This window comes from Zingiber officinale, chromosome 4A, assembly GCF_018446385.1.
Source record: "Zingiber officinale cultivar Zhangliang chromosome 4A, Zo_v1.1, whole genome shotgun sequence".
NCBI lineage: Eukaryota > Viridiplantae > Streptophyta > Magnoliopsida > Zingiberales > Zingiberaceae > Zingiber > Zingiber officinale.
This window is the reverse complement of record NC_055992.1, coordinates 87,790,614-87,857,229: the sequence shown is the minus strand read 5'-3', so window position 1 is coordinate 87,857,229 and position 66,616 is coordinate 87,790,614. Positions and strand designations below refer to the sequence as shown.

The 66,616-nt window shown below is 36.6% G+C and overlaps 2 protein-coding genes and 1 long non-coding RNA gene across 19 annotated transcripts; all 3 read left to right on the top strand.

Moving 5' to 3' along the window:
• The first annotated feature begins 11,219 nt into the window (after window positions 1-11,219).
• LOC121973419 (transcription factor NIGT1-like) lies at window positions 11,220-14,699 on the top strand. Its single transcript, XM_042524858.1, has 5 exons — window positions 11,220-11,497; window positions 11,605-11,825; window positions 11,917-12,214; window positions 12,301-12,377; window positions 14,217-14,699. The coding sequence occupies exons 1-5, from the start codon at window positions 11,377-11,379 to the stop codon at window positions 14,511-14,513; spliced, it is 1,014 nt and encodes a 337-aa protein (XP_042380792.1). The 5' UTR covers window positions 11,220-11,376; the 3' UTR covers window positions 14,514-14,699.
• A 1,835-nt stretch (window positions 14,700-16,534) lies between these two features.
• On the top strand, window positions 16,535-27,544 carry LOC121970096. Of its 17 annotated transcripts, XR_006108840.1 has the most exons (9): window positions 16,535-16,873; window positions 16,957-17,055; window positions 17,775-17,817; window positions 17,924-17,991; window positions 18,088-18,233; window positions 18,314-18,395; window positions 20,160-20,279; window positions 21,021-21,160; window positions 24,794-27,544. XR_006108840.1 is itself a non-coding variant. In XM_042520540.1 (8 exons), exons 2-7 carry the CDS (start codon window positions 17,017-17,019, stop codon window positions 20,271-20,273), a joined length of 489 nt encoding a protein of 162 aa, XP_042376474.1. In that variant the 5' UTR covers window positions 16,535-16,763; window positions 16,957-17,016; the 3' UTR covers window positions 20,274-20,279; window positions 20,577-21,279. The 17 variants fall into 17 exon arrangements, 16 of the variants coding, with proteins under 16 accessions (XP_042376474.1, XP_042376470.1, XP_042376476.1 ...); XM_042520540.1 differs by lacking the exon at window positions 24,794-27,544 and having other exon boundaries at window positions 16,535-16,763; window positions 17,778-17,817; window positions 20,577-21,279; XM_042520536.1 differs by lacking the exon at window positions 24,794-27,544 and having other exon boundaries at window positions 16,535-16,763; window positions 20,577-21,279.
• A 55-nt stretch (window positions 27,545-27,599) lies between these two features.
• On the top strand, window positions 27,600-29,530 carry LOC121970095. The gene is made up of 2 exons (XR_006108839.1): window positions 27,600-28,285; window positions 28,451-29,530. It is a non-coding gene; the product is annotated as an uncharacterized LOC121970095 (long non-coding RNA).
• Window positions 29,531-66,616: the final 37,086 nt, after the last annotated feature.

The window sequence follows — 66,616 nt, the reverse complement described above, 5'->3', positions numbered from 1 at the left end:
GTCTCTTCTTTACAATTCTTCTAGCTTGTCTCTCTTCAAAGTATACTTCTCTTATCTCTACTACATGCTTAATGTTTAAAATAATTGATTCATAGTTGTCACATTTAATATTAATTTAGCTGTATTTACCTTAATAATTAAATGAAATTTAATATATATATTCCAGCATAATTCACTAGATTAATTTTGTGTTGTTTGGAGCATTGCTAATTTAATATTATTCTTACAATTGTTTTGAAGGATTTGACTCATTATTAGCTGTTTAGTTGTATGAGTAATGGATAAAGATTGGATGTCAAAGAATAGACTATCACATGAATATGAGGTTGGGGTAGAGTCTTTCTTGCACTTTGCAACACAAAACGCTATAGATCCGAATGAAATACCTTGCCCATGTGCAAGATGTGGTAATCTAAAGACGAAAGATGTTGACACTATAAGAGCACATTTGTGTTGTAATGGTATGGATTTAACATATCATACATGGATTTGGCATGGGGAAAAATCTAAGATCGGGAACTCAATGAATGATCGAGTAGGCCAAGATGAACACAAATCTTTTGCCGAGGAACCTATTGATATGGTACATGCTGCATATGATAGTTATGCTGAGAATCCAAAACAATTCCATAAGCTACTTGAAGATGCTGAGAAACCTTTATATCCAGGATGTACTAAATTTACAAAGTTATCTTCACTTGTCAAATTATATAACTTGAAGGCAAAATATAGTTGGAGTGATAAAAGTTTCACTGACATACTTAGTTTGATCAGGGAAATGCTTACAGATAAAAATGAATTACCTTTATCTTTGTATGATGCAAAGAAAAGCTTATCTGCATTAGGGATGGATTACGTGAAAATTCATGTTTGCCCTAATGATTGTATCTTATACCGAAAGAAGTATGAGGATTTTACCAGTTGCCCTATTTGCGGGATGTCATGGTGGAAGTTGGGAAAAAAACATACAATAAATGAAGGAGTTCCAGCAAAAGTCCTTTGGTACTTCCCACCTATTCCAAGATTTCAAAGATGGTTTAAAAACAAGGAGATATCTAAGGAGTTAACTTGGCATGCTGATAAAAGAATTCGTGATGGATACTTGCGTCATTCGGCTGATTCACCCTCTTGGAAATTGGTGGATCACAACTGGCTTGATTTTGCTTCTGAGCCAAGAAATCTAAGATTGGCCATATCAGTAGATGGGATTAATCCCCATAGTACGATGAGTTCTGCATATAGTTGTTGACCAATTGTTATGATCACTTACAACTTTCCTCCAATGTTATGTATAAAGAGAAAATTTATGATGCTCACTATGATGATTTCTGGTCCCAAACAACCGGGGAATGATATTGATGTCTACTTAGCACCTTTAATTGATGACCTAAAATGCTTATGGGATATAGGTGTTGATATATATGATGCATATCGAGAGGAAAATTTCTTGCTTAGAGCTGTTTTACTATGGACAATCAATGATTTTCCTGCATATGGGAACATGTTAGGTTGTGTTGTGAAAGGATATCATGCATGTCCAATATGCGGTGAAGAAACATATTCAATAAGGTTAAAGCATAGTAAAAAAGTGTCATATACTAGCCATAGAAGGTTTCTTCCTAGAAGTCATCCTTATCGAAGGCAAAAGAAAGCATTTAACGGGAATCAAGAGTTTAACCTTGCACCAAAACCATTAACTGGCCATGAAGTATTAAAAAGAGTTGAAAGTATTAATTATTATTTGGGAAAAATGAGTGGGAAGCTTCAGTTAAAGGATGTTGATGAAAAATCATACTGGAAAAAGAAATCTATATTCTTTGAACTTGAGTATTGGAAATATCTACATGTTCGACATGTTCTTGATGTGATGCACATTGAAAAAAATATTTGTGAAAGTCTCATTGGTACGTTACTTGACATTCCAGGAAAAACAAAGGATGGAGTAGCAGCAAGACTAGACCTTATGGAGATGAATGTGAGAACTGATTTGTCACCAAAGATGGGGGAGAATAAAACATATTTGCCAGCAGCGTATTTTACACTAAGTAAGGCTGAGAAATTTTTTTTTTGCAATTCTTTGTTAGGAATAAAGGTCCCAACAGGTTACTCATCCAATGTTAAAAACCTTGTGTCGATGAAGGACTTGAAACTTGTTGGCCTTAAGTCACATGACTATCACACTTTGATGCAACAATTGCTTCCAGTGGCTATCCATGGTGTCTTGCCTAAACATGTTAGAGATACTATCATTCGGTTGTGTGGATTTTTCAATGTGGTATATAATAAAGTGATAGATGTCTCAAAGTTGGATGATTTGCAAAGAGAGATTGTGATGCTATTGTGTTTACTTGAAAAATATTTTCCCCCATCTTTTTTTGATATAATGATTCATTTAACTGTCCATCTTGTGCGGGAGGTGAAATTATGTGGACCGGTATGGTATAGGCATATGTACCCATTTGAAAGATTCATGAAGATCTTGAAAGGCTATGTGCGAAATCGCAATCGACCTGAAGGATGTATAGCCGAAAGTTATATTGCTGAAGAGGCTGTGGAATTTTGCTCAGACTACTTGTCTAGTGTGCATACAATTGAGATCCCATCAAAGCATCGAAGAGTACAACTCATAAAGCCTCTATCTGGTTCAGTAATTCACTCCCCTTGTCATGATGAGTTGCATCAAGCACATCGTTATGTATTAGAAAATGATGATGATGTTGATCCTTATATCGAGTAATTTCTCTAACTTATTAATACTTTCTTGAACTTTTCTTATATTCAAATGGTTAACTTATCCCTAATCATTTCATCAGGGAGCACATGACATTTTTGAATGCAAAATTTCCTCATAAGGCTAAGTCCAAAAGGTGGCTACAAGATGAGCATAACCGATCATTTATTAACTGGTTACGTGATCGTGTAAGTTTCATAAGTTTTGAAATATAGGTTTTTTTGAAAGCTAAGTTCAAATTTTATCACATTGTAAAATATAGGTTGCAAGTGCAGTTTGTCATTCCACTAGTCAAATATCAGAAAGATTGAAGTGGATAGCGCGCGGACCTAGCAATCAAGTGTTAAAGTATTCTAGTTATTTGATTGATGGGGTTACTTATCATACAAAAGAGCGTGATGATATACGAGTTGTTCAAAACTCCAGAGTAAGCTTAATCGCAAAGACAATGCAAGTAGCTAGTTTAAAGGACAAAAATCCAGTTGTGTCAGACATGATTTTTTATGAAGTCATTCAAGAAATATGGGAACTTGATTATCAAAAGTTTCAAGTTCCAGTGTTTAAATGTAATTGGGTTGAGAATAATAATGGTATTAAATTTGATGATCTTGGTTTCACGCTGGTAAATCTCAAGAGAATTGGATTCAAATCTGACCCTTTTATATTGGCCAGTCAAGCAAAGCAAGTATTTTACATTGAAGATCCTCAAGAGCCTACATGGCATGTTGTACTTGCAACACCTACTAGGGAGAACATTGAATATATAAATGATGATGAGTTGGAAAATGATGTAATCCACTACCAATGTTTTACAAGAGGGTTTCTATCAATGGATGTTGATGGAATAGATGAGAAAGAACCACCATGTAGCTGTGAAGATTGTGATGGGACCTGGGTTATCAATAAATAAGTGATGGAACATGTTCCTTTTTTTTTTATTATGGTTCTTGTATGAGTAGTATTTTGAATGACATTGATGTATGATGCAAATCGAAAACTACTGTACTTTATTTACCAATGCATTGCATAGTGTAATTTTATGAATGACTAACAAGTTGTCAATGCATAATGCAGGAATTGCATCATTGAAGAACTTAACAAGATTCTGGAATTGTATCTCTTCATTGCTTTGTGGAAACTATGACATCTCGTGGAAAAAAGAGTACAAGAAAGGGAATTCAAGTAGACGGAAATATTGTAGGAACCAAAGAAGGTAATATGGCAAATTCTGCAAATTCTGGAAATTCTGGTACAGTAATGGAATCTCAAGAGACCGAAACAACAAGAACTTCAAGAGGTCGCACTCGTTTGGATAAGTTGGTTAGGCAAAGGGCCCACGGAATTAGAAAGGATATAAAATTCAATAAATTTGGACAGCCAATAGGAGACTTTGCTAGTGAAATGCAAAGTTATATCGACATTCTCGCTCGGGAAAAGGTTAGGATAAGTTACAAGTCATGGAAGCAAGTTCTAAGTGGCGTTAAGGATTTAATATGGGAATCAGTTAATGTAAGTTAAATTTCTTTTGAAAATTTTTAATTACCTTATATATGTTTATGATATATTTAATGTAATAGGTTAATATTTTTTATAGTTGAGTTACAATGTTGACCCCAGATGGAAAAAGGGGTGTTTGAATTCGGTAAATAGTAAGTGGCGGCAATATAAAGCTCTCCTCACTCATAAGTTTATTTTTAGCAAGCTTGCTAAACCGGAAGAGTTGAAAGAACCACCAATTGGGTATGGTATTGCACGAGATGATTGGAGTGCGTTTGTAATCAGTCGCATGTCAGACGACTTCAAGGTAAGGATTATAATTTGCTATTTTCAATTGAGTTGATCACAAGCCACTGTTTTAGTTTTAAAGCTGGTATATATGAGGAATGTTCAATTAACTAGAAAGTAAGTGATGAGCAAAAGAAGAGAAGAAAGCAGAATGTATACCCATATCGGCTTGCCCGTAAAGGTTATGCTCGTTTTGCTGATGAAATAGTAAGTATTTCTGCTTAATTCGGTAAATATGATCTAGAATCTGTCTATATTTTATTCTTACTAAATCTATTAATGTGATTTATAAAGTTGTATATATTATATATTTTGATTGTAGGGAGATGAATTATGTGATGATGAAGAGATTAATCGAGCGATTATTTGGAAGAAAGGACGGATGAATAAGAAGGGATAATTTGAAGGTGATGATTTGAAAATTGCAATAGAAAAGATTGTAAGCAAGCTCATTATGCGTCTTTCCTACTAAATCTATTATGCCTTTATGGTTTTTATTATGTCTCTGTCCTTTATTGTCGCAACAATAATATATTGTTACATTTATGTACACTACAACATTGCAGAAAAAAATTAAAATCTGCATCTGCTTCTGCATCTGCATCAAAATCGTTTCATCAAAATCTGCATCTGCATCTGCATCTGCATCTGCATCAAAATCATTTCATCAAAATCTGCATCTGTGATCCAGAATAAGGTGTGGCAGTAGTGTTCTCATGCTGATCATCTGTGCTTTCCCGTTCAGAAAACTCTACACAATCTCTAAAATTATATTTGTATGCATACACAACCAGTTAAATAATTAGCAAATCATCATTGACAATTTTAAAACAAATGTATATCCATATTAGTGTTAGTACTTAATAGGGAGTTATTTACCAGTAATTAATTTTGTACTAGTAATTATTTTGTTTTCTTTTGCATGACAGGATGATTATGTGCAACAAAAACGGGAGGGTAAGTTGCACTTAGAAGAGGCAAACACGGATATCCTTTCAAAAGCACTTTCATCTGAGGAGCATTCTGGGCGTGTGAGGGGTGTTGGAGGTCATGTCACTCCAACATTCTATTTTAATGTTGGCAGCATAGTGCAGAAACACCTTGTTGATGAGCAGTTTATCCTTCAACAAAAAGAGTTGATGGAGGCAAAGATATTAATCTCACAACAAAATGCACGCATATCAAATCAAGATGAACGCATACAGAAACTTGAAGCAATGTTTAGAAAGGGTGCATGCGACTTAGATACGGATGAAAAAGGTAGTTGCTCAGTAAAGTTGCATCCCATGAGTGACGAAAATATCAAAATTGAAAAGTGTGTCCCAAATATTGAAACTTTGGATGATGATGACATGCAAATTTTGAACAATGATGATTTCTTCCAGGTATATATTTAGTTGTCATTATATTACTTAGTATTATTGAAACTATGAGTTGCATCAATTTATAACATGATTACTTATCTTCTAGGGTAAACCGGTTGCACTGACATTGGGTTCTAAAAGCAATATTGTTGCCTATGGTACAATTGTTCATGTCAATGCGGTTGGTAAATTACTTCATGGTGTTCCATTACCCATTAATTGTATGCGTGTCTCCATTGCTAAGGCTGTGGATGAATTAGCACAATTGCCATGTCCAATTCCAAATCAATGTGATACAATTGGTGATGCTATTGGAACATATGTGGGATGGCCGGCTAACTTGGTAGTTATGCAAGATGAGGTAAATGTCATATTATATTTATAGTTAAATTGTCCAACAAAGATTAGTGTTGCACCTAACATGTGTACATTTGTAATTTTTAGAATCCTCAAAGGAAAAGAAGTGTTGTCCAAAGAAATAACCCAATTATTTCATCAAGTGTGCCAAGGTCATTGCATCTACTGTATTGTTATTGTAACCGTGCTCTAAATGATGAAACAAATATATCAATGATTTGTGAGGAGGGTTTCTTTGACGATCAATATGAAATCCTTGTGCACCTTGAAGATATCATTCCTTTTTATCATTTGGATCCCATAACTGCAAATTGTATAGTAATTTACGTGTGGTAAGTCTTCTTATTCTATTTGTTTATCATATAAATTGTATAAACTTTATTAATTTAGTATTGTAACATTCTTCATTTTGAAATGGTAGGCATCTTTATAAAAAGCTGAAAACATATAACAATGTCCACAAAATCAGATTTGTGAATCCACACATTATCCCATATGTGCCATGTGTGACTCGACTGGACAAAAACAGCAAATTCGAACAGTTGAATGAAAGAGCTAGTGTTTTGGCAGATAAGCTGAGTCAAGCATCAAGAAATCAACTTGTTTTGGTGCCACATAATGTTGGGTAAAGACTTATAATATCAGTTTTAATTTATTGTTTCGAGAAATATACATGCAATAATTATGTGATTTGTGCATAGTTATCATTGGATTCTCACTGTCATTGATCCATATAAGGAGACAGTTTATTTGTTGGATTTGCTTAGTCATCGCATTCATGACGAGGATTGGAAATACGTAGTAGATATGTGAGTACATTTTTTAATTTTATTAAGCATTTTTTTAATTAGTAAAACTCTCATATGTCCATTCTTATTGATGTATAAAGGAGCATAAGATTGTTTAATTCAAACAAGGCAAAAAAAAAAAAAGAAAAAACATGTTACATGGGAAGTAGTAAAGGTATGCATGTCTACTTATGATTAAATTATAAACAATTAAACATGTATATTAGACATTTACAATTTGTTTTTAACATAGGGTCCTCGCCAACCAGATGTGAAACAGTGTAGTTTTTATGTGATGAGATATATGAGAGATATTATTGAAGAATTGGCAACTATCGAGAGAGATTCACTTCGATCAATAGTAATATTTGACATTCAATTCTCAATCTTCTCAAATATTTGTGTATTTATCATTTTGCACTTATCATCTTTTGATTGTTTTTTACTAATCTAATCTATGTCTTTGTTCACAGTTCATCAAACCTCAGTATCTAGAGAAGAAATTGATGAAGTGCGTTCCGAGTGGGCAGAATGCATACAAGACTATATTTATGACTAGGTATTTAAAATCATATAATGACTTGATCTATTCGGAAAGTATTTGCATATAATGCAAATTACATAATTTGATCCTAACATATATGCCCCTGGAAACATCATGATTATTAAAACTTTAGTGTGTAGGACATCCAGGTAGAACATCTCTATTTTATTATTATTCTTATACTGGAATGCATGAAATGTTTTTCACTTAAGATTTTGAGATGTTCAAACATATATATCATTTGCTGGTAAACACATTTCTGTAGGACTAACACACTTGTCAGATTATGATGAACTGATTAACTTTGAGCATCATGAATTGTTTCCTTTCTTAATGGACAGTTTTCTGCAGACTAGGATTTACACGTAAAGGAGGTGAGCTAGATAAATATTTTGAGTAGTTACCTGATTTATGAACATGATAATACATGGGAAAAATGCAGGAGCAAGACCAATTTAATTAATAGTATTGAGATTCTTGTTTTCTTTGGGAATGAAAATGGTTTCTCAATCAAACAAAATTGAAAATATTTGGAATTTGCAATTTGTTGGACATGATGAATGGTCGGAATGGGTTAAAGTTGGATGGAAATAACTTACACTTTGTTGAGAATCACAATGACCAAGTTCATTCACATAGTTGTTTCGGCTTACTTATGGCAAACCAAACCAAACCAATTTAGCAATCACTATATGCAAGATACACAAACTATCTAGACTTACCTAGAGTTGCTCTGATCTGACTGCTTTTTTCTTCCCAATGTATTCTGCCCTCCTTTATTTGCTGTTACTAGCTACAGGGATTGTTTGTTTATTCCGTGTAAGGCTTCACCTTGACTTAAGCAAGGTGGTGTTATCATATTAGATTATGTATAGCTCATGTGTACTTGGTATGTGTTGGATTCAACTTCATCTGCTTGCTAAGACGTTTTTGCCAATCCTGGTTTCAGTCCTTGTCCACTGCACACTTTTGCTCTATTTCATACACAAGACGATTTAATTCAATTACCTTATTTCTTTAACTTATCTGCTGTACTATTTGTCCAACTTTGTACAATTAGCCTTGAACTAACAAAAGAAATGAATTTGAAGGGTTGGAACAGCCATATGAACCAGTTTCATAAACTTTTTTCGTGCTCACTTGCTTCACTACTCATGAAATTGTGAAGCGGCAACGTTTCTTGTGCTTATTTGGTCATTCTTTTTTTCTATGCCTTTAACTATATTTTATTTTCATAACAGGGAGAAATTGCTGGGTTTGCAAGCTGGGTGTGCAGAAAAAGAACCAGGGAGAAATTGCTGGGTTTGCAAGCTGGGTTTGCATGGTTGTGGTCTTATAAACTTAATTTTGTGGTTTCATCTTTTGTGGTTGTCATGATTGGATACTACTTGTGGTCATGTTTGGATAGCTTGTAGTAATTGTATAGAATTGTTTATAAACTTAAGTGAATGTATACATGTACCAGTTTTTGTTTGAGACAAGATGTATATATAAATTAAAGACAACTAATCGAATGTATATATGTTGAAAACTATTTTTGTGAATGTATAAATGTTACGTTGTACCAGTTTGTGTGCAATGGCCATGGTTTTAACCGTTGTGAAAAGTACATATATAGACATGCAACTGAATGTACAAAGACAACGATTTTTAACCGTTGTGAAAAGTATTCTAAGACAATGGTTTTAAACTAAATTTTGAAAAAAGACAACAGTGTATATGTTGTTAAAAGTATATCTGCGATCAAATTTTTACAAAATTGGCAATTACAATGGTTTTATACTGTTGCAGAACTGTTGTCTTTGGTATTAAAAGACAACACTTTAAATCCGTTGCATGACTGTTGTCTAATGTGGTCAAAGACAACGGTTTTAAACCGTTGTCTTTTACCGCACATTTAACAACAGTGTCAGTTACAACGAGTTTAAAGGGCTTATGACAACGATTTTTAACCGTTGTCTTTTAATGTTTTTGTTGTAGTGGCGAAATCTTATTTCTTGCTTTTAAAGAAGTAACCTACAGTCTCTCGCTTTAGTACTGAAGCTGAATATAAAACTATTACTAATCAAACGTCAGAAATTGTTTAGCTACAATCTCTTCTTTCGGAATTACACTTTTTTCCAACGGCTACGCCTAAAATCTGGTGTAATCACTGGCGGAGGCAGGGGGCGCGAGGGGGTGCGGAAGCACCCCCTTGTTTTTGGAGAAAAAAAAATAAAAAATTAATTATGATTAAAAAATAAAGGATATAATTGTAATTTTTTAAAATTATTGGACTTTTTCATAAAAATGTCATTAAAACACCTTTTCTCTCCTTTCTTTTCCTGCTGCTGCAACTTTCTTTTTTCTTTTCAGCCGCCGAACCTTTTTTTTCCCTAAGTTAATCCTTCTTCTTTTAACCAAAAACCTTAATCGCACTAAGAGATTTCATTATTTCTCCCTGGTCTCCTCAAACCGTTGCCCTCATCTTTGTCGCCTTTTCACTTCATCGACGCCTCACGCCAGTGACGCCACTACTGTTCATGGTTTGCCTATTTCGTCGACGCCGTTACCACTGTGCTCCGCCGGTGATTCTCTACAACAAGCAAAATTTCTTCAATTTTAGGTGAATCTTGTTCCTTATTTCATCTAATTTTAACTAGCAAAATCTAATGAATAAATTTTACAACATTTTCAACAGATGAACATTCGTAGGATCTAGTTGTCTCCTCTTGTTTGTATGTCTATATTTGATGCTGGTGGTTCAAGTATTAAAAAATAATTCCTTTATTGGTATGTCCATATTTTTATGTCTGTATCATTATCATTATCAATTTAGTACTCTTTTAATATTTTTTTTGATAGAAAGACATTTTTTTTAGTCTTTTCTTTGAGCACCCTTCTAAATTTTTGTCTGGATCCGCCACTGGGTGTAATAATATTGGAGCAACTTACCTTGCAGCAAATCCTATTTTTCATGCTCGTACCAAGCATGTAGAAATTGATTTTCATTTTATTCGTGAGCGTGTGACGACTTGACAACTTTAAATTTTTTACATCTCTACAGAAGATCAAATTATTGATATATTTACCAAGTTATTATTTAGACAACGTTTCACCAAGTTGACACTCAAACTCAACGTTCGACACTTCCGTTGAGTTTGTCGGGTAATGACAATAATGGAAAATAATCTCTAATTGATTTAAATCAATTGAGATTTATTATATTTGACATCACAATCCAGATCGACATTAATCAAATAGTAAAATAAATAAATATTTTCAAGTCTATTATATTACTATATTTATAATTATTATGATTGTATACCATATTTGTCGGATAATGACAATAATGAAAAATAATCTCATTGATTTCAATCAATTGAGATTTATTATATTTAACATCAATATTCAACATTAATCAAATATTAAAAAATTAAATATTTTCAAATCTATTATATTACTATATTTATAATTATTACGATTGTATGTTATGTTTAATATTTCTATTATTATTTTAGACCATTTATATAAATAAATCTATTAATTTTAATATTTTTAAATATATTATATTACTATATTTATAATTATTACGATTGGATATCATATTTAATTTTTTTCATTATTATTTTAGATAACTGATATAAATAAACCCCTTCGGTAATCACATCGTCAAAAAGTCTTCCTCGCCGTTTCATCAGAAAAGATTCGGATTTCTATTTCTACGCGACGAATCGTCCTCGATTCCTCCTCTTCTGTTATCTTCTCTTTTTGTCCCTTTCTTGGATCCCAAGCCAACGATCGAAAACCAGGTCGGAGCGAAAGAAGATGGGGATAGCCGATCGGCAGCGCTTCCGCCATGACTACGTCCGCGCTCTCGAGGAGGAGCGCAAGAAGATCGAGGTCTTCCAGAGAGAGCTGCCGCTTTCCCTTCAACTCATCACGCAAGGCTCGGTTTCTCTTCCTCTTTTTTTTTTTACCTTTCTTTCTTCTTCTTTTTGTTTTTGTTTATTCTACTTTTGTTGCTCGTTTCTTGAAATTCCGGTGGCGGTGCAGCGATCGAAAGCTCGGAGTGGCAGATGTGTGAGGAGGAGAGGTCGGTGAGTGGTAACGAGCCGGTATTGGCAGAGTTCATTCCGCTGAAGCCGAGTTTAGCGTCGACGGTGGAGGAGGACGTGGAGATATGTGAGCCGGTGGCGATCGGGTTTGATGCGAAGCCGGACTGGCTTAGATCTGTCCAGCTATGGAATCAGTGCGCGGATACTGGCACCAAAGTGGTGAGCTAATTTATTGGGTTTTAGTAGATTAATTCTAGGATTCTTTTCCCCCTCTGTTTGTGTGGGTTTTTTATTTGCTGTTCGATTGTAGGAACCGCCAGAGAGGCCCATAGGCATAGCAGTAGGCGTGAAGAGGATGGGCAGCGCTTTCCAGCCTTTTGAGCGAGAGAAGCACGCTGCCCCACCGCCGCTGGTGTCGGCATCGGCGGCCTCTAGTTCCAACACTAGCGGTAGTGGTAGCGGCGGCGGAGGTGATGGTAACGGTAGATGCGGAGGAGACAAGAAGAAGGAAGGGCAATCTCAGACCAATCAAAAAGTCAGACGCCGCTGGTCGCCGGAGCTGCACCGCTGCTTCCTCGACGCTGTTCAACTGCTCGGCGGCATCCATGGTGACCCTTAACACACCCTTCTCATCGTCACGCGTAATTTCAACTCCTGTGGATAAAGTTCTTAAATTAGATTTAATTCATCTCAGTTGCAACCCCGAAGCAGATCAGAGAGCTGATGAATGTGGATGGGCTCACCAACGACGAGGTCAAGAGCCATTTGCAGGTGATTTGAATAATTCTGCTTCAATCGCGTAAACGTACTGCACCTTCCTTTCTTTTCGTTAGCATATGACGCAAGCAAAGAATCGAATTCTCGCCGTAAATGACTCCCATGGAACATAGATCTCTTAACCTCGTTCACTCCCAAGAATTACTTGTGAATTATGATACAAAACCAAATTTCTCGACTTGTTATCTACATGCTATAAATATCAACAATGAATCCCCATGTGGCCCTTACTCTTCTTGTTTTCTTGCACCATACTTCAAACTCTACTTTGAATTTTTTTTCCACAAAAGATTAGTTGTCTTCATTAACGTGTCCCAGCTTCCAAGCATAACCTATATTTCCTATCTTATTCATGGCAGAATTGCTTGGTGTCGTATTTACCCATATGACAAAAAGGTCATTATATTTCGGTGCCAAGTGTAGTTCTCTAGAATGTGACCAAACATGATAAGGATGAGAACTTCCAATTGGCTCATTAGGTGCATGGATTAGCATCCAGATCAATAGATTCCAAATATGCTGCGGACCACATTGTCAATTAACTGCTTCGTGTTAAGGGGGCGTTTGGTTTAGGGGAATAGAAGTGAGGAATGAGAATGAAAATCATTGATTGTCATTGTTAATATTTGGATTATAGGAATAGGAATACAAATAAAGGAATGAATCCTTAAAATTTGGTAATAACTCATTCCCATGTACCTCCCATTCAATGAGCCATTACCTTATTTTCATCAATCAAAATAATTTCCTTATTCAAAAAATACCCTTGACATAAAATCAAAATTTTCTCCATCAAAATATATTTATTTATTTTTCTTTCATATCACTTCTCTCTTATTGTTCTCTTATATCATATTTTCTCTCACATCATTTTATCACACACTTTCTTTCTCCTTAATCTCTCCTATCACACTCTCTTTCCTTTTTTTTTCTCATTGCACTTTCTCTCTCATCATACTTTTTCTCTCCTCAATCTCTTCCATTGCACTCTCTTCCTTCTTTTTTTTCTTATCATACTTTCTCTCTCCTCAATCTCTCCCATTACACTCATTGTTCTCGTTTTTTTCTCATCACACTTTCTCTCTCACCATACTTTCTCTCTCCTCAATCTCTCTCATCACACTCTCTCTCCTCTTTTTTTCTCATTACATTTTCTCTCTCTTCATCATCTCCTATCATACTTTCTCTCATATCATATTTTCTCTCTCATCTTCTCTCATCACTTTCTCTCCTATCATACTCTCTTTTCTCATCACACTTTCTCTCTCATCATACTTTCTCTTTCATCATTCTCTTTCATCATATTTTTCTTTCACATTCATCTTTCTCTCATATCTAATTTTTTCTCTTATTTTCTTTTAAGGGTAAAAAAAGAAATTTTGATTTATTCCGATAGAAAATATGCAAGTAACTAAACATTGCTTTTAAGAGTGATATCCATGCTCATACCCATTCTCATTCCACAATATAATGATTCCCATTCCGATTTCTATTTCTAGGAAAGAACCAAACACCCCTAAATCTAATGTCGGCGGTCCCAGTAATTGTCTTGTCAATTATCGAAGTTTAGGATGTAGACTGCAAGCTGTATGAGATGTAGTACTACTCCCTTCACAGTTAATTGATCCTTTTGTATATGGAGTCGATAACAAATTGATCCTTCACATCAAGTTTAATCTTCGGCTTTTTATCACAAGGATCACTTAAAGTTTATGGATTTTTCAAAAGACTTACGTAACTTTCAGATTTCCTGAATTTTAAGTGCGCTATTTGGTCCATTGCTGTTTATGGAGTTTGACAAAAGATCAAGAACATGAAGTTTTTTTTGTGCAGAAATACCGACTAAACAATAGACGACCAGGCACGGCAGCTCAGAGCACCAGCAGCGCCCTGGCGCCACAGATTGTGTTGGTCGGTGGAATTTTGGTCCCACCGCCACCGGAGTTAGCGGCGGCGAGATTCTCATCGGATTTGATTTCTCCAAAGCAGCGGCAGCAACAAGCCGAGCAATTACTGCCCGGATCATGCAGTAGAGATGGTGAGAGTGGTGATGATGATGAAGTCACCTACTCTGAGTCCCTTACTGCCTCTGCAACTTCCCAAACGCGGATAGCGTCACCCTCCTTTTGAGTTATTAGTCCATTTTCTACTGTGATTTTCTTGGTTGGTTCGTTTGTTTATTTGTTTTAAATCAGTGTTGGATGTGAGGCTAATCCGTCTTTAGGAAGGAACGTAGAAATGACAATGTCAAATTTATTTTAATAATGCTGTTACATAGATTGAGCTCTTAATGGATTTTTTTTTGGGATCTAACATGTTTGTTATTAAATTAACTGTTGGTAATAATTATATAATTTTATAGTGGTAAGATTGTATGATTATTGTGATAAGTTATGAAAGCTTTCTTTGACATAATTAACATTGCAATGGCAATTAATAAGGGTGTGACACAATTTGCATTTGTGTCAAAAATAATAAAGTTAAAAAAACAGTATTAAATGCAAGGCACATTGTTTTTTTTTCTCTAATGTCCAATGCCAAAAATACGAAATAGTTACTAAGTCTTTTGACCATTAAATTGACTTACTATACCGAATCTTGGAGATCATTTTATTTGAAGCTAAAATGATATACAATATGAAATGGACTTACTATATGAATTCAAAAAAAAGTTGCATTTGTGTTACAGAATTATGTTAACAAGTTTCTAATCAAAATTTTGCTTTTGTCTAGAAAAGTAAGTAAAACTTTTGACAAAATTTTGCTTTTGACGTTGGGACGGGCGAATCATTTTTTGCTATAATGATTAACACCATAATTAAACATGTCAATTTGAATTATTGCCCATCTAAGAAATAAATCCTCATTTTAATCCGTCTTCCATTCAACTAACTATTCAACACTTTATCAACGTGTTCTTTAAATTTCCTACTCTTTGAATTTATGATTAGAAAAGCTTATCACCAAGGTAGCCACAATTATTGCCATTCTTTCTTTCTTTATTTATTTAGTTTAAACTATTCCACTTGAATTTCTACGTTATCAAGCGATTCTACTTTTTTATGAAAGAAGTGGTCAAGTTGTAACTTTTTAATATTTCAAGAATTCCTTGACAATGATTCCGAGTATCCATATTTTGGATTTAAAAATCCCATGTGCGAAAAGAATCTTTAACAAAAATCAATATGAAAAAGAAAAGTCAAAGTCATTCTTTTGATGGGTAATTACCATTAACATAAAAGACATTCCTTCTATAAAGACAATGATATTCCTTTCCAAGCAAATGCAAAATGCTAGTACGGTAGTACCTGATCTTATATTTTACTATAGGGCCAATGATAATTTATGATAAATGATATCACTTTTTACTCTAATAATAATTGAAAAATCAAAGTCTTCACATATTGATACAATTAGTATTTACATAAATATTTACTTCAATAAATTTTAAGGTTAATTTTTAACGGTACAAGCTAACTCGTTAGGTATCTCTCCCACACAAAAGATTATTAGGACAAAATACTCTTATAATTTATCTATTTATGTTTTATTATAGAACTGACATATTAAATCACTTGAAAACAATGGTATATCTTTTCTCTTAAAAAAAAAAAAAATTAAAGTCATAATTTTTTTTCAAAGACCAGATCAATTATTGAGTATTTTGTTGAAGGACATTTTAGATTATTTTAATATAAAAAATATATTTTTTAACTATAAATTATTATAAATTAATGAATACTTAAAAATTAATAATTTTTTATCATACTATTTCATTTTAGTTAATTTGCAAATCAATCTAAACTGAAACAAAAACGCACTAATTACATCACATATTTAACTTTGGGATTGATTTTTATAATATATCTTTAAGGGTTTAAAGATTTCTTTTTACTATAAATAAACTTCCAAGATATTTTGTATTTCCTGTATGTCCAACTTGACATACATGACAGGGTAGAGACTAATGCATATGTACATTCTTGAGTTGAAGATAATTTGAATGCTTAATTAATAATTTTTTTTAAAAATTTTAAATTTATTTTAAAATATTATTGTGACGTATTACTTCACTTTTTTTAATTAAATTTTATTATTTTATTTTATTATTAAGCGTTAATAAAATCTAACCTAACCTATGGACTCGACCTCCTCTTTCGACCCCCCCGCGACACCCTCTTCGATAGAGCTCCTAGCCGAACGCTCCGCCCCCTCTCTGCTGCCGGACGCTCGATCTCCTCTGCCTCCCGATCTACCTCCCTCACAACCTGACGCTTCTCTACCTCCGTTCCTCCGTTTCGAGCATCCCTCTCTGCTGCTAAGTACGCGGACGAAGGCCCTACGAAGCGAGGAGAACTCTTGGACGCTTGTAGCCTCAAAGTACGCCATCGTTCACCAATCCCTGCCAGCTTCTCGTTGTTGAAAATAATTAACGCATGTTCATAGTCATGCCGTTGTTCATGCAAAAATTTGACACTGCTGATTGAAAAGTAAGATTAATAACTATGTCTATGAACATGCGCGAATTGTTTAGCATCGAACCAAACTTTACATCCATATCGCTACCTTACAGAACGGAGGCGAAAGCGAAATAACATATGCGACAGATGTCTTATAAATCCTGAGATATCTAATGTATACTGCAATGCAAGGATTAGAAGTTGCTTATAAGGTTAGGGCTTCCCTTCCCCTCTTTTATACTAACCTAGCCTTTCTTATACCATCACTCTAAAATGATGGATTAGATGAAACGTTCAAAAGAATAATTCTTAGGGTGATATGGATGAACACCCAATTGAGAGGAACAACTTAATTGACATCTTAGGATTTTTTTTTCCTGAATGTTGTACTTTAATCTCATAGCAAAGCGATATAAAATTCATTCTGCTTAAACATACATCATTTCCATGCCTGCATCTTTCGTTGCATTGCATTGGAAGTTTTAATTGAGTATGTTACCAGTGAAGTATAGGAAAAGTAATGATTGACTCATTTTGGATAGAAGGTAATCATCTACCCTGAAATTGTATAAATTACAGGATCAATGGTACTAGATTATGAGCCGTCAGTAGATGGGTTGTAATACAACTCTCATTCTGCCGAGCAACATAAAGCCCAATAATATCTTATTATTAGATTTTGACATTTTGGAAAGGTTTATCGTATTTCAAAATTAATGTTTTGATCCCTTCAGTTAATAGACATGGTCGCATCAAACATATTCAATTATGTAAAACTGCTTGTCTTTACCCCCTCCTGTTTTCTATTGTTTGTTGGACTTTTGGTGCTTTGGTTTTTGTTCCATTTTTCATGAAGATAAACTATTTACATCAACCACTCTAGTATAATATCTTTTTTTTTTTTAAATTTTGTTTCGATTTTCATAAAAAGAAGATGGCAATTGCTGGCGGCATCACACCTCGTTCAGGTTTTGGTCTGCACTGCCTACTCTTTATTGTTCATACTGTTCATGAAATGCATGATTGAATACTTATGCTTGATGAATATCTTACTTCTGTAACATGTCATTCTCCTTCTAGGTCCACTTTTGTTCAAGCCTTCCACTGTGTCAATTCCAATTTACCAGCTGTGGAATACCAATTCATTTGTTAAGTTCTTTTGCAATCTATCTTGAACACGTTCAAATGAATAGTTGTTGGAGTTATGTTTTTTATTTTTATTATATTCTTTCTTTATTGAATAGAACATTGGACAAACTATGATAAAATCAGTTTTGGGTTCTAAGCTCATATGTGCATCATTAAGAAGTAATGACCATCCTAGATTATCTTATGGAGGTGATTTTGACAATGAACCATTTTGGAAGACTATGGTGAAGGATATTGCATGGTAAGTGTTTTTTTTCAAATGAGCTACTCTCTGATAACGAAGTTTGCAGAAGTCACTATGCTCTCTGCATGTTCCTGTAGGAGTTTGACATCTGTAGCAGTATTCTTAGCTGAACAGCCTAGTCAGATAAAGTACATAGAGTGGCCAACATTTCAAAGCACGGTATGTATACCTGAGAATACTAGCAGACAAAATTATTCTTGGCATATGAACTTATTATCTTTAAAATTAGTTTCTTGGTTTTACACTCAAGGCATCATTATGCATGAATTACTACTTTTGCCACTGGTTAATTCCACTATGAGATGACAATTGATCCCATTGAAATAACAAACTAAACATTTCTAATTTAATATAAATTTTAAATAGCACAATATACCAAATTGGATTCTGCATTTTCTTTGGCTTGCGTCATATAATGGTTTTTAATACTCTGCTAGATAATTTATGCATCTTTTAAGAGCGGTGTCCGTGTCGCCTAAGTTTATTTGCCATCCATGGGTTAGGCGTCTGGATACCACATACAATCCTTTCATGAATTATGCATATGTTGTGAACACAACTATCCTAGATATTTGGTCAATACACATCCGAGTTAACTCTGGTAATCCACTGGAACCATGGTGATTGTATTTATGGGCTGTAAAATTGTTTCACAAGCTATATTGTCCAAATCATTGGATTGCCTAATGGGCATATGGTGTATTTCAGATAAAACCCTTGTATAAAATTCATAATTTTAGATAGTTGTCTTACTGAAAACATAACCTGAGTATTAGGTTGCTTTGAGCTTCATTATCGAGAGAACATAAGATGCAGACATTTTGAGAACATTGAAATAAAATAGATTGCTAGTTGCAGTGACATGAAGAAGTTTTTCCATGCCAATTCTAGTATAAACTGCTGGCAATTGTTTACTCAAGTTTAATTTTTGTGAGAAAAAAAACCTGTTAATTTTATTTGTTTTTCTGAAATTGAACTTGTGAATTAAAAGTTGAAATATGATGCATCTCTAACCATACTATTTTCCATTTAGAGAAGCTTATGAACTTCCCTCCTTATTGTAGCTGCATTTTCCTAGAGTGACTCAATTTTAAGAATTCAGTGAAGGTTCAGTGTTATGTAGTGTATTGGGTATGTATCTATGTGCTTGATTTTAAGGAAAAGAAAGCAGCTAACTACAAATAAATATTGGTGGCTAAGATATTGGATGAGGCAATCAGATTAAAATTTAAACTTAGTTGAGACTTAAAACTTTTGTTAAAGGTTTAGTTGATGAGGATGCCTAACATGAAATGCCATGTTTGGTGACGATGAAAACACACCCATCACTCATCCTCTTTGAAGTCCTAAGCAGAAATGGTGCCACTTTGTTGAAGGTTTTTGTGAAGGTTGCTAACATGGAGCATAAAGTGTTTTGGGACTTTAGGAAATGTGGTTCAAAAGTTCTTTGGTTTCACAAAGAAGATAGCATGACCCAAAAATATATATCATGAATAGTATAGCAAATGCTTCTTATATAAGGACTGACTACATCAGAGATAATGGCAGATCGTAGCATAGAATGGTACAAGTCATGTGGTTGTTCAAGCACAGTTATGACTTTTGAATGGGGCATGTAGCATCAGAAATAGGTCTTGGTCACAACACTTGATACAATTCAAAGCTTTGTGAAAATGTGGATAAGTGGTGCTGGAATTTTGGTTTGATGAGAAGCATTGAGTCATCATGTTAGTTTAGGTTTATGTTTCAGGAGTGTTTTTGCATCCTCTGGTTCATAGTCCATATGTTTCCTCAGTATTAACTCTAATGGGACAAAGCTGCTTGCCTAACAAATCTGCTGTTTTTTTAAAAAATTCTTTATGTTAGAAAAATTATGAATGTGAGTTATTCTAGAACTTTATTGTTTTTGTTTTTCATCTTCAGCTGAGGACAGCTATGCTTACCCTTGTTCTTGTGGCTGTGCTCATTGTTGCTCTATCTTCTGTTGACTCGTGTCTCTCTTATATTTTGGCCTTGCTGCTCAGAAGAGCTGCCTAGTGACAGGTTATTTGCTATCATTATACTTTTTTTACTTCACCTTGTCTACCTTTGTTTGTATTTCGACACACTTCCCAAAAAATTAGTCGTAAGGTTCTTGGATCAATATAGCTTTTGCCTCTTTAAGATACTCATGATGCTTTAATGCATGGATAACCACAAATTGTATTCAAACAATCGCATGTTTGTTGGCTTTGCCATGGTTCTAAATCATACCTGTATAAATTTTGTGGAATAACATGCTTAAATCTACCAGGACATGATTTCATTGATTATTGTCGTCAAAATGTCTGTGTATTGCAGAACTTTCCTATGCCATCGACATCAGAGACTTCGTAACGATTGTTCAGTTTCTAGTAGTAGAGTGTGAAACAAGCAAAAAGTGATGCTCAAATCTTAAAGAGGTCAAATGGTGAAGTTTATGTGGCAACTGATCCTGTTCAGTACTTAGTGATTAGTTCTTCTGCCATTACATTTTTGGATACTATTGAGTTACTTATTGAATTAGTATACTTCAATGATCGTGCAGTGCATAGTTATAACGACCGGACTGATCTAGCAGTCAAACTAAAAAATTGGAACTGAATTGCTGGACTGGTTTTGCCATCTTTAGATGACATTTTCTTCCATAACTCAAGCAATTTTCTTTCAAGTCAACTGAAATTCTTGTAGTTTAAGTTTGTCGAGCAAAGTATTTGTGGAGATTTCCAATCCATTTTGCACCACCACTAATTTGCGGTCTTTCAGGTATAGCATCTTATGTTATGTCAAGCATTAAACGATACTAAGAAGAATTCCATCCAAACTGAAGTGGATAGAGAAGATGTATATGAAAAGGAATCTTCAAAACCTCGAACTTACCTAAGAACGTTCTCTAATTCCAAGTGGTGAGTTAGCTATGAAAGTATATCTTAAATGCTACCTATTGAACAAGGTAGCCTAGTGCACCTGATGGTTCTAACAATTGACTGTGGAATTTTATTCATTATTATTTTTATTTAGTTAAGTATATGATCATGTAGTAATTTTATTTGTTAGGATCAAATGCGAATAGTAATTTTATTTAATTGGCATCAGATATCCCATTTAATGAGTCATAAAAGTACAATTAATAATTGAAGAAAATAATGTTTTTTACTCTCCTTATGACTGGATGATGAGTCGCTTCCGTAAGTAAGCGTATCATCTTTCTCCTAATATTCCCAAAAGGTGAAGAAATATTTTAAAATAAGTTTTATAAAAGTTCAATTATTAAAAGTGCCATCATATAACAGTGGCAAATTCTAACCATATTCACTGTACATGATATATAACAGTTAAATAATGAAAAGGAACATTGTTCTGTCTTGTATTTTGGTAATTTCTATTGGTTTTCCTTTTTTTGATCTATGTTTTTATATGTACAAACAAACAAAATGGGTAGAGCATATGAGAATTGTTCCTAGTTGCTTTTAGTATTAATTGCTCATGATTTTTTTTTCAGTTACTCAAATTTGGTGAGATTTTGATTGTATATCTTGCTTGTGTGCTCAAACTACACTGTTTATCCTATCGGTAGAAGGTAGTGTTCCCTGTAAATTCTTTTCTTGGTGCTAATCCTAATCAGACAAAATCAGCATGGATTTTCAGCTGCTTATCAGGAAGATGTTGTTCAGTTACTACCAATTGCATCATTATAAGAGCTCGCTTGTCACGGAGCTCTACAGAGAGCATTGTGGCGAAAGGTGAATATGCTCACCTCTATCGCCTCGTCAATCTATCCTAGGATCAACACGGAGAAAGTAAATCATGATAACTGAGAAGGTAAGTGGTAGGTAAGATAAGTTTAGGTTGCAGGGATTTACGGCTTACCAACTATGAGATTCAACCCTAAGACTTCATGTGGTAATCAACTTGCTGCCTACTAACTCAGCTAAGTCTGTGGGGGCCCTATAGAGTGCATTGTGTGAAGACAATTGGCGGGCAAAAGGTAAGCAGTTCACATAAAACTCTTTCCTATGATTTGAGTATTCAAATCTTCTTCTGCCAATTAAGAAGTGAATAGCTAATGATATATACTTCTCTATATATTTGCTTATTTGGGGTCCAAGAACAGGCGTGTTTCATTGTGATGGCCAACTTATTCTTCTTCTCACACGACGATCGAATGACAAACAAGGCTAATAATGAGATTGTAGCAATCTATCGCATGAAATACAAATACGAAATTTGTAAATACTTATAGTGGATTAGCAGCAGATCTTGTGTTCTTCGTGAACGATTGATGATGGCAACTCGTGACTTTCATGCTTGTCCCCGGAGGAGCAATCACAGGAGATAGAATTATCCTTCACAATTTCACAAATCAAATCCTGTTTGGCAATGAATGATCTTCCTCAGAGATTTTTGGAAGAGACACCGTCTCCAAAACGAAACCTTTTAATAGCACCTCTCCCCTCTCTTGATCTTCTACTTGGACACCTATTTAAAGGCTAACTACACGTGTAGACATGGGTGGTTACCATGTCTACCTTGTCTACACAAGGTGTAGATGTGAGAGTTATCTCCAATATCTCTTACTCGTCCTAGTTAAGTTACAAAGATAAAAATATTCATAAAGATCAGATGGCCACAAAAATCATATAAGGGTCTAGTTATAAACATCATATGAGGATTTAGTCACAAGAATCATATTAGAATATCCAATGCATATTTAAGGAAAAGTGTTCGTGCGACAGCAAAGACACTGAACAATCAATACTAAAAAAGTTACTACACTTAACTTAATGGCTCTATTATACACGAATTGGAGACATCAGTATCTTACATTCATCCTAGATTAAATTATTTACATCAATACAAACATCTCTAATCTCTCATAATGACTATTAGGTCGAGCGAATGTTTAATATCTTTAATCAATATCATTAGTATTCACAATCACATTTTAAGTACTCAATACAAAAAATATAATTGGTCGACCCGTGAATAAATGCTAAAGATGTAAATCTATTTTAATCTTCCATTTTAACTATAATCTATTCATTGTAATCAATTGTTTTCCTATTTATGCTCTATAGACTGAATCATCCATAGCCAATAGAATACATGCTAAAGTAGCAGTCACTGATTGGAACTTAAAGTCGATAGTTAAATAATCACTTAGGGTAAAACTGAGATTAACTTATATAGTTAAATAATCACTTAGGGTAAAACTGAGATTAACTTATAATGTTAAGGGCCTCATATAGTAGAGAAGCAGAGATCCATTCTTCTACTACCTCATTGTCACTATAGCACATGTGTTATGAATCATACGCTACAATGTTTTTCTCTTTACTAATAAAGAGTGTCAATTTTTCTCAATTTCAACATCCTACAAATTTGTGATCTAAACATTTCTAATGTCTAATCCTGAATTCAAATCTGACCTTCAGCAGGTTCAGTAAATGGTAGGTACATTTACTCTGATCATTATCAATTTCATAAATGATCTTATCTTGATATAACAATCAAGACGACCCTAACTTTCAGGTATGTCTCCATGCACAACTTCATTAGCTGTCCCATAAATAACTTTGCTCTATTTGCACTTAACAAAATAGAGATGATTGTCTATGTGAGTGGATCAATCTCAACCTGCCAACATTCTTATTCAGATTTTATTCAATTGTAACAAAGACATTTACACTTAATAGATCATGACATTTCATATATCTAATTATCTTTATAATGTGTTATATTTTACGAAGTCCCAAAGATTTCACATGTCCTTAAAATTGTAAGTACCTCAGGTTGGTTTTGATGTAGTCAACCAAGTTAAGTCCTGTTATTTTTAATGCCTTGTGTCTTAATGTACAAGAGCTTAGGAATACAAAAAGTTAAGTGGAAGATATGGCTAGCGAGAAGGATGACATGGGAAGTGAGTTGACGGACTTTGTACATCCGAGGAACGAGTTGTTGCGGAAGTGTACACCGGTGGATGAGAATGACGTACGAGACATACGAGGGACGAGAAGTCAGGAAGGAGGTTTGCTCGAGGAGAAGGTCAAAGTTGGGTTCGTGTGAGCTCAACTCCGGACGACCGGGGCATCACCCGACAGCTAGAGCATCACCAAAGAGGAAGAGCGAGGAAAAGTTAACCTTTCTTGAAGGTTAACTATTCAAGATGACTGGTGGAAGGCACCCTCAAGGAAGATGGAAGACGCCCTTCCACCCTTGTGAAAGGAGCCTTCAAGGAAGATGGAAGGCGCCCTCGTGCCTTCAAGGGAGGCACCCTCAAGTTAGTTGGAGGCACCTCCAGTATCCTTTAAGAGAGGATAAAGTCTTATCGCTAGAGGTTAAGCTTTATCCTCTTAGAGGCGTGATAACCATGATTTTGACTATATTATCTTGATTCATGATGCATGTTTTTAATGATATTTTCATAGCTTAAAGTCATATTTACTCTATATTTCATAATTTCATTCTATGTTGGACCTAATTGTAAATTAACTAATTTTCATAGTATTTAGTGCTAATATTTGATTCTTATTTTGTAGGCATCAAAAGGGTCATGGATCAGATCAGATCAAGCCACATTTGGGCTCAAATCAAGGGCTAATCAAGTCGATCAAGCCTTGGAGTGTTTTGGACTGTCCATTGAAGATTAAGCAGATCTAGGCCATCCGTTGAAGATCTAGGCCATCCGTTGAAGATATGGCCCATCCAACCTAATGAGGAGCAGATCTGGACCATAGATGAAGATCAGTACTATTGGATCGGATTTAGACTGTTTTCCACCGTTGATCAAGCTCCGAGAAATCTCAGTCGTCCGATCAGAGAAGGGAGGATTTAAAACCCGCGTGAGAAGCTACAGTGCTCGGGCTCGGCTTCCTCGCGATTTCTTCACTATTCACGTTCTTCTCCGCCGCGACGCCGATGCTCCCGTTCCTCAAAACCAGATCCGAGAGCTAACTTCTTCAACGACGACAATCTCCAGCTGCCGGCGTTCATCTTCCGATGATTAGAGAGTGCTGGAGGGAGGTTTCTCGACCCGTCTTGGTTCTATTCATCGCCGCGATCCTGTGCAAGGGAGGTTTCTTGTTCAGTGATTTTCACATCCAACTGAGCTCAGAGGGAGGTTTCTTTGAGTCTTAGATCTCATTCCGACTTCCATTCCATATCATAACTTGGATGAATTGGCCATTTGATCCGGTTTGCAAAATTCACAGAGTCAAGCTCTGTTTTCTTCGGCTGGTGAGATTATCAGAAGGATGGGAGTTAGAGGGGAGGTTTCCAAAGACTATGAGCACCTACTGGTAATAGTTGGAGGTTAGAGATTAGTTGTTGAAAGCTTGAGGGGAGGTTTCCGATGACATTTTTGTTGTACAACAGATTGATGAGATTTGTTCCGGATTTGGATTGAAGAATGCTAGAGTTTCTGTTTTCTTTTGAATGTTAATGAATTTGTAGAGCTGTCAAACGGGCCAACCCATGGCGAGGCGGGTCGGCTCGTGGCGGGCCCACCATTTGGCGGGCCGGGGCGGGGCGGGTTGTCAACTTGGCGGGTTAGGAAATTTTTAACCCAACCCAATCCAAGGCGGGTCGCGGGTTTGGCGGGCCAACCCGCGGGCCTATCAATTTTTTTAAAAAAAATTTAAAAATAAGAGTTCATATCTTCAATGTTTTACTTCGGAAATATTTTATCAATCAAATGTATTCATAAACAAGTATTTTAAATATAAATGGACATAAACAAGTACTTATGTTGGGTCAAAAGTACTATTTTTATTTTAAAATTATAACAAAGAAAGATAATAAACTGCCATAAAATTGTGCAACGAAAAGGAATAGTAATTATGACTCCTGGTTGTGCGTCGAGCAGTTTAGGTCAGTGATACCCTAGCTGTATCTATGTAAACGAATCAAATAAGCAGGTCATTTACTTTTAAGAAGGCCATCTAGTTTGGGTACACACACCAAACTCTTCATTGTGCATAATGTATGTTTCAGATTTATCCCATAAACGAATCAAATAAGAAGGTCATCTACTTTTAAGATTAATCGACTTTGTGTGCATATATATTTCTGTAACTTTTGTCTATCACACTCAACTTCACAAATATGGGCTTTTCCTAATTAATATTCCTCTCAACGAAGAAGATAATGAAATGCTATAATTTAACCCCTGGTACTCTCATAGTTGCAGCATTGACTACTGATATAAACTGCTTACATGTGATTCTCAACCCGCAGGCCAACCCAAGCCCATCGCGGGCCGACCCGCGCGGGTCGCGGGCCTAGGCGGGTCGGCCCACGGCGGACTTGGGTTGATAAAATTCCAACCCAACCCGCTTAATTGGTTTGGCGGGACGGGCCAACCCGACGGGCCTAATCCAAATTTACGGCTCTATGAATTTGCCATGTCGTTGATCAGATCTGAAGATCTGATCTCTTGTCTTTACCATTCTATTCTTGCTTGAATTTCTGCAATTCTGTTTGTGATTTCTTTCTTACAACCCTGACCTTAGATCTAGTTTCTGTTGAATTCTGCTACTGATACTGATAGTTGTAGGTTTTTGTGATTTAGTTAGTAATTTTTTGCTCTGATTTTGGTTTTTGTACTTGTGATCTTGCTTAAATGAAGATTGATCAACTTTAGTTTTGATTGTTACCTCTGTTTAATATGATTTTGTTTGAACCTATGAGTTTAATTGTTGAGTAAATTTGTGTTGTGAATTGAAGAGTTGATGAATGATTTTTTTGATTCAATGGTGCATTTAAATCCGAGTTTAATTGAAACTAACTTAGTGAGAAAGAAATTAGATCATGCTTAGACCTTATTGATGTTATAGCTTTACTTGAATCAATTCTAGAGTATTCACATATTAATTAGTTGCCCTTGGAAAAAAATACGACTTGGGACTCCTTACTACACGTGTTATTTTAGTTAATGTGAGTTTCAATTTTAATTAATTTTGAGCGCCTCGTGACATGCAAAATGGCCGACACCAAATTTTGGCGTCGTTGCCGGGGAAATAACTAGTAGTATGTGTTTATTTTAGATTGTGCATTGATTGGTTTATTTTGTTAACATGTTGATTGGTTTGATTACTTATTTATTTTTATATCATGTTGATTTGTTCTTGAATTTTTAAGTGCTTTTACTGTTTATGTTTTCGTGTGTATGAAACTTTATGCTCTTGAATCTTCTAATTTTGAGTTCTAGTGTTGTAGTGAAGGACAAGAGATTTCTTTAGCATGGATCCATATTTTCAGAATTTTAAAGGTGGAATGGAGAGTTATCATTTTCAGCCTGAGTATCAAATTTACCCAACAATGGATCCACAAAATAGGTATGAGTCATTTTCAAATGGTTTTAATGCTAATTGGGTGGATAATTTATGTTTCAGGTATGAAAATGCACAAGGACTATTTATTGAGCCATATCCAGCCTACCAAAATTCATATGGATTTCAAGAGGTTTCAACTAATTTTATGCCAATTTCTTTTCAACAAAATAACTCTCAGATGGATGAGTCAACATGGAAACTCAGAGAGATTATGCAATAAATGAGTGAACATCAAGAGAAACAATTCTCAAGGATACAGAACATACAGAATCAGTTAGATTAGATTACATCATCTATTCATCAATTACAAACACGAAGTGCCAGTGAGAAGATGGATTGTGGAGCACTTGTCAGGCCTGACACTGCATCTACTTCTTCACTAGATTCTTTAAGTACTTTTTATTGTTGTGATGATGTAGTTGAATATAATTTTGATTCTACTAATGATGTTGCTCTAGATGTTGGAAATTATGCAGGATTTGAAGCAGAAGTTGATTTAAGTGTAGGGGAATGATTTCTGGAAGCACTACCCCAATGATCACCAGAATTTGATGATGTAAGTGTAGGGACTGTGCTATGGAGGCAGAGCCCCAAGGATCACCACATGAAGATGTACATTCACCAGAACAAGAGTTTGAGCTATTACATGATAAGGATGAGGTAATAATCACCACTCCAAGTACCTATGAACATGACAAGGTTAGTGATTTTTGTATTTTTTAGAAAATTCAATAGATGTGTCATTTATTGATTTCATTAGTTGTGATTCATTTCCTGATATATCTTCAACCCACACTAATATTCTCCTATTTTTTTTTCATCCCACATGTGTATGGGATGGTTTTTCTTTTGTTGATGTTGCAGAAGAATATAAGCTCCCGAAGTGGATGCTTGAACTGAACCGCCTCAGATTTCCAGAAAGAATTTGCAATAGAAAAATGGTGAATAAAAAGAATTTGATTACAACCAAGGATACTCCACTACCGGGGTGGATTCTTCTTTTAAATCTACTTCAACCGCCCGAAATCTAGGGGAGTTGGTTCTAATTTCACTTTCTTTTGCATTTTAATTCATGCTTAGTTAATAAATTCTTGCTTTATACGTTCCTCTAGTTTTATACTTAGCAATTACATTTTATTTCCATACTTTGCATTTTGTTTAATACATAGCATTTTATTTAGAATAAATCCTCCATGGAATTTTCTAGTAATATTTTTAAGATGGTAAAAGCTTTTTAAATTTGATCATCAATTTTAGGCCATGTGACATGATTGGATGTTTTTCTTACATGATATTGGTTAAAATGGTGGTGGAGTCCATTTTTGTTAATTGAGCTTGATTCCATTAAATTGCCTAGTGAGGGCCACTTTAAGCCTATACGTTATTATATTTTTGTGTGACATGCACTCACAACAATTGAAATTCTAGAACTTGCTTTGCTTCTTTTCAAAGTCACAATAACATATTATGCATGGAGATAAAGGAAACTTATCATTCTTGTTCCATCATAAATTCTAATTTCTTTCCCCACAATTTTATTTAAATATTTTCATTTTATCTATTAATCAAACCCTTGATAATCTTTGCTTGGTCCATTTCATTGAGGGTTTTGGTTGATTATCTTGATGAGTTTGATTGTTCAATGATGGTTCAATATTTTAAGTATGATGAGATTACATATGATCAAAGTTCATGGAGATTGGGAATTTTAAGATTGTTGTGTAGTGTTTTTAAATGTTGGGATGCATTTTCTAATGGTCGGAATATTGAATGTTCAAAGATAAGTTTAAATGCAGAAATTCGAAGTTCCACAGAAGTAAAATGATTGAAACTAAAGTGTAGGTTTTGAATGACACTATTGGAATTGTAAATATGAGTTCTGGAATTTGTAATTGAAATTCTGTTGGTGTCAATTCTGTATGCTATTGTTGAATATTAGTTCTATTCTGGAATTGAAGAAGTGTAGGAATGTAATGGAACAAACTGAATAGCAGCCCATATTTGGTGCTAAAGATGTATTCCAAGAGCTGTATGAATAGATTATTTCTAATGTTTGGACACCTGTTTAGAATTTCAGTATTTAAATGCAGGAGTATTCAGTTTTGTGTTGACCTGCTCTTGAGGAGTAAGAATTGTGCCAATCTATTCCGAAAGTCTCTAGCTGGAAATAACTTTAATCAAACTTGTTATCACTCCATTGCCATTTGTTGATGTCTTCTTTTTGAGATTTACATGGCTCAGAACATATAATTTCAGTGGACTTGAATTCTGATACTGTCCAGTTTTTGGACATTCTGATCAGTGACATTTTGGAATCTTAATTCTGAAATTATATTATAGCAGTTGAAACATTTAGCAACTCTTACATATAATGCAACAAGATGACATTTTCATTAGCTTAACAAATGGTGAATTTTGGGTCTTTACTAAGTATACAAGTTTAGAATCAGCCAATAAGACTGACACTGATGTTGTTGCTATTGGAAAATGTTTCAAAGGAGCAGGACCAAGAACATCAGATTGTCAACTACAGTTTCTGACTCCAAATTACTGGAAAGATGCAGTGAGCTGTAAAAACTGGAATGTGCAGAAATGAAATGTTTGAATGAAGGAATTCTGTGCTGATTCTGACCAACAACAACTGAAATTGAATTGTGGTACAAAATTTTGTTTTGTCTCTCGTGATTAATTAAATTGAACTAAATTTGAAGGAATGAAATGGTCCATGAATGTATCAACAAGAGCCAGTTTTTGGATTGCTGTTAATTCCGTTTGCAAATTTTTAATTAGCAAATGCAAAATTGTCAAGAATAACACTTTTTAGTAACTGTGGAGTATCAAGGTGTATCAAAAATTAGAAACAACATGTAAATCAGTAACAAGAAAGCTCAAAATTCCTAAACTATAGGTCCCTTTGGAGGCCGGCAAGAGGGGAGGGGTGAATTGCCCTACAAAATAAAAACAAAAAAAAACCCTTCTCGGATATTCAACTAACTTAAAAGAACTTGTAATTAAAAGGCAGAGACTAAAAAAACAGAAAATAGACACAGAGGAATTACTTGGTTTGCAATCAGAGGATTGCTAATCCAAGGCAAAGAAGGCGCACTAATTGATTCTCCTCTGGGCGGAGTAGCCTCTTACAGTGTTGAGAGCATAGAAAGAAATAACACAAATGAAAGCACTGGATTACAAGTAGTTGTTCTGAATTTCTGATTGCTTCTGGACCAAGGCTATATTTATAGCCTTGGTCGGGGCGCCTGGAAGGGTTCCGGGCCTGGGGAGATAAAACTTTATTCCCCAACGTTCAGATCGAGTTTGACTCGATCTGGTCAAAAACCTCATTCCGGGCGCCCCGGATGGTTCCGGGCGCCCCGGACCCCAAAAGTCAACTCTGGTTGACTTTTTTCGTCTGGTCGCTCCGCTTCGGTTCAGCTCGTCTCGGTCCGGGTCTTCTGTTCCGGCTCCACTAGCTTGGGTGATCTCGGCCATCCGGAATAGGGCTCACCCGAACTCATGTTCCGGCCTTCTCCTCGAGCAGTCTTCCTTCCCGGTTTCTCGTCCCTCGAACGCCGCGCACGTTCTTCTCGTCCACCGGTGTACTCTTCCGCGGACACCTCATCCCTCGGATGCACCGAGCCCGTCGGCTCTCTCCCGTGCCGTCCTTCTCGCTAGCCGCGTCTTCCACTCGACTTCCTGTGTTCCTAAGTTCCTGCACACTTAGACACAAGGGTTAAACAACGCAGGACCTAGCTTAACTTGTTTGATCACATCAAAACACCTCGGGGTTCCAACAATCTCCCCCTTTTTGATGTGAGCAACCCAAGTTAAGCTAGGGAAAAACAGATGCAATAAAAATAATTTATTTGCAATTAAGTCCAAAGATATTTCATAAAAAAGTTTATATACCTCCCCCTAGACTTAACATTCTTCTCCCCCTTTGATCACATTAAAAATAGGGGTTCTTTAAACAAGTCTAAGGTAAAAAAAATTTTAAGTGAATTTTCATAAAATTTTCTAAGGCAATTAATATTAATTTCTATCATGTTTAAATTAACATGATAGAATATTTAGTTTAAAAACAATTCTAAGTCAATATTCAGAATATCTTTTATCTAGTTTCATAAAAGATTTCTAAGGCAATTTTCAAAGGAAAATGTCTAAGACAATATTCATAGAAAAATTTCTAAGTTAATTAAAAAAAATATCTAAGTCAATAATTATCAGAAATTTTCTAAGTAAAAAAAATTTATTATTATTATTATTATTATTTTTTAAATATTTTCTAACACAAATTGAATAACTCTTTTAAAGCATTAGGTAAATTAAATTAATACTTTTTCAGTTAGTCAATTAAACTTTTCATTTCGATACTTGACTTCCAGGTCGTGGCGAGGCACTAGGCCTTCTTGGTTATTGGAGCAACAACCACTTCCTTAGACAAAGGCTCATAATGAAATTAGTTGTTTAATTTCCTTGCTGAAAATGCTAAGTCTAATTTTAAATTAAACAAGTTTTTGGAACCCAGTAGAGGTTCCTACCTACAGGGTTAACCAAGTATTTCCTAGGTACATAGATTTTTGATATATTTCTAATTTGACTTTGATGAAATCTATAGTACCAATTTAAACCTCTATAATTTCTAAAAGTAGAAATATTTGAACTTTTATATTTTTTCAATCTTTCTATTTCTTCTTTTAGTTTTTCATTTTCAGTTTTCAATTTATCAAAATCCTCTATAAGACATGATTTTACTAAAATTCTTTTTATTTCCAAAATTTTATTTTTTAATTTGATATTTTCATTTTCTAATTTATACATGGATTTAGTCATCGCTTTGACGAAATAAAGTTGATCAGGGGTAAGAGGCATACCTCACTTACCATGACTTGAAACTGAATCTCCCCCACCGCTTCATCCGAGGTCGCCCCTTCATCGATGCTAGGTTCGATATACTTTGTCTATCGTAGCTTGCCATTAGTGCTATCCCGCATATTCTTGAGCTTCGATTCGGATGAAGAAGTGTCGTCCCAAGTTGCTTTTAGGTTGTGTTTCGGGAGACTTCCTTTTGGCCTTTTGAGTTCGGGCTCTTCTCTTAGGTGTCCCTCTAGCACCGTACCTTTCTTCTACCTTTTGATTCTTTTGATTCCGCATTTTAAATTTATTAGATCTAAAAACTTTTAAAGTTTCTTACCATGTACGCTTCTTGATCGTCTTCGGATTCGACTCGGGTTCATCCTTGTTGGTTGCTGATGCCATAGTCCGGTTGTGTCCTTTGATATCTCTCGTATCTAGTTTCGTAATTCAAGTGTAGAAAACAACTCTTCTAAAGTACTTACCTCCAGTCTTTTGAGATGTAGTAAACATCGACGATTGATGTCCACTGAGTTCTTAGAAACGCGTTGAGTGCGTAGCGTATCCCGGTTTGTCACCTTTTCACCAAGGTTTTCGAGACCAGTAACTAGTTCTTTTACCTTTGCATGTAGACTGGCTACTTTCTCACCTTTCTCCGGATGGATGTTCATCGGTTTGTTGCGGAGGATGTCCCTTCTAGCGAGCTTTGCTTTGGACGTGCCCTCGTGGAGTTCCAAGAACTTCTCCCAAAGTTCTTTAGCAGATAAATAGTTTCCGGATGCGGTTGACCTCTTGAGGTGGTAACACGCTCAGCAGTGATGTTCCACGACTGTTTGCTACCGACTCATTCTCCTCCTTTTTGTCAATCGCTTCTTCTTTTCTTTTCCATCTTTATCTATCGAGCTACAAAACCATATTTCATAATAAATTGAATTTCAAAATCTGTTTTAGGAATACCTCCATACGACGCTCCAGTTCCTCGAATTTTGGTGGGACGATGCTTGGTCCGCCATCGTGTTGCTTCAATCGGTTAGTCCTCAAGCGCCTGCTCTGATACCACTTGTAGGTCCCTTTGGAGGCCGGCAAGAGGGGAGGGGTGAATTGCCCTACAAAATAAAAACAAAAAAAAAACCCTTCTCGGATATTCAACTAACTTAAAAGAACTTGTAATTAAAAGGCAGAGACTAATTAAAACAGAAAATAGACACAGAGGAATTACTTGGTTTGCAATCAGAGGATTGCTAATCCAAGGCAAAGAAGGCGCACTAATTGATTCTCCTCTGGGCGGAGTAGCCTCTTACAGCGTTGAGAGCACAGAAAGAAATAACACAAATGAAAGCACTGGATTACAAGTAGTTGTTCTGAATTTTTGATTGCTTCTGGACCAAGGCTATATTTATAGCCTTGGTCGGGGCGCCTGGAAGGGTTCCGGGCGCCCTGGGGGGATAAAACTTTATCCCCCAACGTTCAGATCGAGTTTGACTCGATCTGGTCAAAAACCTCATTCCGGGCGCCCCGGACCCCAAAAGTCAACTCTGGTTGACTTTTTCCGTCTGGTCGCTCCGCTTCGGTTCAGCTCGTCTCGGTCCGGGTCTTCTGTTCCGGCTCCACTAGCTTGGGTGATCTCGGCCATCCGGAATAGGGCTCACCCGAACCCATGTTCCGGCCTTCTCCTCGAGCAGCCTTCCTTCCCGGTTTCTCGTCCCTCGAACGCCGCGCACGTTCTTCTCGTCCACCGGTGTACTCTTCCGCGGACACCTCGTCCCTCGGATGCACCGAGCCCGTCGGCTCTCTCCCGTGCCGTCCTTCTTGCTAGCCGCGTCTTCCGCTCGACTTCCTGTGTTCCTAAGTTCCTGCACACTTAGACACAAGGGTTAAACAACGCAGGACCTAGCTTAACTTGTTTGATCACATCAAAACACCTCGGGGTTCCAACATAAACAACTTGTAGAAACAGAAATATCATCCCATTTAATTGTTAGTGATGCAAGAATCAAGTGAAATAGCAGGGTAAGGCTGCTGGATTTGAGTTACTTGTTGCTACAGCACAGGAATTCAGTTTAAGGTGTGGTATATAAAGTATGTATCAGTTTTTATAATTAGTTTTCAAGATATTGAGGGATAACAAGTAAACTCTTGTATTATCTATGACAAATGATTTTCATATCTCTTTATGACTCCTCAAACCAGATGGAATGAAAACCTGTAAATTCTGATTTTAAAGACTGCTGGAATGCAGAAACAGTGATGTTGATATGTTGGTAATTTGATCATTATGGATCCAAATTTGGAATTGAATTGGTGAGTATCATTTTAAGCTCTTATGTTCTCAGAGATAAGGAAACTTAAAAGTACTTACTGCACAGATTCTTTACCAACTTCAAATTGCTTCTATGATTTGGAAAGAAATGAAGGCAGACAGTGATGGATTTCAAGCTGTGAAGTGATGCTTCATTCAAGGATTGTAATCTAAATTTCAAAATGGAACAAATGAAGACAAGGGAAATATTTGCTGCAAAGACAGGAATGATCAGGGAGTAGGAAATCAGGAAATGCAAAATTTTGCAGGACCTATTGAAGAAGGAAGCCATGACAATGCAGAACCCTTTTTAAGCTATAGAATCTGAAACTTAAATTTAATTTCTGAAATCTTGGGACATGTGGAGCTTCAATTCTGTAAAATCCAGCTGGAGTTAAGTCTTTGAATTCAGAAATTGATAGGAGATGCGAGATGATGTGAGGAGTTGTTGAAGGGTAACACAATGTTGAAGTGCTGAAACTTTGTAAAATCTAGACTAAGCAGTGGAACTCTTCATGCAGCAAGGAGCTCTGGTTAGCTGAACTACTATTATTGACTTCACATTCGTTTGCTTGAGCAAAACCAGAATGACAATACTGAAATTGATGAAGCAATTTGAATTTTGTTGTCGAAGCTGAAAATTCAATGAGCTGGAATTGAGTCTGAAGTTGAAATCTGAGAATCAAGAATTCAGAAGTTGCTGATGATGTACTGATCATCCTGTTAATTTGTCTCCAGCTTTCAAGAATCTGACTTTTGTTTTTTGATCGGAAATTTTCATAACTCAAGCTACAGAATTTTTCAAACTGTTCTCTCAAAAGAAATATTGTATAGATCTAATCTGCCATCCAGAAATCAGAACTAAAACTTAATTTCTCAAACTGTTTTCTTGGATTTTGTTATTGAAGTTGTGGTTGCTAGAAGCTGTGTGAACAATTTATCCAAGATATTGTTGTCCGTTAGTGTGCAAGAGAAAAGCAAGGAAAGTTAGACCAAAGCATTATGGAATGTTAACAAATTGAAGAAGTGTTGTAATTTCCAAAAACTTACTAAATCTGTGAAAAATGTTTGTTGATGTGTTTTGTGCCAAGCTTATCTACGAATTTACAGAGCTTGAGGTCATTCATAAGCAGGGATGGTAGTGACAACAGCCATAGATAAATCTGATTACCGAAATTTATCAAGTGCAGCAATGTAATGGTGCAAAATTTTCAAAACATTTTATAATCAGGAATAAGAACTGCAACTCAGTAAGGGCTATGATCAAAAGTTGCAGAATTTTAAGGGAGCAGGATGATGGAAATAGCACAATTGTTTCCTTGAACCACCATTGAATTCATAATTGAGATTTAACAAGTTCAGAAGTGTAATTCAGTTTCAAAACTTGAGATTTAACAGAATCTGAATCTGCATTGCTGTGGACCTTTTTAGTGCTAGAAATCTGAATTAGATTCAGTCCTTCTATGAGGTCCTTGAAGCACATGAAACGAAGTACATGAATCAGGGAATCAGTCTTAATTCTGGAATCTCATTGAATTTGTTGCGAATTTAGTATTTAATCATAGAGTTTCAATTCTGGACAGTAGTAGGAGTAAATCATGCTTGGGGGTTGATTGCTGATACTGCAGTGAAACAGTATAGTGTAAGAATTATTTGAAGATGACAGTGGAAACAACCGTAGACAATGTTGATTTCTGCACAATCTGAATATGCAAGTGGCTGAAATTCTAATTCTTTGAAAGCTGTAATGATCTAAGTTCTTGTTGGATTTTAGGTTTTGAATCATATTTCTTGGTTACTTTCTGAATTTGTTATTCGAAAAGATGAATCTGCAGAAAATAGGAATAGAGAAAGATTGTAGAGTAAGAGAAGAAAAATGGCTATAAGAGTATCAAATATATTGGATACATGTGGTGTTTCATTGTCCGAGACGGACAATGCTTTAAGTGTGGGGGAAGGAAACTCTTCTTGGTAAGTTGAAGTGAGATTATTTGAGCTTTCAAGTGACGGAATGAAGTGGAAAAACAGTGAAGTGAAAGAAAAAATTTTGAAAAATGGCACATCAAAAGCGTATCAAATGTGGAGACAGAGTATCAAGATTCTTTGTTTGCCATCAAATTGAAGGAGAGGTTAGCTTGATACTTTGAAGTGGTAATGACAAATTATATTCAATTCTGTTTACATCTAATTGGTCAACTCATCAAGTATATTCCTCTAATACTCTCATCTTTTCATTTTCTTCATTAATGTTTTTTCTTTTGCTACTATATTTATTTCAATTGCTCCTTTTGCTTCCATTTCAATTCTTCATTATAAAATCCTTTTGATTCATGTATGTGATGTTTATAGTGATAGAGAATTAAGAAATAAGCAAGCTTATGGTAGTGAAATGTTGTGGGTTGCATTGAGTGAGCTCCACTTATATGCATTTTTGAGTATGAGGGTTAGAATAGGTGAATACCTTGTGAGATTGCAACTTACTTAATTTTTCAATTGGTTTGAAACTACCATACCCTCTGATTATTGTTTAGATTGTATTCATGATTGTTTGTGATCTTTGAGATGATTTTAGTTAAATTCTTTTTACTATCTTCTAGGTATTGCTAGGGAAATTGTGTGGAGATGATTTTTAGTTTTCTTGACTTGAACGGGACGTCCAAGATTAAGTGTGGGAGATTTGAAAACCATGATTTTGGCTATATTATCTTGATTCATAATGCATATTTTTAATGATATTTTCATAGCTTAAAGTCATATTTACTCTACATTTCATAATTTCATTCTATCTTGGGCCTAATTGCAAATTAGCTAATTTTCATGGTATTTGGTGCTAATATTTGATTCTTATTTTGTAGGCATCAAAAGGGTCATGGACCCGATCAGATCAAGCCACATTTGGGCTCAAATCAAGGGCTAATCAAGCTGATCAAGCTTTGGAGTGTTTTGGACCGTCCATTGAAGATTAAGCAGATCTAGGCCATCCGTTGAAGATTTGGCCCATCCAACCTAATGAGGAGCAGATCTGGACCGTAGATGAAAATCAATACTATTGGATCAGATTTTAGACTATTTTTCACCGTTGATCAAGCTCTGAGAATTCTTAGCCGTCCGATCAGAGAAGGGAGGATTTAAAACCCGCGTGAGAAGCTACAGTGCTCGGGCTCGGCTTCCTCGCGATTTCTTCACTGTTCACGTTCTTCTCCGTCGCGACGCCGATGCTCCCGTTCCTCAAAACCAGATTTGAGAGCTAACTTCTTCAACGACGACGATCTCCAGCTGCCGACGTTCATCTTCCGGTGATTAGAGAGTGCTGGAGGGAGGTTTCTCGGCCCGTTTTGGTTCTGTTCATCGCCGCGATCTTGTGCAAGGGAGGTTTCTTGTTCAGCGATTTTCACATCCAACTGAGCTCAGAGGGAGGTTTCTTTGAGTCTTAGATCTCATTCCGACTTCCATTCCATAGCATAACTTGGATGAATTGGCCATTTGATCCGGTTTGCAAAATTCACAGAGTCAAGCTCTGTTTTCTTCGGCTGGTGAGATTATCAGAAGGATGGGAGTTAGAGGGGAGGTTTCCAAAGACTATGAGCACCTACTGGTAATAGTTAGAGGTTAGAGATTAGTTATTGAAAGCTTGAGAGGAGGTTTCCGATGGCATTTCTGTTGTACAGCAGATTGATGAGATTTGTTCTGGATTTGGATTGAGGAATGCTAGGGTTTCTGTTTTCTTTTGAATGTTAATGAATTTGCCATGTCGTTGATCAGATCTGAAGGTCTAATCTCTTGTCTTTACCATTCTATTCTTGCTTGAATTTCTGCAATTCTGTTTGTGATTTCTTTCTTACAACCCCGACCTTAGATCTAGTTTCTGTTGAATTCTGCTACTGATACTGATAGTTATAGGTTTTTGTGATTTAGTTAGTAATTCTTTGCTCTGATTTTGGTTTTTGTACTTGTGATCTTGCTTAAATGAAGATTGATCAACTTTAGTTTTGATTGTTACCTCTGTTTAATATGATTTTTTTTGAATCTATGAGTTTAATTGTTGAGTAAATTTGTGTTGTGAATTGAAGAGTTGATGAATGATTTTTTTGATTCAATGGTGCATTTAAATTCGAGTTTAATTGAAACTAACTTAGTGAGAAAGAAATTAGATCATGCTTAGACCTTGTTGATGTTATAGCTTTACTTGAATCAATTCTAGAGTATTCACATATTAATTAGTTGCCCTTGGAAAAAATACGACTTGGGAGTCCTTACTACACGTGTTATTTTATTTAATGTGAGTTTCAATTTTAATTAATTTGGAGCGCCTCGTGACATGCAAAAAGGCCGACACCAAATTTTAGCGACGTTGCCAGGGAAATAACTAGTAGTGTGTGTTTATTTTAGATTGTGCATTGATTGATTTATTTTGTTAGCATATTGATTGATTTGATTGTTTATTTCTTTTTATATTTTCATGTTGGTTTGTTCTTGAATTTTTAAGTGCTTTTATTGTTCATGTTTTTGTGTGTATGAAATTTTATACTCTTGAATCTTCTAATTTTGAGTTCTAGTGTTGTAGTGAAGGACAGGAGATTTCTTTAGCATGGATCTATATTTTCAGAATTTTGGAGGTGGAATGGAGAGTTATCATTTTCAGCCTGAGTATCAAAGTTACCCAACAATGGATCCACAAAATAGGTATGAGTCATTTTCAAATGGTTTTAATGCTAATTGGGTGGATAATTTATGTTTCAGGTATGAAAATGCACAAGGACTATTTATTGAGTCATATCTAGCCTACCAAAATTCATATGAATTTCAAGAGGTTTCAACTAATTTTATGCCAAATTCTTTTCAACAAAATGACCCTTAGATGGATGAGTCAACATGGAAACTCAGAGAGATTATGTAACAAATGAGTGAGCATCAAGAGCAGCAATTCTCAAGGATACAGAACATACAGAATCAGTTAGATCAGATTACATCATCTATTCATCAATTACAAACACGAAGTGCCAGTGAGGAGATGGATTGTGGAGCACTTGTCAGACCTGACACTGCATCTACTTCTTTACTAGATTCTTTAAGTACTTTTTATTGTTGTGATGATGTAGTTGAATATAATTTTGATTCTACTAATGATGTTTCTATAGATGTTGGAAATTATGCAGGATTTGAAGCAGAAGTTGATTTAAGTGTAGGGGAATGCTTTCTAGAAGCACTACCCCAAGGATCACCTGAATTTGACGATGTAAGTGTAGGGAGTTGTGCTATGGAGGCAGAGCCCCAAGGATCACCACATGAAGGATTACCTTCCGAGCGCCTAGACTGTTGCCGACGTGGCGATATCTCGTCAAAACTTTATCCGCGGAGTTTATCCACTTTTGGGCGCCTGGACCCCTTTCGGGTGCCTGGACCGTTAATGTAGGCTCGGTCAGTCGACACGCTCCAACTCAACTTTGGGATAATTTTTTTGGTCCGGGCACCTGGACCGCCCGGGTGCCTCGCGCTTGCTCGGGCAAGGTTGGTATGGGCGCCCGAATCCCTTTCGAGTGCATGGACACCCTTTTTCTAGATTTCTTCCTTATAAAAAAGAGTTAGTCCTGGGCAAATAAAAATATGTTTATTCTGCAAAAAAAAGTTAGCACAACATAGTAAGATAGAACTTGTAATTAGATCATGTCTCATCGAGACCAGGATCTAATCAATATCTCAACTTAGGTTTCCCAAATGGACCTAAGCTGGACCGACGCCTATAGTTCCCTTAATTGAGAACGTGCCCCCACTGAATCTCTCCTCTAGTTGCTTACCTTTTAATTTCCAATTGCAATCATTTGACTTTCCTTTGCCCCACAAAGTCTTCCCGCCAGTTGTCAGATCTCGCGTACTCAATTGGACTTCTGCCGATTGTCAGATCCCGCGGACCCAACTGACTTCAAGCCAGATATCAGGCCCTGTGGACCTATCTGGACTTCCCACCAACTATTAGGTTCTATAAACCTAGCTGGATTTCAGCCTGGTGTCAAGTCTTTCAGACCCGTCAACTCCTGCATAATTAGTAAAGCAATTATATCACAACACACTCTAACTTTAATCCCCTTGTCATTCATCAAAACATGAGTTAGATCATTAGTGCAAATTGCACTAACAATTTAAAGCATTTTAATGCTTCATATTTATGAGAAATCAAATGTGTGTGATTGAAATATGTGAAATCATCAATAAATGTAATGAAATAAGAACTTCCATGTCTAGCCTTCACATTCATCGAACTACAAATATCTGAATGAATTAATTGCAATAGTGATTTAGCTCTAATACCCTTACCAAATAGTTTTCTAGTTACTTTTCTAGCAAAACAATGCTCATATATAAACACGTTAATCTTAGAATGAGTGTCAAGCAGGTTCTCTTTAGCTAATATATTCATTCATTCTTTTCCTATATGTCATAATCTAGCATGCCGAACTTCATCATTTATATTTACATTACTAGTGAGAGCAATGTTTGAAAAATAATTATTAATACCATAATCAATATCCGGTTCTATATTAAGAACCATGAAATCATTCGTTATATAACCACACCCTATTAACACATAGTTAATACTAAGTTCTACACAATGACCGTAAAGTTTATACAATAACCTAAAATTAAGAAAACAAGTAACGAAAACCAGATTCCATCGAATCTCAAGAGCATAAAGGACATCATGCAGAAACAAAGTATTCATAGGTTGAGTTTGCAAGTGCCAACTCCTTTGACTTCAATCACTGCATTATTTTCCACATATATCCATTTGTTATCAGCCGATATCCAACGGTACTCCACGTATATAGCTTGATCACGAGCTACATGGTTTGTTGCTCCTGAATCTATAATCCACAAAGGATAAGAATTAGTTAACAATACCGAAATAGCAACATAATGCTCATGAAAAGAAGATAAACATGTATCTACTTTTTTCGGCTCAGTACATTCAGGGCAAAGTGACCCTTTTTACCACAGCTATAGCAAGTCATCTTGCTTTTAGGTTTCTGTCTATACTTCTTTCCTTTAAAATTCTTCTTGATTCAGTCTTGCTTAGCAGCAGTACCAACTTCTTTTTCCTTTCTCTTTCCTTTTTTGAACCATCACTCTTGGATCAAGATGCTCTAATAAAATCTTCAACTACAAAAGATTGTCCAAAAATCCTTACGGATTCATTTCTTTTCGTCTCAAGTTCAACATGGCATGAGATATAAGTAAAAGTCTTGATACTTTCACTGTGTGTAAGGTTTTTTTTTTTCATTATTTCACATGAATTAGGAAGGGAACATATTACTATCTAAACCTGTTATTCATCAGTCAACTAACGACTAGCAGTTTTTAGTTTCAAAATCATATTTGTCATTTCCCTCAGATGTTGAACCATGGATACATTCAAACATTTTTATAGCTATCAAACTTAATTGTCAGCTAACGAAGCTTGCTCAAGCTAACTCCACTATATTTATCTCTCAGGGAAACCTATACTACATGAGCTTATGATAATGGCTCATACTCAAATACCAAGTTATCTAATATTGAACTAATCAATATTTCCTTAGCAGTGGAGTCCTTTTCTTTCCATGTCTTATAAGCATCAAGATCACATTTATGTTGTGCTGTAAAACCATTAGCAGGCTTTTCTTTAAACTGATTTACAGACTCTAAAACTTCTTGTTCCTCTAGAACATATTGTATCTTGAGATGTCATATCTTATAATTATCCTCATATGGTTTCTCTTTCTTATTGAGTTCAGTTATGATGTTATTAGTAGTCATAATTTATCATAAATAAATAAATTATTTACTATTCACTACAATTCATATCTAAGTAATTAATTATTGACTCAATGTAAATTTAAGTTGGTTTACAAAATCAAGTGGTAACTACATTGTCACTTATTATTTGTATGACCTAATCTAATCAACATTGATCAATTATATTACACACATCCCATCAACTAAACTAATCATTAAATAAATAAATCATGAAATGAACTCAACATTTAAATGAACAAATTATTCTTTTAAAACTCTTAACACATAACATTCCTATTTCAAGTTTGTTAACACATAACAATAAAAACCAGAAACAAATCTAAGAAAACAGATAGGTCACTACTACTACCACTAGGATAGACACTAGTGCAGTAGCAATCAATACAATCCCCATCTTTCTAGGTTCAACTAGAGCATTCTCAGGTAGACCGGCTTCAAGATGATTTATTGGATCCACATTCGGATCCTCTTTTGGATCCTCTTGGTCCATATAGTGAAGTAGCCCCATACATAACTTTGTATATGAGATACGCCCTTCAGAGATCCCCTATAAAGGGTGTGCTACTTCAATGTGTCCTCTGACTCTACAAGAAGGATCATACACTATCTTCTCGATAGCCTCCCTCAGCTCATTACGTCACACATCACGACAAATCATAGTGTATATTATCTATGACATTTGGAATTGAAAAGAATAAAGTCAATACAAAATTGACAAATCAGTAACAAAACTGGTTCAATTTAATTCAAAGTATGCATAGAACCAATACACTAAGGTAGTGTTTGGTCGTGTGATAGGATTATAAATTTGCATGATAGTAATATTTTAGATGAGGATATTTAGTAAAGTATGATAAAATTATTTTTGTTTAATATAATTTTTATGGTAAGGATAAAAGTATGGATTATTAATTATATGACTAAAATATCCCTAGTATTAGTAATTTTTAGGGTGAGGAAAGCACCAAAGCAAGGTGTGGCTCCTTCCGCTTGCTCTCTCTAACTCCGCTCCTTCTCTTCTCTCTGCTTCATCCTACTCTTAGTAGTGTCTATTGGCTGTGCGTCTAGAGATGACGTACGAGAAGATCAAGGTCACCGACCCCATTGTTAAGATGGACGATGAGTACTTTTTGGAATTCCAGCAATTTCCATTTCCCTAACCACCTGTTTCCTTGTTGTCTTTGTATCTCTATTAGATTTGATCTATTCCTGTCTCATTTGATTCTTTTGAATGTTTTTTTCTCGTTTGACCTTGATCTACACTGTCTTTTTCATGGGTTGATAAAGTATTGTTTGTGTGGATGCAAGTTTTCCTTTTGGTTGTGTGGATCTACTAAAGTTTCGATTAACACAATTTCGTTTTATTTTTCTAACAAGGTGTTTTGTCGAGTAGCAGTAACATAAGATCCATCGTTTGGATTTGAGTCTTTTTGTAATTGGTTTCTTGGATCAAGAGGGAAAACAATATTCACTCTTTCCCTTGTGCTCGTATTTACTTTCAAGTGTTGGTTTAATTAGTAAATCAGTGTGCATATCTTGGATCAAGAGGAAGGATTGACACTTCATTTAACCAACACTTTCTACTGTGCTTGTGTTCTTCTTAGGGTTGTGTACTTATTTGTGCAAATAATCTTTTATAAGAGAACAATGTTAATCATGGTACAACAATTTATACTTATTTATGAGTCGTAACCCTTGGTAACTGATTTGTCAATTGTTAATGGTGTTTGTGTAGGTATTATGGAGTTAATGACACCACCTATGTGCGAGTGTGGGAATGGGGCCATGATCTTACGCAAAGCTGGTGATTTCTCAACCTCTCCCAGGAAGTATTACTATCTATGCCTAGTAGGACTTAAACATCGAAAGCATTTCTTTTGGTATAATGAATACCATGCAAAAAATGTACCTGATAATGTGCATCAGTCAGCTGAAATTTGTAATGACTCAACTGTTGGGGCAATTTCCCTAGTTCAAGTTTGACCAGTTTGACTAAGCTTGAGTTGAATCAAGCTTGAGTCAGGATTTGAGTTTTGATGTTTGACAATATAAGAAGATTGCTGGAGCAATCGTCCGGTTGTGTAGATGGTCAACGGGTTGACCAGGTTGATGAGAATATAAGTCAAGTAGGTCAAGATTGACAGGAGACTTGACTGGGAAAGTCCTAACTGGAGGTTAGGCATTTGGAAAGTCCAAGTATGATCTTGGCAAAGGAGAAAGTCCTGGTGAGGAGCCAGGTAACGGGAAAGTCTTAGTGAGGAACTAGGCAGGAGAAAGTCCTGGTGAGGAGCCAGACATTTGGAAAGTCCAAGTGTGATCTTGGCAAAGGAGAAAGTCCTGGTGAGGAGCCAGGCAAGTGGAAAGTTCAAGTGTGATCTTGGCAAGGAGAAAGTCCTCGTGAGGAGCCAGGCATTTGGAAATTCCAAGTGTGATCTTGGCAAAGGAGAAAGTCCCGGTGAGGAGCCAGACAAATAGAAAGTCCAAGTGTAATCTTGGCAAAGGTTGTAAGTCCAAGCATGTGGTCTTGGCAAGGTAAGCTCTAGTGTGATTTGGTAAGGAGAACCCGAAAACTAGGATGAGGCCAAAGGAAGATCTTGAAGGCAAGACGTGAAGGATGGGGAGATATTTGAGGGACGTAAGGCTGATGGAGGAGGCTAGAAGGCTAGTTCGAGATTGGTCGGGTATGGATAAATGCTAGTCATGGAGACCCAAAAGGTCACGGTTGACCGGGAGTTGGGTTTGGGACTTTGGACTTGAGTTTGAGTCAAGTTCAGAGTGTTCAATCGATCGGGCGATCTATTGAACAGGGTCCAATCGATCGGTCGATCGATTGGACTGTGCTGCGATTGTAGGAAGGCCCAATCGATCGACCGATCGATTGAGATGTGAAATCGCGAGCACAGAAACTTTCCCAATTGATCGGGCGATCGATTGGGAGCTGCAAATCGATCGGTCGATCGATTGGGCAACAGAAGTTCTCGCGCGATCACGAGAGCACAGAAAGGAGTTGAATCGATCGGGTGATTGATTCAGGAAGTCCCAATCGATCGGACGATCGATTGGGAAGTGACCGTTGAGCATATTGCAGGTGATGGATGGCTGGGATTGGGTGGATGTGACGTGGCAATCGATTGGGGATGAATTCAATCGATTGGGAGCACTGTATAAAGCCTGTGCGGAGCGTTTTCTTCGCTAGAACTTTGCGTTCTTCTCCTACGATTTTCTGCGATTTTCACCAGCGATCTCCTCCGAGTTTCTTTCCAGTTCTTGAGGGTTCTTGGAGTGCATCTCCAAGATTCAAGAGGCAACAACAACACACAGCAAGTAAGCAAGAAGAGTGTGTTTTCACTTGTATTTTTGTATTTCTCTTTTTGTGTGAGTTGTATTTGTGTGATTGGGTTTGTACAAGGCTTCTTCGCCTCTGGCTGCGACCGAGAAGAAGTATTTCATAGTGGAGGAGTATATCGTGTGTGGATCCTTGGATTAGTCATCTCTTCTTGAGGTGGATACCAAGTAAATCTACTTGTTAGCATTGTGTGAGTCTTGTATTTTATTTCGACTGCATATCATCATCAAGATGAAGCAAGCAAGCGCGACGAGCCACTATTCACCCCCCTCTAGCGGACACATCGGTCCCAATAATTGGTATCAGAGCGAGGCTGCTCTTCTACGGACTAACTGCCAAGAGAGCAAGAAGCTAGAGGAAGAAGAAGATGGAGAGTGAAGGACCGCTCGGATGGGATATCCGGATTCCACCTCCATACGACAAGAGGACTTCAATTTTTGGAGAACTCGGTTGGTGACATGGTTCCAAATGGATTGGAACCAATGGGTTGTTTTGGAAGACCCATTTGAAGCTCCAACAGACAAGAAGGGTAAACGCCTCCGACCTCGACATTGGACCGAGGAACAACGGGAGCAAGCGGAGGCGGATAAGGAGGTAACAAAAATTTTGTCAAATTTATTACCTTCTAATATCCTTTTGAGTGTAGGTGAATGCACAAGTGCAAGTGATCTTTGGAAAAAGATCATTGAGTATCATGAGAACCCTACAAAATTCCAAGGAGTGGAGGAGCCCAAGGATACGGGTTCATTGGTCCAAGAAGAGAAGGACCAATCCGATGTTGGCACGAGTGCAACATTAGAGAAGGAAAAGGAAGAAGAGGAGAAGGAAGAAGATGAGGAGAGATCATCCACATCTTCAAGAGAGGAAGAGGTGGAAACATCTACATCATCAAGAGTTGAAGAGGTGGAAGCACCCACATCCTCAAGAGGAGAAAAATTAGAAGATGATGCAACCTCCACAATGCAAGATAAATCAAATGGAGAATCAAGCATCATCCCTACAAGCAAAAGTATAGAAAATTCAATTATAAATAACAAAAATCATATCGTTTGCTTTGAGTGTAGGGAACATGGGCATTACAAGAGCAAATATCTCAAATTGGCCAAGAAGAAGGGTCAAGTAGTACCCAAGGGCAAGGAGAAGCCCAAGGAGATAATCCCCACAACAAAAAGGAGCAAGGAACACATTGTGTGTTTCTTGTGCAATCAAAATGGACATTATCGAAGCTAATGTCCAAAGGGGAAGAGAACAACAAAAGTCAAAGGAGGAAGCACAAGTCTAGGGGGAGCTTCCAAGGTAAAAACTAAGGTATTATTTAATGAATCTATTCCTTTGACACATGGTAAAAAGTATGCTAGAAATAATTCTTATCATCTTAATGCTCTTTATCATGAGAATAGGAGGCATGATGGCTTTAAGGATAAATATATTCCTCCTCATGCTAGATTTACCACACCTAAGGTTAGGAAGGTAAATGACAACTTAGGCAATAACTCTAAGGACTATAGATATATGCCAAAATATAGAAATCCAACTCTATAGATTTAATGACGGAAAACTAAGTCTTGAGGTCAAGACTTGATAACTTAGAAAGGACCCTAGCAAGAATGGAAAACATGCTTAGGGGTTAAAATGAACATAACCTAGGAAAAGCTAGACAAGAGCCTTTCAATGGCCATAGAGGCTTGGGATATAAGTCTAAGGCTAAGAAGGATGTGACTTCCTTTCGTAGGGTTCCATATAGTTATGGGACCAACCCTAGGTTTAGAGGTCAAGTCAAAGATACTAGGGAAGGAATCCCTAAGAGTACTTTTGGCAAGACCAAGGTGACTAAGGCTCCAAAAAGGCTAAACAAAGTCATAAAGAAGGGTACAAGGAAAGTTATCCCTAGGAGTGACCTAGTAGAAGTGACCAAGGCTTTTAAGAAGCCTAGAAAGGTCTTTAGGAAGATATATAGGGAAGTTATCTATAACGAGTACCTAGAGCATCCAAGGAGCACCAATAGGTATTGGGTTCCTAGGAGCATATTCTCTACACCCTAGTTGGGTTTAGAGAGTGTCAACTCCAAATTGGAAATGTAGTTAACCCGACCTTGGTAAAGTTGACACTTGAGAGCATTTTCAAGGTTATTGTTAACCTTTGAAAATGAAAAGGATTATTGGGTTACTCTTTGAAAGAGTAATATATGTGTCAAAATTTGAAGGATTTGAAATTCGATTAAAATTGGCACACTTAAAGGAAAACCATAAGAGATACTAAGTTGAGATTTTGGGTGTTCTCTTAATGGGTTAGAAGATAATTTAAACCTTAATCAAATTAATTACTCTTTGAGAAGAGGAAACATACCAAAATTTGAGGAATCAAATCTAATTTAAATTGACACACTTGAGAGAAGTAAAAGAAATGTCAAAATTAGGAATTTGGCATTTTCTTATGAAGTTAAGGGAAATGTAAATCTTAATCCAAAAGATTACTATTAGAAAGATTAAAATGTGCCAAAATATGAGGACTTGAATCTAATTTAAAGTGACACATATAGAAAAAGGATAAGAAATACCAAGTTGGGATTTTGGTATCGTCTTAAAGGGATTAAGGTATGTTCAAGCCTTAAATATAAATGATTACTCTTTGGAAGAGTAACATATGCCAAGAAAATTTGAGGTTGTGAAATTGATTTAAATTGGCACATATAAAAAGACAAAAGAAATGCCAAGTTAGGTTTTGACATTTCTTTAAGAAATAGGCAATCTAGGATTAGAATTTAAAAGGTTGAGATAAGGGATTAAGGATGCTTAGATAGTCTATTTAGGTATATTTTATCTATGCTAAAGTGCCATGATTGATTGCCTATCACATGTCATGACATCATGTGTTGCATTCATCTTTATTATGAAAAACACAAAACTACCATGTCATGACATACATACTGTTGGTGCGGTTAGCACTAACGGTCTAACTCAGGTTTTGATGAATGACAAATTAGGTTAAGTTAGGTTTGTTGTTGTCTAAATACTTTGATCGAGTGTGCAGGCGAAGTCCAGACAGGTCGACATGCTGACCGGATGTTTGGCACGAAGCCCAGCTAGGTCAACGGGATGACCGGATAGCTTGCGAGAAGTCCAAGCGGGTCGACGGGCTGACCAGACGCTTGGCACGAAGTCCAACTAGATCGACGGGCTGACCGGATAGCTGGCGAAAAGTCCAGACAGGTCGAAGGGCTGATCATCGATTGAAGAGGGAACTTAGTGTTAGAACCATTTCGGAACTCTAAGTCGAGATCTTAACTAGATTCTGATCTCGGAAAGACGGAATCTAAGTCATACTCTAAACTGTGCTAACACTTTGTTTTGCAGGATATACATTGCCTCGGACTAACCTTGTCTTGCAAGAAAAGGAGCTTCTGGAAAAAGGGGTCCGGGTGCCTGGAGGTCGGGGCGCCCGGAAGGGATCCGGGCGTCCGGAGGCAAGTTTTATCCAAGACGTGGCGTTGACACGTGGAGCTCACTGGTTGGGACTGCTACGTCACACCAGGGTGCCCGGAAGGGATCCAGGCGCCCCAAGCATCTTATAAAAGGAGGGTCAAAGGCGGAGCTCAACACACAACTCAGAATTGACGATCTGCTCTCCTGTGCTCCTACGACGTTGCGACGCTACTCCGACAAAGCTCTGTTCCTTTCTATCGTTTTATATTTGTCGGTATTTTCTTTCTATCAATTCCTGTACTTTAATCTTGTAATTCTATTTTCGAATTGATAGTGATTGCCCATCGAAAGCACCCCCGTGTGCGGGCCTTGGAGTAGGAGTCGTCAAAGGCTCCGAACCAAGTAAATCCTTGTGTTCTCTTTGGCTTATTCTTTCTTTTCCGCTGTGCCTACTCGCCTTCGAACGTTTTTCGATATTCACCCCCCCTATCGATTCTTCACGATCCAACAAGTGGTATCAGAGCAGTTACCGCTCTAATTTGGTGCAACCACCAATCAGACAAAGGGGGGGATCTGTTTTAAATTTTCATTTCTTTTCGTCTTTGGTTTTAAGTTTTTCGTATAATTCCAAACTGGTATTATTACCTTTCTGAAAATTTTTCCGTTGCAATTAAATCTAAATTGGTGCAACACCAATTTAGTTCTTTTTTCATTATATCTTAATTCTTCCCGCACTACTAATCCAAGACCAAGTCTTGGGATATTTTGTCTAGTTGTTTACTTGTGTGCAGGATGTCTCAGATCGAAGGTTTTAGTACAGTGCATTCTCCCCTATTCAACGGAGACGATTTTCCGTACTGGAAGAAAAGGATGGAAGTCTATCTAAAGACAGACTTCGATCAATGGCTTAGCATCACAAAAGCCTACAAACCGCCAGTTGACAACTCCGGAAATCTGCTTGATCCAGAACAATGGACAGCAGACATAAAAAAAGAAGGCATCAACGGAGAACAAGGCGATCAATACATTACAATGCAGATTAACAAGAGAAGAACTGAACCGGGTCGGACCGTATCAGAATGCTAAAGAGCTATGGGATAAATTGATCGAGCTGCACGAAGGAACTAGCGACGCTAAGGTAACAAAAAGGGATTTATTATTAAATAAAATATTTAATATAAAAATGTAGGAAGGAGAAATAGTGAGTCAGCTGCACACGAGGATCAAGGATATCCTCAACGGGCTCCACACGATAAATGGACAACAGAGACCTAATCAGGTATGCATTAAACGCGTTTCCACGCAATAGTTTGTGGGCATCCATCGTGGATGCCTACAAAATTTCTAAGAATTTAACTAAACTTAAATTAGATGAATTGTTTTGTGAATTGGAGTTACATGAGCAGACTAACACCGGAGTCGAGAAAGGTGTTGCTTTATATGCAGGTTCCTCTAAGAAGAAAAAGCCTGAACCCGAAGAAGACTCTGACCAGAGCTCTGAAGATGAAGAGCACCTGGTGAACCTGGTAAGGAAGATGTTCATCAGGAGGAAGAGAAGCTTCAGCAAGAAGGATCTACAAAAGATCAGTTCTCCAGCTGATTCAAGGAACGTAACATGCTTCGGATGCAACAAAAAGGGGCACTGCAAGAACGAGTGTCCAAGACTGAAGATCGACAAAATGAAGCCGACCAAAAAGAAGGCCCTCAAAGTGACGTGGGACGCTCCTCCTCGGACGAATCGGAGGCCGAAGCAGAGTCGGAAGACGAATCAGAAGACGGGTCCGAACCCGAATCAAGCCACGAGTCCGTACTCGTTTCCGAAGGTTCCGAAGAGGTATACCTAACCTTAAATTGGAAATTTTTTGAAATTATTTCTTGCTTGAATAGTAAATTAATTAAATTAGAAAGTGAAAACAAAATACTCCTTGAGGAAAATCAAATCATCAAGGAACAAATTGTAAATAATAATCCAACTCAAGATCTAACACTTGAGGAGGAAACTTTATCACTAAAATTAGAAATTAATAACTTAAAATAAATGTTAGAAAAATTTACAATAAGATCTAAAAACTTAGATCTAATTTTAAATAATCAAAAAGCATGTTATAATAAAATCGGACGCGGATATAAGTCAAACTCAAATAAAACTTTTAAATCATTAATAACTCAACACAAACCAACGAGTAAAGCTTGAGTTCCGAAAGTGTGTTTGACCACGCAAGTAAGACTTAACCAATATTACATACCTAAAAATAAAATATATTATCTAAAGTCAAATAAACCAAATCAAAAACCAGAATACAAACCTTAACCAAAAAATTCAAAATCTAAATATTTTAAAACTCACCAAAACTTGGACTATCACCAAGTAAATTATAACTATAAAAGAAATAGACATAAACCTAGAACAAAAAAAAAAATAAATTAACGGCCAATAATTCAGGGGGAGGTTCCAGAATAGTTGGCACCTTCAAAACTAACCTACCTGACAGGGTAACCCTAACCAACCTACCCGACAGGGTAACTAGGACTAGTTAAAAAGGGTTTAAGTTTAACTTGAAAAATGGTACTGGTAAAGTTTTGGATGATAGTACGTTAGGGAAGCTTAGTCTATGCATGTCTAGGAAGATATGGCTTCGACCTGGTGCATTTGGCTAAGTGGAACTGACCGAAGCTACCCTTTATGGATCCTAACCAGTTAGACCCAGGTTTTATACTAAGTCCAGTGGATATGACTATTTGGAAAACCTCGAAGGCATGGTTACTTTAATGATGTCCAAGTGACTCACCATAGCCTAGAAGTTTATCCAGAGAACGTCTATTTGTTGAATCCAAAGCTAAACCTAAATCTAACACAAGTTAAAAAAAAAAAAAAATTATAGGATTCCTTGATTGAAAACATAGATCGGGTGAGATGACTAAGGACCTAAATGAAATTAATTAAATTAAATTAATTAGATTAAATTAAATTAAATTAATTAGATTAAATTAAATTAAATTAAATTAAATTAAATTAAATTAATTAGATTAAATTAAATTAAATTTAAATTAATTTAATTAAATTAAATCAATTAAATTAACATTTTAAAATTAAAATTCTTTTTAACTTAAAATTTTACTTTAAAATTAATTTAACTTAAAAATTATTTTTTTAACTTAAAAAATTTATTTTAAAAAGTTAAACTAATTTTTTTAACTTAAAAATTTATTTTAAAAATAAATTTAAAATTTTTTTAACTTAAAAATTTATTTCAAAAATTAAACTTAAATTTTTTTAACTTAAAGAATTATTTTAAAAATTAAACTTAAATTTTTTTTAACTTAAAAATTTATTTTAAAAATTAAACTTAAATTTTTTTTACTTAAAAATTATTTTAAAAATTAAACTTAAAATTTTTTTTAACTTAAAAATTTATTTTAAAAATTAAACTTAAATTTTTTTTACTTAAATTTTTTTTTAACTTAAAATTTTAATTTTTTTAACTTAAAAAGTTTTAAAAAATAAACTTATTTTTTTTAAACTCAAAAAAATTTATTTTAAAAATTAACTTAAATTTTTTAAAATAAATTTTATTTTAAAAGTTAAACTTAAATTTTTTTTAACTTAAAAAAAAATTATTTAACTTAAACCTCCAAAAAAAATTTAAAAAAAAATTATTTAACTTAAACCTAAAAAAACAGGGGCGGGCGCCCCTGGCATACTGACCCGGGGCACCCGGAAGGGACTCCGAGCGCCCCACCCTACTTGACCTCGGGTGCCTGTAATGGGTCCGGGCGCCCCGAGCCCCCTATATATAGGGGGGCAGGGGCGCCCCCTCCATTTGCACCACAAAATTCTCACTTTCATCAAGGCTCCTTACGAGGTTTTCTTTGAGAGTGATTAAAATTAAATTTTACTTCGTTCTGCGGTTAATACGCTGTTGCGAATCAACCGAGGTCGTCACTTATAAATATATTTTGCGATGGCTCCTCGGTAAAATTCTTGTCTTTTGTGTAAATTTTTTTTGTTCTCTTTAATTAGTATAATTTTGTTTTATAATTTAGGAAACGTTCTAAATCTGGTGTTGGACCTTCCACTGCTAGCATTGACCCTAGGTTTCCTACTGACGAACTTAGGGTTAAGTTTGAGTCGACCATTTATATGGTCATTAGGACTAAATGTCTACATAGAGAGTTCTTTTTACAGTCTAGCGTTCCAGTTATAGAGGTTATTAGCCACTATAACTTGCAGAAACTAGTTTATTGTACTAGTTCAGTAAACATAGGACTGTGTGCTAAGTTTTATAACAACCTAGTGAAAGTAGATGACCTCACCTATACTACTAGGGTAGCTGGTACTGATATCACGCTATCCCCTAGTGTCATCCAGGACTTTTTAGAGTTACGGTCGTCTACTTGTCTCTTTCAGTGCTATCCTCCCAGGGTTCTACCATTTGGAGATCCCTACTCCCATATTACTCTTAATACGATTTATTCGTTTTTTTTTTGGGCGAGCGAGTACCCACTGTGACCCAGTTTAGGTCAGTTGCTGTTCGAGTCTAGGACTACGACCTTTATAAGGTCTTAGTCTTTTGCATTCTACCATTGACCACTCGCTATATCATGGTAATGCGTCCCTTCCACTCTTTTCTTGTGTCATAGGTTAGATATTGACATCAGTTTACATATTTTTCTACCATTATCTACTCGGTCGGATTCGTGACTAGTGGACGAGTTCATATGTCATACTGTCATATTTTGACAGCATATATTGCTTACTTGGGCATTGATGTCACCAGAGGTGATATTCGCCCTATGACCGAGTTTGACGTTATAGGAGCTAGGAACTTTTCCCTAGCTGATGTCCATATAGATGATGAGGGTATCATGTCTTGGCAGAGGGGGGCACAACACCAGCCCGATCCGGATGGCCAGCAGGAGGAGGCAAAGTAGGATGAGTTTTTTCTCGCACTGTTTCCTGACGAGGCCGCTCCTGCCCCACCACTAGCTCGAGCACCACATCCCGCTCCTCGCACTTTAGCCGATCGAGTATCCGGACTAGAGAGAGCTATGTCAAGCCTCCAGCAGGAGTCCTCCAAGTTTCAATGAGACATACGACAAGAGGTCTCCGACCTACGACGAGAGGTGCGACAGGAGGTCTCCGATCTACGACGAGATGTGCGGCAGGAGATCTCCGACCTACGATAAGACCTACAAGAGGATGACCAAACTCGTCATACTGAGCTGTTGACACTACTTCGTTCTTTGGGTTCTGGACCACCTCCTTCATCATCTCAGTAGTTGTGACTGCTATATAGTTCTGTTATGACTCTATTACAGCTCTTGTAGTACATCTTGATCTATTGATTATCATTTTAGATTTGATTGGTTCTGCTTTAATTTAGAAGATTAGGATCATTAAAATTTAAACTGCTTTCAAAATGAGCGTTTTAAATTCTAGGTTAAAATTGTTTATTTTTCAAAACTTCCCTACTTTTAGAATTTCAAAATAATTTCAGCCTTAGATTAGAAAAATCCCTTAGAAATCATGTTCCCCTAGGACTAGTACTTGAGCATCTCACCAACACCCTAAATTTACCTTGCTTGTGATTGACAAACATAGAAAGGGGTGAGATGCATAAGTAGATTGCCTGGACTTAAGATGTTTATTTCAGTGCATCGACATAAGTCTGGACGTTAAATACAGAACAAACATTGATCAAGTTAAGATATTCAGTTTAGTCAAACGCTAACTGGTTACAATACACTTAACTTGACTAACCAAGTGAAAGATACTATCTTCTGATAGTTAGTAAGTAACTAACTAGTTAGACAGATTGTGAATGTCAGCTTTAGGGGGAGGATTAAATGAACTTATTTTCTGAGCTTTAAAAATAATGTCCTCTCTTAAAATTTCTTTTTAAAATCTGATCATTAGAAATCTAATTTGATATATCTATTTTTAAAAACTAGCTTTTATAAAACTAAGCTTTTAAACTAGATTTTATAAACTAAGTTTTTGAAAATTGAATCTTATGCAAACTTAGTTTTGAAAGGTCGACTTTTCAAACTTAGTTTTGAAATTTTGGTTTTGAAAACTCTTGGTTGTAAAGTGCTTCAAAGTTGAAACTTAACTTGAAAATTATTATTATTTTTTTTGAAATTCAGAACTTAAACACTTATGGTTGAAAATTAGACTATCTAAACTTAGCTTTCCTAAACTTATACTTGAAAATTGGCTTCTAAATTTTTCTTGAATTTGCAAATTCACTTAATTTTTGATTACTCAAAAACAAATTATTATTTTTCAAAATTACTCAAAATGTTCTAAATACTAAGTTATGTTGCTAAATTAGCCAACTTTCAAAACTTAGTTATTTTACAAAAGTTAAGCTAAAATACTATGTGTTAAAATTTAAACTCCCCCAAGTTAACTTAACATCATTTCTTACAACTTTTACTTTGTTTGTATTCTGTATTATTTGATTACTTGACTCATGTCCTGATTTGATGAATGCCAAAGGGGGAGGGATAGGTGGTTAAGTTAGAGCAACAAAATGTCAAATTTAAGAACTAACTTAAACCTTAAAAAACCATGCTTGTTTTTTTACTTGCATATTTTTTTCACTAACTTAACTAGGTTGTCATTCCATCAAAAAGGGGGAGATTGTTGGTGCGGTTAGCACTAACGGTCTAACTCAGGTTTTGATGAATGACAAATTAGGTTAAGTTAGGTTTGTTGTTATCTAAATACTTTGATCGAGTGTGCAGGCGAAGTCCAGACAGGTCGACGGGCTGACCGGATGTCTGGCACGAAGCCCAGCTAGGTCAACGGGCCGACCGGATAGCTGGCGAGAAGTCCAAGCGGGTCGACGAGCTGACCAGACGCTTGGCACAAAGTCCAGCTAGGTCGACGGGCTGACCGGATAACTGGCGAGAAGTCCAGACTGGTCGAAGGGTTGACTGGACGTCTGACAGGTGATTAAAGGTAAGTCACTGGAAGGGAGTGACTGTGAGGACGCATTCCCAGGAAGGGAACTTAGGCGCCGATCCGACTTAGAACCATTTCGGAACTCTAAGTCGAGATCTTGACTAGATTCCGGTCTCGGAAAAATGGAATCTAAGTCATACTCTAAACTGTGCTAACACTTTGTTTTGCAGGATATACATTATCTCGGACTAACCTTGTCTTGCAGGAAAAGGAGCTTCTGTAGAAAGGGGGTCCGGGGTGCCCGGAAGGGATCCAGGCGCCCGAAGGCAAGTTTTATCCAAGACGCGGCGTTGACACGTGAAGCTCGCTGGTTGGGACTGCTACGTCACACCAGGGCGCCCGGAAGGGATCCAGGCCCCCCGAGCTTCCTATAAAAGGAGGGTCAAAGGCGGAGCTCAACACACAACTCAGAATTGACGATCTGCTCTCCTGTGCTCCTGCGACGTTGCGACGCTACTCCGACAAAGCTCTGTTCCTTTCTATTGTTTTATATTTGTCGGTATTTTCTTTCTATCAATTCCTGTACTTTAATCTTGTAATTCTATTTTCGAATTAATAGTGATTGCTCATCGAAAGCACCCTCGTGTGCGGGCCTTGGAGTATGAGTCGCCAAAGACTCCGAACCAAGTAAATCCTTGTGTTCTCTTTGGCTTATTCTTTCTTTTCCACTGTGCCTACTCGCCTTCGAACGTTTTTCGATATTCACCCCTCTATCGATTCTTCACGATCCAACACATATATCATGTAGCAATAGGATGTTTTTCCTTTTGAAAAATTGCTTATCTTGATGTATGCCATATAACATCATGTATTATTTTAATTTCCTTGCTATTAAGGACAAATGACATCTATTATGAATGGTAAATATCCTAAAAAGTAGGATTATACCAAGTGACATCCTAGGTGGATGATCATAAATCTTATAATACCTAGATAGATATGCATGATCCCTTAGTTTAGGGTAAAACCAAATATACATTTCACAAAGGACCATAAGGTGACTTGTATGTGTTTTAATACACGTTAGATACAAATGAGATGTTAGGATGGTGAACAAAACTCAAGATATTGATTTAGTGCATCTTGTTGAGTTTTAGATTCATCAAAACATATAGTTATGTGTCTTCCGATCATTGGGAAAGCTAATGTACAAGCCATGTGCATTGAGCCCAAAGAACATGGTTGAATATTGGTTTTGAAAATCATTTTAAAATACTTTTAAAAAACCTTGGCGAAGACTATCTTTTGATAGTACTCATCATTGAAAAGTTAAACACAAACTAGAAGAAAACATTGAAGTTTTCAAATTTGTGTCAATCTTTGAAAGTAGAAAGTATTTTCATAAAAAATTATTTTTCCTTGATAAAGTATGTTCTAAATAATGTCTACATGTGTTTTCATGATTTTTAGAATTTGTAGAATTTTTGGGGAGTTTCTGAATTTCATTGAAATTGAATTTTAGGAAATCAGAAACTCAATCGATCGATTGGGATGGTTTCAATCGATCAGTCGATCGATTGGGAAGCCTATTCCCGCGAACAGAAGGTCAGTGAGTCGATCAACCGATCGATTGACCCAGGTTGGATCGATCAGTCGATCGATTCAGAGGGAATTTCTATGCACAGAAGCGTGTGGAATCGATCAGTGGATCGATCGAAGTGCGTTTAATCGATTGAGTCCCAACTTCAATCGATTGGGAAATCTGATTTTGGCTGGAAAAACCTATTTTCAGCACTTCAAGTCACTTCGAGTTCCAATAACCATTCCTAACCCCTTGGAATACATTTGTATACATTTAGGGGGAGTTTTCTTGATGAAAACAAGTACGGATTGGTTAAGATAAATCAAGGTGAAGTTTAGGATGGGGCTTAGTTTCAATTTCGAATTTTGGAACCTCAAAACTTCAAGTCTTGGTTTTCAAGGGTTATTAACCATTTCTAAACCTTTGGAATATACCTGTATACATTTTAGGGGAGCTTTCATGTTGAAAGCAAATATGGATTGGTTAAGGTAGACTTAGATGAAGTTTAGGTTGGAGGTTTAGTTTCATTATTAAATTTTGAACCTCAAAACTTCAAGTTTTGATTTTCCTAATTGTTTAGGAACTCCAAGTCATTGTTGGTGCAATGACAGAAGGTTGACCATATTTTTAGGGGGAGCTACTTCTTAAATGCATGACAATTTAATTTCAAAGACCTTGGTAGGGGGTTAAACCTTCGTGATGGATAACACTCAGGGTCGAGTATTGGGGGACAATAGAAGATTGGTTATCTTCGTTGCTAGGATGATAAATGCTCTCGGATGAGCAGTGTGGAGTAGATTACTGTTCAAGGGGGAGCATTGGGTTAATGAAGGGGATCGGACCTTCATTGGGAAGTTGATGCATGCTCTAGGATGAGCATTGTGAAGTGAAGTAGAGCTCAAGGGGGAGCTTTGTCGGCAATGAAAAATGTGAGATCTTCATTGTGGGGTTGTTAACAACGTAGAGTTAACTCTTATAGAGAAGAGTTTATTTTCTGGTTTTGATGTGTGACAAAGGGAGAGAATTGGAGGTCAAGTTAGGCCTTCATCCCAAGAAGGGGGAGTTTGCCCTCTAATAAAGAAGGAATTAAGGCTATGGGATTTAGCCTTGTGATAAAGAAGAGGTTAAGGCTATGAGATTTAGCCTTGTGATCAAGAAGAGGTTAAGGCTATGAGAATTAGCCTTGGTATAAAGGAGAGGTTAAGACTATGGGATTTAACCTAACTTAGAGGTATTGTCAAACATCAAAAAGGGAGAGATTGTTGGGGCAATTTTCCTAGGTCAAGTTTGACCAGTTTGACTAACCTTGAGTCGGGATTTGAGTTTTGATGTTTGACAATATAAGAAGATTGCTGGAGCAATCGTCTAGTTGTGGAGATGGTCAACAGGTTGACCAAGTTGATGAGAATATAAGTCAAGTAGGTCAAGATTGACAGGAAACTTGATTGGGAAAGTCCTAACTGGAGGTTAGGCATTTGGAAAGTCCAAGTGTGATCTTGGCAAAGGAGAAAAGTCCTGGTGAGGAGCCAGGCAACGGGAAAGTCCTAGTGAGGAATTAGGTAGGAGAAAGTCCTGGTGAGGAGCCAGACATTTGGAAAGTCCAAGTGTGATCTTGGCAAAGGAGAAAGTCCTAGTGAGAAGCCAGACATTTGGAAAGTCCAAGTGTGATCTTGGCAAGGAGAAAGTCCTGGTGAGGAGCCAGGCATTTGGAAAGTCCAAGTGTAATCTTGGAAAAGGTTGTAAGTCCAAGCATGTGGTCTTGGCAAGGTAAGCTCTAGTGTGACTTGGCAAGGAGAACCCGACAACTAGGATGAGGCCGAAGGAAGCTCTTGAAGGTAAGACGTGAAGGATGGGGAGATATCTGAGGGATGTAAGGCTGATGGAGGAGGCTAGAAGGCTAGTTCGAGGTTGGTCGGGTATGGCCAAATGCTAGGTATGGAGACCCAACAGGTCACGGTTGACCGGGAGTTGGGTTTGGGACTTTGGACTTGAGTTTGAGTCAAGTTCAGAGTGTTTAATCGATCGGGTGATCGATTGAACAAGGTCCAATCGATCGATCGATCGATTGGACTGTGCTGCGATTGTAGGAAGGCCCAATTGATCGACTGATCGATTGAGATGTGAAATCGCGAGCACAGAAGCTTTCCCAATCGATCGGTCGATCGATTGGGCAGCAGAAGTTCTCGCGCGATCGTGAGAGCACAGAAAGGAGCTGAATCGATCGGGCGATCGATTCAGGAAGTCCCAATCGATCGGTCGATCGATTGGGAAGTGACCGTTAAGTAGATTGCAGGTGATGGACGGTTGGAATTGTGCGGATGTGACATGGTAATCGATTGGGGATGAATTCAATCAATTGGGAGCACTGTATAAAACCTGGGTGGAGTGTTTTCTTCGCTAAAACTTTGCGTTCTTCTCCTGCGGTTTTCTGCGATCTTCACCAGTGATCTCCTCCAAGTTTCTTGCCAGTTCTTGAGGGTTCTTGGAGTGCATCTCCAAGATTCAAGAGACAACAACAACACACAACAAGTAAGCAAGAAGAGTGTGCTTTCACTTGTATTTTTGTATTTCTCTTCTTGTGTGAGTTGTATTTGTGTGATTAGGTTTGTACGAGGCTTCTCCCCTTCGTTTACGACCGAGAAGGAGTATTTCATAGTGGAGGATGTTGGTGCGGGAAGCATCCGACGATCGACCATTGTTCTGATAATGGCAAAGGAATTCAAAGTTAAGTTGTTTTGTGATCTAATGCACTTAATTGAGTGTTTTAGGAAAGTCCTACCTGCGGTTAAGCAGGTGAAAAACCCTAGGGGGTGGTAACCCTAGGTCATAGGGAGCGGTAACCCTATGCGGAAAGTCTTGGCGGGTCAAGAGCTTCAGGCAAAAGTCCTAGGGTGGGTAACCCTAGGTGGAAAGTCCTGGTGTCGCGAACCAGGTGAAAGACTGGACCGGCCGGGAAGTGGAAGTCCAGCAGAAAGTCCGGAAGCTTCGAACGCTGAGCAAAAGCCCAGTCGATCTGGAGGATCACACTGGCATCATGTAAATCTCCTGAGTGGAGTAGGTGAGGACGCGTTCCCCGTAGAGAGAACAGTAGGCGTCGGGTCGACCTAGGGTTTCCGATTGGAAATCCGAAATCAGACCCGGACAGTCTGACGACTGTCAAGTATATTTATCATATTATCCATGTGCTAACTTTGTTTTGCAGGGTTTGTGTTTGGGACTAACACAATTTGCAGGAACAAAGGAGCATCTTTAACCTCGGATGAACAGTGTCCGAGGCGCCTCCATGGGGCTTGGAGGCGCCTCGAGTGCTAGCCGAAGCCAACTATCCCAAGACGCTGGAGGCGCCTCGGAGGTCACTGGAGGTGCCTTGGACCAGGCGTTGGAGGCGCCTTGGAGCAGCCTGGAGGTGCCTTCAGTGGGATAAGGTGCGACCAGATCAGAGCTGATCCACGTGTGCGACTTGACGGCCTGGAGGCGCCTCGGACAAGCTTGGAGGTGCCTCCAGCACTGTTTAAAAGGGGACTTCGACCAGCAGCTTGGTACAACAATTTCTAAGCAATCCTTACGCTACAAGCTGCCTACGAGACAATCCCAAAGTGCTGCAACGACATCCCGATGACTCGGAGCTTCAGTTTCAATCTAGTTGTTGTCGGTATAAAGTTTATTTCAGTTCATAATTGTACTTAGTTTGTAATACTCTTTCGTGATTATAGTTGTTGCCCAACGTAAACGCTCAACGAGCGTGGGCCTTGGAGTAGGAGTCGCCCTAGGCTCCGAACCAAGTAAATCTTGGTGTGCTTCTGTGTGTTGATTGTTTTATTTATTTATTTCTGCTACTTTATAACTCGATAGTTTTACGAATTCGAAAAGAGTGAAAGCCACGAGCGCTATTCACCCCCCTCTAGCGCTTTCGATCCAACAGAGGAGTATGTCGTGTGTGGATCCTTGGATTAGTCAACTCTTCTTGAGGTGAATACCAAGTAAATCTACTTGTTAGCGTTGTGTGAGTCTTGTATTTTATTTCCGCTGCATATCATCATCAAGACGAAGCAAGCAAGCGCGACGAGCCGCTATTCACTCCCCCCTCTAGTGGACACATCGGTCCCAACATCAACTACCTCCCAAATTCAAGCATCCTACAATCACAACAGGATGCGTCATTACACACACATGTTGTAGGCAACCTGTAGCTCACAAGCTTGTCCTCACCATATACATGCGCTAGAACAATACGTAGCAGTAGAAGGGGTGATGGAATCTAACACAGGTGGGTTACAGAGCAAGACCATCAAGCACACACCGTTGTCCGGCGGGCTAATTAGTTTGTTGTTGTTTTGGTTTTATATGTGCACTACTTTTTATTTTGATTTTTCTTTTCATTTTCTTCTAGTGTCAATGTAATATATTGTATGTGATGTGTGAAATATAATGGTTTGCAAGTAAGTTAATAATTACGTTGTTATTTCAAGATAATATAGTGTATACAATTTGGAAAACTATTTATGTATACTCTTCTGTTGTACTTGTTATGTGTACTTATGTTATGGAAAACTTGGTATGGTGAGCATTCAATACTTTGACATATTAATACAGTTACGTGGTGCATAAAAGTCATCAGTCCCTTCTGTAGGTCCCTTGCGGCCGGCAAAGGGGGTGAATTATTCTGCACAATAAAACAAACCAATACTTTTCTCAAACAATCGGGCTCAACACAAAAATTACACAGTTAATTAAATAAAATAATATAATCAAAATAAGTACGAAACAAACAAGCTTTTTACTTGGTTGGCAATTAGAGGATTGCTATTCCAAGGAAAGTAGGCCCAATAAGAAAATATCCTTCTCGAACAAAATGTCAAAGGCATAGAAGCCTCGTACACGAAAATGAAGCTCGAAAGTGAAGAACTAAATAGAACTTGAAGTACAGAGTATATTGTTCAAAAGGAAAAGACCAATGCTCTATTTATAGCCCACTAGTCAAAAATGATTGTTTGCTGACGTGGCACAGTCCAAACACCCGGACCCTCTCCGGGCGCCCCCAGCATGACAAATCTTATCTCCTTGCAGATAGCTAAGCAATAGGTAAAAGATAATATTTTATCTGGTTTGGGCACCTAGAACAGTATTGGGTGCTCAGACCGCCTTTGAACAAGGGCACCTTAGGGAGGTGCCCCCGCTCCGGCCAAAGTGGTCTGGGCGCCCGGAATAGCTCCAGGTACCTTGACTCCAGTTAACTCAGAGTTAACTTTCTGTCCAGGAAGTCCGCTTCGGCTTCGCTCGCTTGGGTGATTTCGGCCATCTAAAATAGGGCTCATTCAAATCCATTTTCTGGCCTTCTTGAGCAACCTTTCACTACGGCTTCTCGTCCCTCGGAAACCTCGCGCGCTTCCTTCTCGTCCGCCAGCATACTCTTCCGCAGCGCCTCGTCCCTCGGACGCACCAAGCTCATTAATTCTCTCCCGTGCTATCTTTCTCACCAGTTGTATCTTTCGCTCGACTTCCTGTATTCTAAAGTTCTTGCACACTTAGACACAAGACATCAAAAGACAACAAGACCTAACTTGACTTGGTTGATCACATCAAAACTATCACGGGGTACTTACAATATCCTCCTTTTTGATGTGAGCAACCCAAGTTAAGTTAGGATAAATAAAAAATAAATAATAGTGAAATAGCAAATACTTAATATGGAATTAATAACATTTAATATAAAATAAAATTACCCTCACCTTGACTAATCTTTAACTCTCCCCCTTTGATCAAATTAAAAATAGTGGAAATATTGGAAAACAATTTGGAAATGAATTTGAATTAACCTCTAAGGGTAAAAAAAATGTCGATCATTAAAAAAAAATGAATTTTAAAGTTTGAAAATATGATTTTTATGATTTATTTAGTTTTGAAAAAAATAATTTTAAATAATTTTTAAGTTCTCAAAAATTATAAATTTTTTTTTTATAACAATTAATTGACATATCTAAAGTTGTGATAAAATTTGCATGAAAAAATGAAACTGATTTAAGCAATAATAAATTATTTTTTACATAAGGTTGTATTTTCTAAAAAAAATATACTTTAAAATAATTTCTAAACTCAAACAATCGTGATTTTTTTTAAAAAATCTAATAGAGCAAATATTTTTTGCAAAAAAAATAAATTTTAAAAATTGAATCTTTAAGAATTTTTTATATTAAAAATTAGCATTTGGATAAATAATTTATAGAAAATTCAATAATTGGCTAAAAAAGTTTGAAAATCTTTTCTTGTATAGAAAACATGATAAAATTTTATAGAATAATAAAGTTTGCAAAAATAAAGCTGCGAAATATTTTTAAATTAAAAAATATAATTTTTTGTTAAAAACTTCATAAAAAATAATTCAACGATACAAAAAATTTGAAATTTTTTATATTGATAAGTAATGAAACCCTCTTTCTGGTAAAAATTAATATCAAATTAATTTGAAAAGAAATCATATGACAAATGTTAGACAATTTTAAGTAAAAATTATGAATTCAAATTTAAAATAAAGCATGTATAATTATTTTTAGTTTAAATATGATTTTAGAACCCAATATAGGTTTCTACCTATTGGATTAATTAGAAATTTGTTCGGATTATATTTTGATGATAATTTTCTAATTTAGCCCTTACGATATCTAAAATATCAATTAAGTGCTCGATAATTTCTATTTTGTTGAACATGTGAACATGCATAATTCTTCAAATTTTCTATTTCTACTTTCAATTTTTTATTTTTAATTTTTATCTTGTTGAAATCTTCTAATCGACAAGATGTTGCTATGCTTATTTTTAATTCCTCATTTTCCTTTTTAAATTTTCCATTTTTAATTTCTAATATACAAGAATTTTTTGACAGTATTTTTATAAATTTAAATAATTTATCAGAAGGTAGAGATCGTTTTTGACTTTCCTTATCGATCTCATTATTTGATGCTCCCTTGTAGTGTTGCTTTCTTCTAACATTACTCCTCCTTCATCGATGCTCTTAGTGCTCATCTTGGATGAGCTTGCTTCTTCATCTTCTTCATGACTTGTCATCAGCGCAAGTCTGGTGTAAGCTTCAATTTTTGACTCTGAGGTTTCATCCCATGTCGTCTTTAGGTTCTTGTGCTTCTTCAGGGTTAGTCTTTTGTCCTTACCCTTGTCCTTGTACTTATTTTTATTCTTCAATTTTGGGCAGTTGTCTTTGACGTGTCCTTATTCATTGTAGTGATAACATCTCATTCTCCTTTTCCTTTTTTTTTTTGGCCTGCACTTGATTGAATTGATTAGCTTTAAAGAATTTTTTAAACTTCCTTACCATAAATGTCATTTCATTATCGTCGAGAGAAGTTTCAGACTCTGGTATATTCTGTTTGGACTCCTTCTTTAGATATGCACATCTAGTTTCATGTATTTCAAATGTAGAAAATAATTTCTCTAAATTACTTACCTCCAGGTCCCTAGAGATATAATATGCATCTACTAGGGTTGACTATTCAGGTGTTCTAGTAAAAACATTAAGGCCATACCTTAACAAATCTTGGTTCGTTACATTTTCTCCGAGATTTGTAAGTTCAATGACTAGCTCCTTTAGCTTGGCGTGCCGTTGAGGAACTGTTTCACCTTTCTTTAGTCATAGATTCGCCAGTTGGTTCCGAAGTAGATCTCCCCTTGCGAGCTTGGCTTCTGATGATCCATCGTGAAGCTCTAGAAATTTTTCCTAGAGGTCTTTATAGACTCATAGACTTCGATTCGGTTTGCCTCTTGTGATGACAACGCGCTTAACAGATGGAATTCTATTTTTCCATTTGTTACAAATTCAGCTTGTTCCTTCTTCGTCTAGTGTTCGTCTTTTTTCAACTCGCTATTATTATTTATAGGTACTGTAAAACTATTTTCAAAATTAAAAATATATCAAAATCGATTTTAAAATATACCTCTATTTTTTTCTTCCAGTGTGAGATGTCTCCTTCGAACTTCGACGGGTGGATGCTTATTACGACCATTGCCTTTGTTTTAATTGCCAGTTAGTCCTTCTGAGACGACCTTGCTCTGATACTAATTTTAGGTCCCTTGTGGCCGGCAAGAGGGGGTGAATTGCTCTACACAATAAAACAAACCAATACATTTCTCAAATAATCAGGCTTAACATAATTACACAGTTAATTAAATAGAATAATAAAATCAAAATAAGTACAAGGCAAGCAAGATTTTTACTTGGTTGACAATCAGAGGATTGCTATTCCATGGAAAGTAGCCTTAGTAAGAAAATCTCCTTCTCGAACAAAACGTCGAAAGCAGAGAAGCCTCATATATGAAAATTAAGCTCAAAAGTGAAGAATTGAATTGAACTTGAAGTACGGAGTGTGTTATTCGAAAAGGAGAAGAACATGGCTCTATTTATAGTCCACTGGTTGAAAACAACCGTGTGCTGATGTGGCATAGTCCGGGCACCTAGACCCTCTCTGGGCGCCCCTAGCATGGCAAATCTTATCTCCTCGCAAACGATTACACAACGGGTAAAATATAATATTTTATCTGGTTTGGACGCCTGGAACAACTCTGAGGGCTCGGACAACATTCGAACAAGGATGCCTCGGCGAGGCACCTTTGCCCCAACCAAAGTGGTCTGGGAGCCCGGAATAGCTCCAGGTGCCCAGACTCCAATCAACTCAGTGTTAACTTTCTATCCAGGAAGTCCGCTTCGGCTTCGCTCGCTTGGGTGATTTCGGTCATCCAAAATAGGGCTCACCTGAACTCATTTTTCGGTCTTCTCGAGGAACCTTTTGATCTGGCTTCTCATCCCTTAGAAATGTCGCGCGC

Excerpts from the sequence above, each read along its gene's own strand:
- LOC121973419 (XM_042524858.1), top strand. The coding sequence starts at position 11,377 with ATGGGGATAGCCGATCGGCAGCGCTTCCGCCATGACTACGTCCGCGCT. Across the intron at positions 11,826-11,916 it reads CGGATACTGGCACCAAAGTG|GAACCGCCAGAGAGGCCCAT; the intron begins GTGAGCTAATTT and ends GTTCGATTGTAG. Across the intron at positions 12,215-12,300 it reads ACTGCTCGGCGGCATCCATG|TTGCAACCCCGAAGCAGATC; the intron begins GTGACCCTTAAC and ends AATTCATCTCAG.
- LOC121970096 (XM_042520536.1), top strand. The coding sequence starts at position 17,017 with ATGTATACTGCAATGCAAGGATTAGAAGTTGCTTATAAG. Across the intron at positions 17,056-17,774 it reads GATTAGAAGTTGCTTATAAG|AAGATGGCAATTGCTGGCGG; the intron begins GTTAGGGCTTCC and ends TTTCATAAAAAG. Across the intron at positions 18,396-20,159 it reads GGCCAACATTTCAAAGCACG|CTGAGGACAGCTATGCTTAC; the intron begins GTATGTATACCT and ends TTTCATCTTCAG.